A 72,089-nucleotide genomic window follows, 5' to 3' on the forward strand; every position below is an offset into this window, starting at 1 on the left:
CGTCCTGCAGCCTGGATCCTTATCCTAGGCTTAGGAGGGGTGTTCGTTTTTTCAGCCCCATTTAAGTCTAGGTCGAAATTTTCGCTTCTAATTGTAGGGAGGCCGATTTCTAGTGGGATTACTACCTACATGCCATAGGCTAAAGAGAATGGCGTTTCTCCGGTTGATCGCCGAGGTGTGGTACGGTAAGCCCATAAACAATTGTGCCATAATTACAGAAAAAGAAAAAAAAATTTACAAAATGAAACACAAATGTGAAATAAATAGTAAGTTTCACATGTGAAGTCTACCATATATGAGACTTGTCTGCGTATTTAGATTTACTCTGTCATAAAAAAGTTAGCAAAATAAAAACTTGTAATGGGGTGATAGAGACTCGGATCTTTTGTTACAAGTGTTTGGGTTTGAGTCTCCCCTGCTAGCTGAGGAGAGGCAAGGTTTTGTCCAAAGTTTTATGCTGTGTGTTTGGCCAACATGTAGGGTTTTGCACATAGCATTGCTGGGATGCTATCCTCTCTGCTCAATTTTTTTTTTTTTTTTGGTAGATAAATTTTAAAAATGAAAAATGAAAAAAAAAGTGAATGCATTCACATTTCGTCTAACGTTTTTCTTTCATTTTTCTTTTTCAAATCCTTCCCCCAAACACATGTACCAAACACAACCTTGTATTTTACCAACCACACAAATGGTGTGGGGGTGCACATGAAGGTGGGACTCATGATAATGTTTGTGATTGGTAAAAAAATTAATAATTTATTTGGAATCTATCAAATAATTGATTTCTTTTGGTATAAAAATAAATAAAGTAGCAAAGTAAGCTTTGGAATTGTTCTCTCAATATTCCCTATAACATGTTTGAGCATTTTTCTAATTCTTCCCCTAATCCTTTCTAAGTTGAGTGCTTAGTATGCACAAATCTCATATATATCTTACTTCTAATTTTTTATTCTATAATTAATTTCTTTTTTTCTCATTATCTAATATTCACGACACGAGTATCATATATTTCATATTCAACTACTGTTAAAACACTATTTTATTTTCATAGTTACTTTTCAAGTGTGCACATTCTTATGTATTTATTTTTGTCTGTGTTAATTATTTTCATCTTGCCTACTCTTGGGTGTAGTGATTTTAGTAGCTCCAAATGATTTGCAGATATGTAGGTTCCAATATAGTAGGGATGTATGAGTTTGGGTCATGATGCATCTTGCCTTAATCTTTTATTGATATACTCTACCATATGTTATGTTTAGATACATCAATAAATAAAAAAAATTGCCAATTAAAAAAATTGTGCATACATAATTCAATCACTGAATTAGACATAATTTTTTCATATATAAGTGGAACTCTACTCCTTATAAAAGAAAAAAATGTATCTAATTTTATAATCAAATTGTGTATAAATAGAATAACTGATTATTAGCATTTGCTTCCAAGTGAATAGAGATTGATCACAAAAACCATAAGGCACCAACTATAAAATTGTTTGCTCATGAATGACTTGTAGCACTTGGCCAAATAATAAATTGAAAGAGATCATAGCCCTAAATGTGTAATATTGCATTCACATGGACAAGTTTTGATGGGTCAGTGGACTCTACTTGTGTGATACCCCTGTTCCGTAATGCGTTAATTGGCCCTTAATATGAATTTGATTATATGTTTGATATGATTTGGTGTGTCATTATGTGATATATGTGGTTCTAGAATTCTATCTGTCCACCGTAGGAATATCTGTTTGAATAATCTGCTTTGGAATTAAATTGAGGGCCTTATCGGCCATAGAACTCAAAATTGATTACGCCATTGTGGTTGGCATAATTTTTAGAGCCTACGGTGAAATTTAATTAAAAATTGATTCTGGTCAATTTAAACTGATTAAATTGATAAATTAAGTACCATATTATTTTATATTAAAATATTTGTTAGTGGGGCTTGTGGTATATTTGCATTGCACTCTCCTTTAGCTCTCTTAGAACTCAAAATGTGAGTTAGACAATTGAGAGTGAGAGAGAGGCCGGCTATAGAGAGAGAAAGGAAGAGACTTGAGCAATTTTTGGCTCTAGCTTGGGAATTTGAAGATTTAAGTTAAGAATTGACTAGAGTTTGGAAGATTAAAGCTCCTAGGTGAGTAACCAACCCCTAACTCATGAATTTGAGTTGTGATTTCGTGAATTGAAGATTAATTTGTGATCTAGACCATGAAAGGAGTTGGTTTTGATGAATTTGAAGACTATATATGCATGCATGTATGTATTGTTTTGAATTTGCATATTTGAGCTTGAATTACATGATCCATGTTGCAATTTTGGTTGAAATCCATGTATTTGACCATCTTTTCATCATATGAGACGAGAATGAAGGTTATATGTCACATGCATGTACAATCCATGGAGGTAGAAGCTTTGAATGCATGAAATGGTTACATTGGTAATGAGTTGGTGGAAAATGAGCCATGCATGTAGATAAATTATGAAATTGAGCTTCAATATGTTGTAATTCTATGTTTGTACCATGTTAGTACATGATTATGTGAAGTTTGGACCGAAATCATGCATTTAGAGACTTTGAATGTCGAGATGAAGCTCAAGAACTCAATCTGGAAAACCCAGATTTTCGATGTCCGCTCGAGCGGGTGAAGTGCCGCTCGAGCGGATAAATCGAGCTCCCAGTATTTTCTGCAGACATGGTTCCCGCTCAAGCGGGGAAGTTGACGCTCGAGCGGGGAGCTATGTAGACAGGCAGTCCGCTCGAGCGGCCGAGTTCACGCTCGAGCTGGAATAGAAGGCAACCAGTACTTTCGCAGACCTAAGGGTCTGCTCGAGCGGGGAAGTCCACGCTCGAGCGGGGACCCTATTTTCTGAAATCCTATTTTTGCATTTTGTGTTCTGTTTTCCGTTCTCTTTCACTTACAAGCACTCTTAGGCATATGTTAAGCATTGTAAATGAGTTAATGAGATAATAATAAAGCCTAAAGAGGAATATGTAAATTAAAGAACGGATTGAACTGTTAATGACCCTTTTGTGTTCATGAAACGTGTAGGGTCAAGCTCCAGGGCAAATCCACAAGCCGATCACTGTGAGTAATATCGATATTTGAATGCTTGTGAATGTCCAATTGTCTATTCCCTTATAAGCTTTATGAATTGCTAATTGGGATTATGGACGTAAGTCTGATATGAATGAACGTAAATGGACCCAAGGTCGCTTTGATAAACATAAATAGACCAAAGGTCGTCTTGATAAACATAAATGGACCCAAGGTCGTTTTTATAAACATAAATAGACCAAAGGTCGTTTTGATAAACATAAATGGACCAAAGGTCGTTCTGATAAACATAAATGAACCAAAGGTCGTTCTGATGAACATAAATGGACCAAAGGTCGTTTTGATAAACATAAATGGACCAAAGGTCATTTGGATAGTAATGAGTGGACCGAAGGTCGTTTTGACATATATGAATGGACCTAAGGTCGTTGTGACATGAATGAGTGGGCCGAAGGCCGTTTTGACATAAATGTATGGGCCGAAGGCCGTTTTGACGTAAACGAATGGGCCGAAGGCCGTTTTGACAGAAATAAATGGACCGAAGGTCGTTTGGATAGAAATGAGTGGACCGAAGGTCGTTTTGACATATATGAATGGACCTAAGGTCGTTGTGACATGAATGAGTGGGCCGAAGGCTGTTTTGACATAAATGTATGGGCCGAAGGCCATTTTGACGTAAACAAATGGGCCGAAGGCCATTTTGATAGAAATGAATGGGCCGAAGGCCGTTTTGACGTAAATGAACGGGCCGAAGGCCGTTTTGACATGAATGGAAATCTGAATGGGCCAAAGGCCAGAATGTTTGGAACTACAGTCACTTGATTTGAATTTCGTATAGTTATATATCTGTTAAATAGAAATAAGAATTGGGCCTAAGGCGGAAATCTGAATGGGCCAAAGGCCAGAATGTTTGGAACTACAGTCACTTGATTTGAATTTCGTATAGTTATATATCTGTTAAATAGAAATAAGAATTGGGCCTAAGGCCGTTTGGAACATGTTGTTCTACATTGTTATGTAACTTCTGTATTTGATTTGATGTTATTTACTGGGCTTTCGCTCACGCTCGTTCATGTGTTTGTAGGTGAGCCAAGAGAAGTCCAGACCCAGCCTCAGTGAAGTCTGTATGGAGCAACTTAGGTTTTGAGAGAGTCAGCCCTTGTGTCTCACGCACGAGACCCGTCTTCGCCCTTTTGTTATATATTTACATTTTGTCAGGTTGGCGAAGTTTGAATATGTCTGCTTATAGTTTTTATGGGTTGACTTAGTTTTGGATGATCCTGTCTGTACAGAACCTCTGTCGCTATGTTTCTGTTGTGAGTTATTAACGTACATATGTATGGTTTGTTTTGATGTGCCATGTAAGCACAGCTCTATGGACAAAGTTTTAAATTTTGCTTCCCTTTTGGCCCCTTTACTCTGATGTGTTAAGTCTGTTTTGGTTTGAGGCCGTAGGTAATCTTAGGCTTACTGGCCAGTTACGTCTTTAACCCATGGGGGCGGGTGACGATCGTGACAACTTGAGAATGTCATTTTGTTCTATGCTTGACGGGGTCAACTTAACTTTGTTGAAAAATGATTCCTGTTGGGATGTTGACACACTTGATAGGTGAGATGCCATCACAAGTACTATGATTCGAGACGGGTGAAGAAAGATAACTTTGATCTAATTACATATGTTGTTACAAAAATATTTCTAATTTTTTTATATATTTAGGTCAAGTTTGGCATCTCTCCAAAAAGATAAAAAGTCAAAAAGTTACTCAAAAAGTTAAAAAGTTATCACTATTTACCAAAAAAAATATTAAAAAATTAATTTTCCACACATCCATACAACTCAACAATGATGTATGGCTTGTGCAGCGTTGGTTAAGAACAATTGCACAGTTTGGGTGCAATTTTCACACACTATTGTTCGGCCCGTGGGGACCCATCACGGGTCCCGTTTTGATAATCTGAATCGTTCAATGTGTAGAACTCGTCGAGTATTATATGTCTGTAAAAACTCACATTGATTGGATATCGATAACTATATGATCAATTCAATTTTGTATAAAAAAATGGATGGTATTATAATTAACTATTGAAAAAAAACAATGATCAAATAGCTATCGATATCCGATCAACGTAATTTTTAATAGACATATAGTACTCGACAAGTTCTACACATTGAACGGTTCAGATTATCAAAATGGGACCCGTGATGGCCCCCATGGGCCGAATAAAACCGTCCAGTGTAATACCTGAAAAGTAGCCAATAATTTCTTACCATCAAATCGGCTGTGCAGGTTGTACGGCTGTACAACACGCATCTCTAATCTTCTCCTACACACTTCTTTATACAATTTTTTAATACACATTTTTTCATAAAAAGTCAAAAAGTTAACCAAATATCCATATTTTTTTTTCTCAACTTTTTAGTCTAAAAAGACAAAAAGTACACTTATTTAGAACACCCAAACAACCCCTTATATTAATGTCTAAACGTATAAAATCATTATTTTTCGTTTTCTTCTATTCTATATTATATGTCACGATTTTTCTGTGCAATTCTACTATGCAACCCTACCACAGTTCAACAATGAACAATATTGGTCAACCTTAAAGTTTGTACATTTTGACCCTCATACGTCATTTGTAATAATAAATTACGAACCACGTTATTAAAATTTATTTTAAAGCTAAACTAGGCAGAATAGAACAAGGTGGGTCCCCAATCGATAATCTCTTGCTGCCATCTATGCTCAATGCACATTCTAGGAAACACAACTGCACTGCTCATAAAGAGGCAAACTTAAAATGCCTAGCCTAAAACAAAAACCCTTTCATAAACTCGAGAGGCTAGGCATATACAAAGAACAACCTTTCACAATTGGAAAGAGAAAGACCCCAAAGAACAACCGAAGAAAACATAAAACATACACACCACAACTAAAGAGGAAAAAGTAAAAATAACTACCACCAACAAAAATGGGCTCCACTTCCTTGCATTAACTTCTTATAATAGAAAGGATAAAGCTTGGTAACTCTAAAACCCCTCCCCTAATCCCCCTAATTTCCTTTTCTGGAAACTGTTTTTTTTTTTTTTTTCTTTTCTTTTTTCCTTTTTTTTTTTTTTTTTTTTACCTGAAATGGCATTTTCGGGGGATTCGGGCTCCCCCCTTTCGGGGGATGAATCACTGCCCTAATAGAAATTCTTGTATGCTACGTGAATACAAAAGAATGATTAAAGCCATATCATTTGTTAACATCTATTTATAATAACGATGTTACATATTTTTAAAAAAACACAACCCTTATTTACCTGATTGGTTTAAAAAGAAAATAAGAAGAAAAAAACAAAAAAATTAAAATATATAATTGGTCCACATCATTTTGGAGGTTCTGTGTGTGTTTGGCAAGTGGGTTTGCAGGTTTTTTTGGCTATTTTAGCCACAAAAAATAAAATAGGCTATTTTAGGTATAACAAACAAAACATCACATTTAACCCATAATCATTACATTATTCTCTCACAAAAAAACTCAAAAAAGCCAAAAAGCCAAAAAACCCTTCCCAAACCAAGCTTTTAAGCCCATGCTAAACTAACCAAAAAAGCCAAAAAACCAAAAAGACAACCCACTTCCCAAACGGAGGCTGAAAGTCCCCAACTTTGAGAGTCCCAAGCATTTTTGAATTCATTGAAGTCTCCAACTTTGCCCTCCTCCCTATGTGAGCAAGAGATAGAAAATAATATAAAAAATAATATATTTATAATAAGACTATAAAAAAATATATTTTTATCTTACAACATTATTATGGTGGTGTTTGGCAAGTTGGGTTGGGGTTAAAATAGCCACAAAAGACAAAACAGGCTATTTTAGTCACAACAAACAAAACATCACATCCAACCCATAATCATTACACTCTTCTCTCACAAAAAAAATCAAAAAAACGAAAAAGTCAAAAAACCTTTCCCAAACCAAACTTTTTAGCCCAGGCTAAAATAGCCAAAAAAACCAAAAAACCAAAAAGCCAACCTACTTCCCAAACGGAGGCTATGATTAATTGATATCAGATTCTGTTAGAAAATGTCTAACATTATCATGATTAATTGATATCAGATTCTGTTAGAGAAAAAATATCTTTAGTAATATTTAAATATTATATAATTTATGTATAATGGATGATATATTTAACATTATGATGATTAATTGATGTCAGATTCTGTTCGAGAAATAGTATCTTTAGTAATATTTATAATTTATGCATGATGGATAACAACCTATACTTTTTGATTGGAATAATTGATTTAAGTAATATTTTAATAATTATTTAATCAATTTAAAACCTGATCTATTTTTCACCATTCGTCTTGCTCTTGCAAAATATATCTGGAGCCTTTCTTCTAACCTTCAATGGAGGAGTCATATCTCGATCCTTGACCACATGATTAATATTTTTACAAATTAAAATTAACTTTTTTAAGCAAAGATTACTTGCTTATTACACAAATGATTATAAGTAATGGAGAGATGAAATGAAAAATGATAATCCTAATAATAATCATAATGATAATGGTTTAAATAGCCAAATGTATCAATAACCATAGGTCACTTACCTTATATATCCCCAAAACCACATATCCTTAATTCCTTGTCATATTGCTATTATCACATTTTATCTTTCAAAGTATTTATTGAAATTTTTAATTGGTAGGGTGATTATATTTTAATATTATTTAACTTAGTACTTAATATGGCATTATCACATTATCAAACGAATTTAACAAATTACTAATATTAGTACTTTATAAATGAAAAGTGAATTAAATCAAATAATATTAACAAAGCCATGTATGGTGCATTACTCAATAGCAATATGTGAAAAAATTATACAAATTAATAAATCTTAGGCATGTATCATATAATAATAAAATTCTAAAATTTAAAATATGATTCATTTTAATGATATAATAAATATCATATTAATAAATTAAATAAATAAAAACTTTTTACAAGTACTGGCAAAAAAAATAAAAAGATTATGAGACATTTTTTATTGAGATCAAAACATTTTTCAATTTAAAATATTTTTAGACATTGTACCTTTTTTTTTATTTGACTCATATAAAATACTATAATAAAATTCAATAAATTGCAATCATAATAATAAAACGAAAATGTCTCGTAGCTCGAAAGGGTCGAGCTCGAAACGGCTCGAAAATGGAAGAAGAGGGGAGAAAGAGAGGGAAGAGGAGGAGAGAGGGAGAAAGAGATGAGAGGTCGTTGCTAATCGTCGCAGCAGACCGTCGCCTCACCCAGCCCCGGTCGTCTGCCCAGCCCCGCCGACGTCGCAGCACCACCGTCATCTGCCCAGCCTTCCCTCCTCCTCCAACCGGTTTTTGTGGCCCCCTCCCCTCCCTCCTCCTCCTCCTCTTCCTCCTCCTCCTCCTCCTCCCTTCTCTTCTTCTCCCTTCTTCTTCTTCTTCTTCGTTCTATAACAAAACCAGGGAAGAAAGAAAGAAAAAAAAAAAAAAAATTTCGACACCAAAACGACGTCGTTTTGGTGTCGAGCTGCGATTTCGAGCCACAGTTTCGAGTTACGTAGCATGGTCGATAATAAAATTAAATACAAACTTTACAAAGAAATTCACAAAGTGAGAGAGAAAGTCTCAATTAATACACAAGGAATAAGATTCACACGCAAGTGAGAGCTTAAAAACCACCGACCTCCTAGTGAAATGCAAGAATTCAAATCAGGCTAACTTATTGGTTGACATTTTATTTATTTTGAAGATATTTTTTACCCCAATTCCAATATTAAACAGAGTAATTTATATGCACAAAAATCAAATACATAATGTAACACATTCCTTTTACAGAAGTAACAGAAGTCAAACACAAAATAAGATATAACCCTCTCATAAAGGATTGTGGGAGGATTATATCCTATTCTAGTTGTTTTAAGAAGTAAGTTAAAAGTTAATTTCTTAATTTTTTTGATTTTTTAAAATATATATAAAAAAAAATAGAGAAATAATATGACCCAAAAAAAATTAAAATTAAAAAAACTACTTTTAATTTCATTCTCAAAAAGGCTTCTGTATTTGATTTATGTGCACGTGAATTTACTATATTGAACAATACTCCAAAATACTAATTTATTTATATCTTGGACCACTTTTGACAATTTGACCACTCTTTAGCAGCCGAAGGTGCATGCACTAACTTTTTTTATCAATCATTGTACTCTCCATTACTTGCGAAGCCAGGGCAACTCTGGAGGCTACTAAGTGGGCTGCAAACAGGGACATCAAATGCTTCTTCATTTTTACCGACTGCAAGGTGTTAGTAAATAGTTTTGAACAATCTTGCAAGATGGATTGGGAGGTGACTTTAGGAATTCAAGATATGTTGTTCTTATGCAAGTGTTTTGAGTTTCTATGTATCAGCACATAAGCTGGCAAGATATGTAAACTCTATAGTATTCTGAGAAGGTAGATAGTAAAAAGTTAATTTTTTAATTTTTTTAACTTTTGTTTTTAAAAAAAAAAATTACGTAAAAAAATAGATAAGTGATATGACTTAAAAAAATTAAAAAAAAATTAAAAATAAAAAAGAGAGAGAAGAAAAAAGAATTGAAGCAATGTCCTGCAACTCCTTGTCCAAGAAAAGAGAACGGAGAAGAAAAAAAAAAATCAATGTCATGCATCTCCGTGCCATCATCTACTTGAGTTTTAAACATGTTGCGGAGAAAAAAGTGGTAAATGGTACGCCCTTGAAGTTTTTGTTTAATTCAGATTTTTTCTTTACATTTGAAAAGTTATATTTTTTTTCTGAAGTTTATAATTTTATTACAAATTGTTCATTAAATTGCTAATATCATACCCTAAAATTTTTTAAATGATTATTTTGTCTTTTTTCTTACCATTTCTTTTTTCTATTATCATGACTACATTTTACAATTTTCTATCATTAAATTCTATCTAAACATATTCTTATTGAGTGATAATATACAAACATAAATTTTATATAAAATTTTCAAACACATTGATATAGCTTAATTGTGACCTTTCACTTTTAAATAAAACACCATAAACATGATTTATATTTACAAGATCACTATCACAATATGTTTATGATATTTTTTGTATAACTTTTTCTACATGAATATAAATTTTTATTTTTATTTCCACTATTATTTTTCTTTCTACATTTATTACAATATTATCAAATACCGTCATTCACATTTATTACAGTATTATTGATTTTTTTTGTAATTTTTGTGTTTTTTTTATAAATATTTGGTGAATTTAAAAAAATACAAAATATTATACATCTTAAATGTATCTAGAATAGGTGTATTTAAAAAATAAAAAATAAAATTTTTGAAAATATTTTAAAAAAATCATTTTTTTGTGTGAACTAAACCAAAGAATATGAGTTATTTCTTTTGAAATAACCTGAACAAAATATCAGTATTATTTTATTATTTTATTTGTATAAAGATTAAAGGGCAAATATGCCATTGTAATCTGAAAATGGGCTAATGTAATTTTCAAACGTGAGGAAGAATCTTTATTAAACAGAAATATCAAGGTGTTCAGTGTAATTTACCCAAAAAAAAAAAACTCATGCAAAACTGAAAAACCTTGGACACATACATAAACTACTCAACACCTTTGAATTTTTAGTATAATTTCATTTTGACCCTTTCGTTTTAATTTTGATAATTAATTTTTTATATTTGAGTTAATTACACTTAGCACGCCAGTACTTTACCAAAATCTTCTTTTGTTCTCTGGCCTTTAAATTGTAACAGTTAACTCTTATACTTTCAGTCAAGTGACAAGTCACCCCTCTATCTATCTGCCATTAAACTTTTGTAGAGTCAAATAATGAAATTTATATCGATGATTTGAATTGTTCATATTATAAGACAATCTAACAAAATCATCCTTTTTAAAGCTCACATTATTCAGACAAATGTAGACACATAATTAGATTATAATATTTTTAAGTTATTGGATGATCTATTTTCAAAATTATACTTTCCTTTATTTTTCATAACAAATGTGATATAATCATATTGTAGGATTCTTTTATCAATCTAATTTTTTTGTTAGTAGAATTATTGTTAATTCTATTAAAAAATCAAAATGATTAATTATAAAGATTTCCTCAACTATTAATGAATAACATTTTACTTTATCTATAAATATGTATATTTTGATCATTTCAACTATAAAAATACATAACTTTCATTTTCTAAAAGGCAAAGTTGTATGATTTTTTGAAATTAATGAATTAAAATATAGGAATTCATAGGAAAATAATATTCACTAATAGTTAATAAGATTTTGTGTAAATAATCAAAATATAAATAAAAACAAATAAAAAAATGCCCATGATAAGCACAAAAAAAAAGTGTCAACATTCATACCAGGAGACATCGAATCAAGATCCTATCATTCATCTCTCCTCTTAACTCTCTATTTGCTAGGTCATTGGGCCCACTTTTGGGTTTAATTTTGATGATTGGAATCATTTACATTTTAAGATTTGTTGAGTATATCATATCTATAAAAAATCAAATTAATCAGATATCAGAAAGCATGTAGGGAGTTAAGAAAAGAGATGAATGAGAGGATCTTGATTCAGGGACATCGATCCATTGGCCAGTGCAGCCCAATCTTATTTTTCTAAGATTTGTGAAGATTGTTTTAGCTATAGGATTAGGCTGGACTAATATTTTCAGCCTGATATATTAATGAGTTAGGTTTGAGATTTATACTTTCAAGCTATCCCAACCCGGCCCAGCCCGGCCTGATAATTAATTAATTAATTATAATATATTAAAAAATATATTTTTTATTAGAATTTACATTCTTTTTTTATTTTTTATTTTGTTCAAACTCACATTTGTAGTAATATGTGATTGGTTTATTTAAAAAATCTTTCAATTTATACACAAAAATTTTCAATTTATAAAGATATTAGTATATTTATTTAATAAATATAATGTGTAATTGAATTTAATTATAAAATATTTTTAAAAAAAATTTAAGATATAACTCGATGAGTGAATTTAAAATTTATAATTATTTTTTAAATAGGCTGCAACAGATGTAAAGGTCTGATATTAAAGTCGGGTCGTACTTGACAGACATAAAATCTCTTACCATATAGTGTTAATCCGACCCAAATTAAGGCCGGCCCCACATATGCCCACCCTAATTGATACCCTTCAATCCTATTTTAGGAAATATGTTGAAGGTCAAATTTTTGATTTTTTTTTTTTTACATGTGCAAAAAAAAAAAAAAATAAATAAAATAAAGAGATAATGTAATACAATAAGTCAGAATGCTAAAAATCTGACTTTAATCCAGTTAACAAAATAGACCTGTATATACAATATCATATATATTATTGAAAGTAATATTTTTTTTTATACTTAGTGGCACATTATAAGAGTTTATTTTTTTTTAAAAGAATCATGTTAACATATTTTCTTAATTACATATAGAGTTCTATATAAACCCAAACTTAATTTAAATTATACAAACTTTAACCATTTTATATGGATTTTATTGGACAAATAATTATTTTCCATATGTTTTCATGGTAAATTGAGATAATTCACAAACTCAATATCAATTTTGCATTTCACGTTTTTCTTTTTAATTCTGTCAAAGGTATTAAGATTTTTTTAATGTTAAATTGTTTTTTTCCTTATTTTTCCTTGCATTATTCTATACTCATTACCAATTTTATATTATTCTATATTATGAATTTGTCGTTTAAATTTTATAGTGATTTTATATATGAAATTATATTCATTTCTTACATTATTTTATATAATTACAACTCACATGAGAAAAACTTGCACAAGTACTTTTAAACAACTTCTAAAGTTTGGATTTATTATTTAAGTTACTTTTTCAATTGTTGAACAATAAATTCTTTTTTGTTTTGACATTATATTACAGATGATTCATCACTCAACACATCGAGATGTATTTATCGTTTGGATACTTTTATTATTTTTTTCTTTTTGGATTTGTATGTTATTATGTGATTATTTCTTAATTAGTCGTTATTAAATTTTTTTTATATAATTAATATTTTAATTTAATTAAGAATATTTATTTTACAATATTATAATTTTTAATATACATATATCATATAAAATCATTATATGATAATATAACAACAATATATTATTTTTAATTTTTTAAATAAATGTTAAATGATTTATATTTCTACATATTTTTATTTTCTAAATGAATATTAAAAAAATTAAATAATTAGGATTGCTTTTAATTTTATGTTACTAATTATTTTTCTAATTTAATTATTATTTTTAATATCAAAATGAGTATCTATTTTACTCTTTTATAATTTAATATATCATACAAAATTATTATATAATAATTATACTTTTATAATACGACAGAATTAAAATTATCAAAATAGACAAACAATTTAACTAAAATTAATATATATAAATATTTAAATAATAATTTTATAGAACGATAATGTCAATATTATTAAAATAAATAATTGTAATTATAATTAAAATTATTGTTTTACCATACAATTATCAAATATATATATTTTTGTTTTAAAATGAGATGGTGTTTGACAAGTTGGTTTATGATTAAAATGATCACAAAAAGATAAAATAAATTATTTTAGTCACAATAAATAAAATATCATATCCAATCTATTATTATTACACTATTCTCTTACAAAAAAAATTAAAAAAATCAAAAAATCAAAAAATCTTTTCTAAACTAAACTTTTGAACCCAAACTAAAATAATAAAAAAAAATATCAAAAACTCAAAAAAATCGACTCAACTTCCAAACGCTAGTTTTCTTATAAAACGATCTCACAAGTTTTGTATTCTCTAACTCAACCACAGATACACACAAAGAGTACACAGAGGAGGCTCTGGACCCAAGCAGACTAAAGGCTCTCTCTCTCTCTCTCTCTCTCTCTCTCTCTCTCTCTCTCTCTCCATTAATGGCTGCTTTAAGCACCATCATCAAGAGAAGATCCATATCATCATCATCATGCAATCTTGGTAATCTTATCAGAAGCTCCAGATGGGTCTCAACTCAACCCATGGTTGATTCTCATGACCCATCTTTTGTTCAAAGAATCAGAGATCTGCCCAAAGATCTCCCTGGTACTCGCATCAAAAAGGAAGTCTGTCAAGTAATCTCTCTCTCTCTCTCTCCCTCCCTCTCCTTTTTCTCTCTCAATTACTTCTTGATGGAATTGCAAAAAAAAAAAAAAAAATAAATAATCAAAGGCTCTGTTTTGAAACCAATTTTGAGTTATATTTAAAATAAATAAATAAAATTTTGTTTAAAAACTTTGAAAAAAAATTAAAAGTTAAAAAATTGTTTTATTATGAATTTAAAAAATAATTTTAGAATGACTTGTAATTTTTATTTTTTTTAATTGAATAGATGAGTGGGAGAGAAAATTTAATTGATTAATTTGTAAAATGTGATAGAAGAAAGAGGATAGAAAAAAGTGATGGATTAATTTATTGATATTAAAAAACAGAAAGAGAAAGAATAAAAAAAAATTGAGTTTTGAAATATATTTTAGAATTTTATTATTTAAAAATTTATTTTTTATTTTTTTTATTCAAATCATGTTTTAAAAATTAAGTCGAAACATTACCAAAATAATTGTGTTTTTCCGAAGGTGCAAGTGGATATAAATTTGAGCTGTGTTATCCAATAACTTTCACTTGGATCGGATACAAACCCACTTTATCGCACTAACACAGCTATGATGTGAACTCATTTCCATCCGCTTACATTTTTATAAAATTTGAATTATTTTGAGTTACTCCCTCCGTTTCAAAATATTAGTCCCTTATTCTATTTTTTATTGTCCTAAAATATTAATTCCTCTTCAAAAATCAAGTATAAAAATAATATAAATTTTTTATTTTTTCCTTCTTTCAAATTAATAAACAACATAAAAAGTACAATTATGCATTGATATTTTCAAAAAATGTACTATCAAAAGAAAAATTTTAAAAAATTAATTTTTTTTAAATACAATAATTATACTACTAAAAAAAATTAAATTCCCTAAAACGACCATTATTTTTGAGGCGGAGGGAGCATTTATTTATACTGACTTATAGTTTCTCTTTCTTTTTATTTATTTATTTATTTAATACTTGTCAGTAGTGATGTTTTATCATTACTTTCTTAGATGAATCTGTATCCACACGTCTCTGCTCGGATTTGGGGTGGCTGCTGTGTACTGCTAGTTATTTGGGTTTTTTTTTTTGAGGTTTATTTTGATAATTTAAATCGTTCATATTTTAGAATATATCAAGTAAGTATATTTGTAAAAAATCAAGTTAAGCGAATATCGTTTATTCATTCATCCACTCACATTTATATTTACAAAAATAAATAACAATTGTAATTTAAAATATTAAAATAAATACAAATATGAGTAGATGAATGGATAAACGATATCTGATTAATTTAATTTTTTACAAATATGTTCTATCTGATGTATTATAAAATATAAACAATTTAAATTATCAAAATAAACTTTCAAAATTATCAAATTAGCTGCACAGCAGTGACTGCTGTGCGGCCACACCAATCCCGTCTCTGTACATACTTCTGTTCTGACAGTTATCATTGTTTTATTTGTTTTTTTAACAATGATTTAGACCACTAAAAAATACACTACTAATAGCACTAATTCATTGGGAATGAAAAAAAAGAAGAAAAAAAATAGAAACAAGGCATAAAAAGTGGGCGGGACCCACTGCCACATCATTAGTGTTCATATTAGTGTTCCATTTCTAGTGCTCCCAAACATTTTTCTTGTTTTTTAAAAATTGTGTTTCGTGGCAATAATTCCAGTCTCGGTTAAGTATAAGTTATTTTAATAATTTTTTAATTTTTTTTATAATAAAATCTAAAATATTAATCTAACTTGATCTTATGAAATTATAATTCCAACTCTTATAAATTATGAGCTACACCAGTTGTTTACCATGTAAGGAAATACATTACAAAAATAATAATAATTTTTTTAATTATTTTTCTTACCGCTAAACACAAATTATATAATTTCAGTATGTATTCATATAAAGTGATAGGAAATGTAAAGGAAAATTACAATCCAGTGATATTTTCATAAAATTATTACAAGTTGATAAAAAAAAAAAAAGGTTTAAGAATTCAATTATTAATGTTTATAAAATTTCTCAATTATATGTAATTATTTTTTTAAATATTTACTGAATTAAAATACATTTTAATACATAAAGTGAAGGTGCTGGTGATATTGACACATTTATATCTTATATTTTGGATTTTTTAAAATATCCATGTAGTTGATATTTCTGTAAAAAAAAAAAAAAGAAGATAAAATTTAAAACCAAAATCACGAGGTTGACAAAGCAATCCCTTACTACTTAAATAACAAAGGGCTGGGCTTTATTTGGAGGGTATTATTTTGTTGGTGGAAGTTCATTGCGGATTTTGTTTTGATAATTCGAACGGTTTAATATGTAAAAAAAATCATGCTGATCGAATATCAATAGCTATCTCATCAGATTATATTTCTATTAATCATTTATTTTTTCACCGTTTATTTTTTTTTATACAAAACTGATTTGATCACATAACTATCAATATCCGATTAATGTGATTTTATACAAATATATAGTATTCGATGAATTTTACATATTCAATAATTCAAATTATCAAAATAAGATCCATGATAAACTCCCATGAGCCCAATAGTACCCCAAGAAGTTAGCCCCAATAACAAATACCTGTATTTTTTTTATCATTATTATTATATTATTATATTTTTTTTTGAATTGCACATTTATTGTGCATGAGTTTGCTAATGTAATTATGGATTGTTTTGAAAAATTAGTTAAAAATTAATATTTTAATTTTTTTAAAAAAAATATGTAAAAATTTAGAAAGATAATATAATTCAAAATAAGTTAAATATCTTTCCAAACGAGACCTATGGCATTAGTATCCACGAGGCAACGTTTTTGGATTGGTCTATTGGCTTTTCGCTGTCTACTTTTCTAATTTAATTAGGTGGTGTTTGGCAAATTGATTTGTGGCTAAAATAGTTACAAAAGATAAAAACTTTTTTTGAGAACATAGTTTTTAGCCACTTTTTTTGATTTGTAACCAACGCCAAAAGTTGGCTTTTCTGGCTTTTTTTTTTTTTTTTTTTTTTATTTGAGAAGTTGGTTTTTAGCCAATGGTGAAATTACAATTTTGTCCTTCATGAGTCAAAATGTGTTATATGGGTAAAATTGTAAATATTTTAAATTAAATAGGGATGGTTTGATTATTTTATTGTGATTTGACATCATAAACAAATATTAATAAAAAAAATCAAAAGTAACTTTTTATCAACTTCACAAATCATTTGTTTAAAAAAGCCAAAAACTTTGTTAAAAGTCAAAAAGTCACTTTTTACCATCTTTTCAAAATAGACCAAAATAAATTATTTTAGTTACAACAACCAAAACATCATATCCAACTCATAATCATTACACTTTTTCCTTACAAAAAAAGTTAGGTTAAAAAGTCAAAAAATCATTCCGAAATTAACCTTTTTAGCTCAGGCTAAAATAATCAAAAAAGTCAAAAAGCTAATTCACTTCTCAGACAAAAGCTTAGTTAGTCACATTTTTTGAACTTGTTTAGGTGGTGTTTGGCAAGTTGGGTTGGGGCTAAAATAGCCACAAAAGACAAAACAGGCTATTTTAGCCACAACAAACAAAACATCACATCCAACCCATAATCATTACACTCTTCTCTCACAAAAAAAATCAAAAAAGCCAAAAAGCCAAAAAGTCCTTCCCAAACCAAACTTTTTAGCCCAGGCTAAAATAGCCAAAAAAGTCAAAAAGCCAAAAAGCCAACCCACTTCCCAAACGGAGGCTTAGGATGTGCCATATAAACATATTTTTTATTTTTTCATTTGTTTTAAATCATATTTTTTTTTTTATATTTGTGTATAAATAATTAAAAAATATATTTATTTATTTCATTCTAAATTTCGTAGACAAGATTTCACCTCTTGCACTTCAGTGGATGTAGATCCTTGTAACCATGCAACCACCGTTACCGTTTGTAACGTCTCGTGGAAGGCCCCACCAAGGCCTTAGAAGGTCTGAAATTTTGCTGGCCAAACGTGTTGCGGCGGTTTATGATTTTTTATGTATTTAATTTTTTATATATATTTAATTTTGGAATTTTATCTTTTTTGCACTAGAAATTATTTAAGAGTAAATTACAAATACATTTAAGATTTGTTTAAAATATAAATTGCCTTCAGTAATTTTGAAAATTATATTTTAAATTTCTAATTGTATAATAAATGATTTTTTTATTAATAAATTGTTAAGGATAAGGGGTCACTGCGGTGCGTGAAGCACAACAGTAACTGTGATGTCTCTATTTGAGGTGTATTATGACCTTATTTTTATGATCCAAACCGTCCATTTTGTAGGGTTTGTTGAGTACTTCATGCCTACCAAAAATCATATTAATCGGATATCAACAACTATATGATCGAATTGCATATTATTTATGTTATTTCTCAAAATAAAACTTATTGTTTATTTTTTTAGTTGTCGATCATATAGTTGTTGATATCCGATTAATATGATTTTTGGTAGGCATGAAGTACTCAACAAACGTTACAAAATGGACGGTTTGGATCATAAAATTAAGGCCATAATACACCTCAAATAGAGGCACCACAGTCACTGCTGTGCTTCACGCACAACAGTGACCCCTTATCCTTTTAATAATGTCTTAAATATATTTCAATTAAGAATTTAGATAACTTTATTGTTCTATGGGGAGTAGTTAGAAATTTTATTTTATTTTTGTTAAAGCCCTGTTTGACAAGTGGGATTTTGACTTTTTTTTTTTTTTTTTTGTTAAAATTCACAAAAAGACAAAATAAGTTAAAATAACTAATAAAACAAAATGTCACATTAAACTCATAATTATTTCACTTTTTCTCTCACAAACATCATATCCAACTATAAAAAAAATTCAATCATCTTCCCAAACATAAAAATTTTAGCCTACTAAAATAGCTAAAAACTAAAATATTCCACTAAAATAACCAACTTCCTAAATGAGTGTTAAATAAAAAAAAATTATGATAAGAAGGAGATTTGTCATTTTCAAAACCATAGGGATAATTTATATTTTAAGTAAATCTCAATTGTGTATTTGTATTTTACCCATTACTAATAAGTTGATTATCTTTTTCTTTGGATTTTATTTATAGATTATTTAGTTTTCAACTTAAAATAAAGTTAAGTGAATGTTTTTAGTACAAAGAAAGGACCACAAAATCGAAAATATGGAGAAAATCAAATTTCATTTTGGTTTTTAGTTTGAAGTTAAATGGTTTTTAAGAATTTAAACAAATATTTCAAAGTTGTTTTTTGAAAGGAGTGTTTTAATAAAATAAAATAAAATAAAATTCCGGAAATAGTTTGTCAAATGAATTTTTCATATTAATATTTGTTGTTATTTTCAAAAACAAAATCAAATGCTTTAGACTATAAAGATACTCTATCTGGTGTCTCTCGAACTTAATTGATACATGTGGTTTGTAAGTGATTACGAGGATTTGGAGTTTACTCTTCAAAGCTAATCTTCTTCAAAATTTATTTTTTTAAAAAGAAAAGTCCAGCTCTCAATATTGGTTGATTCTTTTAATTCTTTATAATTTATTTTGAAAATTTATAATTACCTAATTTATATAAATTAAAGAGATTTTGTTATTCCCTTGTGGGCTCTATGCAAATCTTATATTGTCATTACATTTTGTCTATGTACATGTGTAACTTATGTTCAAATTGTTTTGTGTACCATCATCTTGTGGTGTACTTCCATTTATAGGCTTCATATACTCATTAACTAGTTTCATCGTCGTATATTAAACATTTAAAATTACTTATTGGATTGTCAGATCTTATTAACATGCTTGATAGTTTAGTGAGTGTCGTTCTTATTGATCTGAAACATTTCTCTCATTTCAGCTCATTGGGAGAACTCCCCTTGTATTTCTTAATAAAGTTACCGAAGGTTGTGGAGCCTATGTTGCCGTCAAGCAAGAGATGATGCAGCCCACTGCAAGCATCAAAGATCGGTAATTTGTTAGTAGCTCTGTCATCTCGTGCTCGTTTTGATATATATAATATTGGAATTCATGATCATTTGTTATGTCACTAGACCGGCATTCGCCATGATCAACGATGCAGAAAAGAAAGGGTTAATCACTCCTGGAAAGGTGAGCATTTTTTTTTTCCAACTCAGAAAACTCCAAATAAGTTCAAAAAATTAACTTTTTTGAAATTGGGTTATTTTAGACGGTGTTGATTGAGCCAACATCGGGAAACATGGGGATTAGCATGGCATTTATGGCGGCCATGAAAGGATACAAGATGGTTTTGACCATGCCCTCTTACACGAGCTTGGAAAGAAGAGTGACTATGAGAGCATTTGGAGCTGATCTAATCGTCACTGACCCAACCAAGGGGATGGGAGGAACTGTTAAGAAAGCTTATGAGCTTCTTGAATCCACACCGGATGCTTTCATGCTTCAACAATTTTCAAATCCCGCTAATACACAGGTAACCATTTATATGCCTTTGTAATCCCAAGGCTGCAAACAAATCGTGTTGTTTATGGATAATTGGATTGTAATCCCAGGGATCCAATCAAGTTGTTCATGAACACATCTAAATTAATTAGATAAGTCAATTAAGTAATCATCTGTTGGAAAACAGGTGCATTTCGAGACAACTGGTCCTGAGATATGGGAAGATACTTGCGGGAAAGTAGACATCTTTATAATGGGAATTGGAAGTGGTGGCACTGTATCTGGAGTTGGACAATATCTCAAATCCCAAAATCCTAATGTTAAGGTGAAATAAGATATGCTCTTTCATCTTCTTAAGCTATTATGATTATAAATATATGTACTACTAGTGGGTGCAGACAAGATGCGTTTGCAATTGTACATCTGAACATTTGGGCGGTTTAGCAGTTATGAGATGTAGAGTTTTGCAGTTACCAATTTTATGGGTATTTTGGAAGGGGGAGAAAAAAAAAAAAAACTTGACAAAGTGTGTGCTTTATATAACAAAATAAGATATCCTTAAATTTGTTTATAATTGCACAGATATATGGACTTGAACCTGAGGAAAGCAACGTACTGAATGGAGGTAAACCAGGTAAAGCATCCCATTCCTTGTTAATTTTCATGTTCTTGTATGCAGTTTTTGCTTGCTCCGTAAAAATAAATAAATAAAAACTTTCTTTTCCTTTCCTCCACTATCTCAGCAACCAAACAATCATTACCAAGGACTAATATTGTTGCATACAGGCCCTCATCATATAACTGGCAATGGGGTTGGATTCAAACCAGATATATTGGACATGGATGTGATGGAAGAAGTTCTTATGGTAAGCATTTTTTCAATATATTTGGATCTTTGTTGGCGTAAAAAATGTATAAGGATCAGACCCATTTTGTGTTTATCTTGTGTACTGAAACAACTCTATTGATCAATTTGGTTTTTTTTTTTTTTTAATTTTATGTTGTAGGTTTCTAGTGAAGATGCTGTGAATATGGCTAGGCAGTTAGCATTGAAGGAGGGACTTATGGTAATAATTCAAACGATGCTCTAAACTCTAGGCTGTTTGGTCATGTTTTATTTTTTTTAAAAAATAGAAAAAACTTGTTCGGCAAACTATTTCTGAAAATTATTTTTTGGTGTTTTCAAAAAAAGTTTGCTAAACAAGTGTTATGTGTTTCAAAAAAATAAAAACAGAAAACCCAAATGATATGACAATCATAGCTTAGATTGTTTTAGACATGGACATAGAAGGATTTGACTTTGTTAGTTGTCGTACATTAAATGAACCAATTTTTTTATTTTTTATTTTTTTGTTTTTCATGTTAAACTTGACGATGATAGATTTAATGATATTGTTGGCATTCTGAGCAGAAATTGAAATTAAATTTGTTGCAGAAATGGCTACAATTTTCTTGTTTGATGTAATTTTTAACTACATGTCATGAACTTTTGGGTGAATACATGTCATGAACTTGATCATGTAGGTGGGGATATCATCAGGGGCTAACACAGTTGCAGCACTTAGACTTGCAAGAAGGCCAGAGAACAAAGGCAAACTTATTGTGGTATGAACATCATTTAGTACTTTGTTAACTGATACCCTTACCTATGTTTGATCCGCTGATGTGATTAAGCTGAATAAGTTGTTCCAGAACAACTTCTCCACGGAGGCGTTTCAGTAATTTGGTGAAAAAATATTATCCTGGGATTAGCTGTCCTACCCCTCCCTTGGCACAAAATAATCGCTTGTATACGGGATAAAAGGGTCCCTTGAGATTAGTTACACCGAGTAAGGAAGTTTGAAAAAAATAAGGGATTATTTAATCCAACTTTGCTCCCTTATTCTATAATTAAATATGACTTGTTTATAAAAGCCTTTAATTATATCTAGTGGGAGTTAGAATTCGAAAAGAGAAGGGGAAAAAAAAAAAAAACAGTTGGTAATGTCTAGAATCATTTACTGGTACTGATTGTAGAAGCAAAAAGCATACCGGTTCATTTTCTTTGATGAATAATTTGGTTTAACTATTAATCCTTGGCAAAATTTGTAATTTTTTTTGAATGTGATCAGACCGTTCATCCAAGCTTCGGAGAGCGATACTTGTCGTCTGTCCTGTTTCAAGAGCTGAGGAAAGAGGCCGAAAACATGCAACCAGTTTCCGTCGATTAAGCACCAATCTAAGATCTGAAAAATGCCCACGTCACGTATCTTGTAATGATGTGATTAAATGTGTTGAACTTACACGAAGTTTTCAGTTTCACTTGTAAAATGCTTTCATGTTTTGGGAGTTATGTTGTTTTTCATTTTTATTTATTAGATTGGGAGAGTTATGTTGTTGGACATTAATGTTAATTGCATCGGTAATTTGTTGTCTCGGAATTTACTTGTCCTACTGATAAAATTTCAGTTTTATTTATTTATTTTTCACCTAGAAAAGCATCAAAGCATGAAAACTGATTCCCAAAAACACTTTAGCTTTACCAACAAAACCATATCACAAGCTATTGTTTTGAACATGGATAGAGCAAAATATTAGCTTCAAACACAGGAAAATAATTTGCTAGAGAAAAAAAAAAAATTTGCATGAAGAAATACATCAGAAAAATGATACTATCAAAACAATGAACAAAATGACTTTTCAATCGGGATGGCAACGTGTGTGTGTGGGTTTTTGGGGGGACTGAATTTTGCGGATTTCATTTTGGATCCTTAATTATCACCTCAGTTCCCATCCCCGATCCTTGATTGAAGGGATTATTTACTGTTCAGATTGTAATTCGGGACAATGTTTTTATCCGGCGTTTGTTTTTTTTTTTTAAAGTCTGTCGGACATGGAATCCGGTCGGAGTCTTTATCCCCATATGTGAGATTATACTATCCGGGGGGTGTGGGACAATTTTTATGGGATTATTTATTGTTGATATTAGATAGTGAAATGATCATTTTGACCCTCTATTATTTAATTATGTATTATATTTAGTAAAATTTAATAAAATTTAAATATCTCAATTTAAAAATAAAATAATTTTATTTAACTTTTTATTGACGTTTTATTTATTTAATTTTTTTAAATAATTTTTTGTAGATATTTTATTTTAAAATTTTGTTTATATTTTAATTTCATTATTTAAATTTAATTGATGTTTTATTTAATTTCATTATTTAATTATTATTTTTAAAAATAAATTTATTTAAAATTTTAATTAAAAAAATAACATATATTTTTATTGATATTTTATTTATTTTATTTAAAAAAAATAAATTTATTTAATTGTGTAAAAAATAAAATAAAATAAAATAAATTTTTATTTAATCTAGCTAAAAATAATTAAAATATTAAATATGTGTTTAATATTGCTATTACTTAATAAACAACTAAAAAAAGAGTAAAATAGTCTTTACTCATTTATCCTATCCAGTTCGTCTAACCAAACATTAGATTCAGTACAAATAGTCATTTTTAGACATCTAATTCCATGAGAAACAAATACGGGATACACATTCAATCCAACCAAATAGTTCAGGGGATTCACAGTCTCAAGATTTAAGTTCGATGGATCCTAATCTCTTCTATCCAGTTCGTCCAATCAAACATGTCTTCACTCGTCAACTTGATTTTTATTATCAATTATTAACTATAAGTATTCCGTTCGTCCTTACTCTAATGATCCTCGAATATCAATACCCTATATATCCTCATCATAAAACGATCCTTGAATATCAATATCTCATCTATCCTCACCCCAATCCATAATGAAATATTTTGTTGTTCTATCATTCCCCCTCCTTGTGGGAAATGAGTTTCTTTACCTCAACCCCACTTTGCCCACCTCCTTAATTTTGGAGTAATGATAGGAAGAAACTTCAATAAAATAAAAACAAGGAGATAATACAATGAAGTATAGCAATAGATTAATATATCCAAACAGTGTATTTTCATCAAAATTAAAGTGAAATTTAGAGGAAGCTGAAAAGTTTGAAAGTGTAATTTACTTATTAATATTTATATATTGAGAAAACTAAGCAAGAAACCGACCTTAGCTCAGTTGGTAGAGCGGAGGACTGTAGTTGGCTATCTGCTGTAATCCTTAGGTCGCTGGTTCGAATCCGGCAGGTCGGAATTTTTTCCTTTTTGAATTTTCTTCAAAAAGAAAGTAAGTAAAATTAAGGTTATGTAAACTGTATTTATTCCTTTAATTATCACTAAAAATCAATTTATCTTTTTAAATTACAAAAATTCATATAAACATTCTGGTTGTTGAGTTTTCAAATATTATTTTACAAAATTAAAAACTTATTTGAAAAAAATGAACACTAAAATATATGCAATTAAAATTTTATAAAATTATTTTCTACTCAAAAGAGAAAAGCATAATTTTTTTCATAAAAAATGGTTTTTAATTTTTTTTTAAAAACTCAACCAATTGAAGGGATAAAAATAAAATAATTTTATAATTAGAATATATGATTTAAAATAAAATGATATACAATAATAATTAATTTTTTTTTATTTAACCACAAAATTAATTTCAATCATCCGTTGTCTCGGTGAATCCAGATCCTGTACAATAGTCCCCTTATAATGCATCACGTAGTGTCCCAAAAAAATAAAGGTAGCGTTTGGTAGAGTTTTGTAAATGCGATTTGAGAGTATGAGTTGTATTTTGAGTTTGTGTATTGTGAAATTATGATTTGAGTGTAGAAAATTTATTTGGTTATAATTTTTAAATAGAGTGTTGAAATGTGTTTTGAAGATGTATTTTGAATTAAGTTTTGAAAATTTGATGTGACATGTGAAATAAGAAAATTTGTTTGGTGATGTGTTTTGAAAATAGTTTTCAAAACTTAATTCAATCAATAATTTATAATTAAACACACAATTCATATATCGATATCCGTATTTTTTATCAACAGTAATAACCAAACTATTTTTAAAATACTGAAATTAAAAATTAATTTTTTTTTCAAGTAATTTTTTTGAATAATTTTTTTTTCAATTTTTTTTTTTCATTTTAAAATAAATCTATGTCAATTATTTTGTATCAATTAATTTTTCTATCAATTCATTTTGAACGCTTGTACAAACATCTTGTACAATACCTTTTTTAAATTTTTCTAAAATTTTGTTAAAGTCAACAACTTTTGAGAATACATATTAATAAAAATTAACATAAATACACTAAGTTTAATATTTTAAAATACAAATCATAAGGTAAACCTTACAAAACATTATCAATTCTTTTCTCATTTATTACATGTTATTAATTTTGTAATAAAGTCGAAGCAGATTGACCATGCATTATTGTACTTCCATAATCAGCACCCGTGAAGCTCATATAATTTGGGTGAAGTGGCGTGCAAAATGAAGCTCATATAATTGGGGTGAAGTGGCGTGCAAAATGACTATTTTATCCCTCTTGATTTAAATGAGAAGTTGTTACATAAGAACAAAATAAAAAAGGGTAATATAGTAATTTCACTTATCTACTACCTACCACCTATTGTATCATAGCTGTGTGTTCAGCACTGGGCTAAAAAAAAAGGGACACCATGCAGACGATATAGCTGTGTGTTCAGTATACTGATGTAGTATTATTAAAAAACTAATAATATTATAAAAAATAATAGATAAGAAATAAAAAGTAAAAAAAAAAAAATTAACAACCTGAACCTTCAGAACTTCAGCCTTTCTATAAAATCTGAATCCTCATTCCTTTAACCACACCATCTTCACCATCTCAGCTCCATCACAGAAGAACACCATTTTCACCATCTCAGCTCCATCACAAAAGAACATTAATTAAATTCAGTGTATCCGTGTGAAAGAAGAAGAAAGATTTCAATTACAGGTTAGTTTCATCCAATTCATATTAGCTTCACATTTCATATTTTATTCGGAGTAGCTTCAGATAGTCGAAGATCAGAGTAGCTTCAGATAGTCGAAGAACAGTTAGTCGGACCAAGACAACCGGGCGGTCAACCGAACGGTCATCCGGCCAGTCATCCCATCTCACACCAATTCGCACTCAGTTCCTATCTGTTGCCGATCAGTTTCCTATCTGTTGCCAATCTATTCATTTTTTTCATATCTATTCCATTTTTTCACACCAACATCATACTGTTTTTGATATATTTTCCATACATTTTTCTTAACTCATATGTTTTAATATACATTTTTCATATATTTTTCTTTCACTCTTGCAGTCATCATGCCAAGAACAAAACGAACCAGAACCGAACATAGTGAATCCTCAAACCCTATACAACATCAACCACAGCAACAACATCATGACAATCCGAATAATGATTTTTTAACGTATCATCATGAACAAGCCTATTCACATTTTATTAATCGACTAATTGTTACGGAAAGAAATGTAAAACTACCTTCTAAATATGATCCGCTCTTACTTGGTAAATTAGATACAATGGGATACTTACTGTAACAACCCCTATCCGTAATTAGCCACTAATCCGTATTTAATGATGCTAATTGAGTGGATCAAATGAATTATGGGGTTAGTATGTAAATTGCATGATATTTGGCCTTCTATCTGTTACCTATAGAAATATTTGTTTGGAATTCCACTTTAATATGTAAATTGAAAGCCTTATCGGCATCTGAATTCAGAATTAGTTACGTTAATATGTTATTTGGAATTTTTAGAACCATATGGCAAATTTTATTAAAAATTGATTCAGAACGATTAATTAAGTTATGTTTGGTTAGCCTAATATTCTAACTAATGTATTTTGGCATCATAACTTTATATTCAACACATTTAGCTCCTTTCCCCTCATTCCTTGAGTGCCAAAATCTGAGAATTTACTTGAGAGGGAGAGAGAGTGCATTCTAGAGAGAGAGTTGAAGGAATTGAAAAGGAATTGAAGGAAGTCACCAAGATTGTGCAAGTACCTAGCTAATTCAAGACTCTAGGTAAGATTACAACCTCTAGATTGTGTAACTAAGTCATTTAACATGAATTTCTTCAAGATTAAGAGTTTGAATGTGTACATTGAGCTTAGAATAAAGATTTGAGTTGCAATTCATGCATGCATGTGCATTTTCTCACAAATTGGGCATGAACTCCAAGAATTCTCTCATACATGTTTGAAATTCATCTTTATTTAGGGAAATCATCAAGTTTTAAGTTGTTTTGTGGGGTTTGATAATGTTTTGAGGAGTTTGATACAAGAAAAATTCCTGCATGTTGTGTTCATGAACATTCATCATGTTTTAAGTTGAAATTGTGAGTTTTTAACAAACTCTTGGGCCATGATTTTATGAAATAATGCTTAATTCATCATGTTTTACAAGTTTACTATGTTGTCTCAAGTTTTGGGTCTCAAGAGATGTGTTTTGAAGGTTAAAATTGAGTTTTGAGCTTGAAGGTGCAATCTGAAAATTCCAGACTTTGCATCTACGCTCGAGCGTGGGAGTTCACGCTCGAGCGACCCCTCTGAGTACATGCACTCCGCTCGAGCGACCAAAAGTCCGTTCGAGCGTGAATTGCAAGCTCCCAAAAGTTTTATGTCGTTTACAGATCGCTCGAGTGAAGGAATGTGTGCTCGAGCGACCATTCACATTTTGCATGTCTGCTCAAGTGAGGAAAGCTACGCTCGAGCGTGGACCTTATTTTCAGAAATTTTACCAAGTGTTCCAAGGCATGTTTTGGCATCCTCATTGCATCTTAGGTATTCCTAAGCTTTAATTAAGCCATATTAAGGAGGTTATGGATTAGAAACACACTAAGGAATGAATGTACTAAGTTAAGGAAAGGCAAGTAGGTGTGTTTTAAGCAATGAGCTAAGAATTAACAAAGACCAATGTAATGTAAGTTAAGCCATGTTTGCCAAGTACTTGTGTAATGATAAGATCTGTTGGTGTTATGTATTTTGTGATTGTAGGTCAAGACTCGAGGATTGATTGACCGTTTGCAAGAACCACTGTGAGTAACGTTATTGTAAAGTTACGTTTATATGAAATTATGTTCCAAATGAAATGTGATAAGCTATGATTTCTGAAATGATATTTGTTTACGTGAACGAACATCCCAAGTTTGAAATATATTATGGCATCCATAGATAGTCCCAAGTCAAGGGGGACGGCATGAAAATGCGGGTCCATGACATACAAGTAATTACGAGATCTCGTTAGCCACTTCATTGTGGTGATATGTGTTTAATCAGTATTCGGAACCAATTACTCTAGTCGGAAGACGTTCTGTGATATGTTCTATAGGATGTACCATTATTATGTTCTGATATGAGAATGATTATGCTATGATCTGTTTCCGCTTATGATATGTTCGGATTCCATTCACTAATCCCTTTACCTTAATGTTATTCATTAGGCTTTAGCTCATCGTGTGTATATATATGCATAGGTGAGCATTTTGGAGCCCGAGCCTGAAGGCTTTTGTCTGGATCTGTGTCCTGTTGTCAGCCAACCATTGTGCCTCACGTGGAGGTTCCCAAAGTGTCCTGTGTTCAAGATCTGTTGGTTCTGTGTATATGTATAACTTGATTTAATTCTGTTGGCTGGACTTAAGTTATTACTATGTGTGTGGGTATAATGAATGTATGACTTTTGGTTATTGTATATAAAGTTTTTAAATATTCTGTTTCATATAAGTTAGCACAGCTCATTAGACAATTATATTTATGTATTAGCTTTCGCTAGCCCCTTAATTTTGTTAATCTGTTCAGAGGCCTTCGGTAATTCATGGATTACTGGCCGGTTACGATGCTAAACCTATAGGTGCGGGTTTGGGTCGTGACAGTTACCTATAACTAATTTACCAAATAAGGTATATCCCCGTTTTATACAATTATTTTATGTTCACTTGACACCTGGTGACCAACAAAATGAACTGTTCAGTCTGACCTCTTATGTGAAGGGGAAAGGAATCACACACAGTCTCCGTGCTTTTGCACAAATTATTGGAGTTGAAACAGGAGATTTACAATGCTATTTTCAAAATGAGTCTGCCTTAGAAAAAATTGTTGATGATGTCACTCAGATTTATACCACAATTTGTGACAACCGATTGAGCGGCACTAATTTATTGGCCAGGCATTTAAAACCCCACCTTCGTATTCTTCATCGATGGATAGTTAAAAATTTCACTCCCAAAAAAGGCCATTATGATACTGTTTCATATTTTAATGTTATATTATTTTGAAATTGGTCAAAAATTAGATTTATGCTTCATATTACTCAAAGAAATGATGGTTGCAAAATTAGACACTCTGAGTGGCCGGTCACTACCTTTTGGAGCTTTGTTAACCATAATTTTCAAAGCGCATGATGTCAACCTTGAAGGTGAAGGATATGTGAGAATCAGTTCACCAATTTCTGAGTACACACTGACCCAAGCTGGTAGTGCTGACACCTTGATGGGCTCTATTAATATTGAAATGAACCAATACCTGATGAGGAAGAACCCAATGACAATGCCATGCCACCAAATGAACAACCCCATTACTGGACTGATTATTTAGCCTTGGAACAAGAACGGTACAATCAGCGCCTACAATAGGAACAACAAATGGCTAATCAGCTCAATACATTGGGTACTCGGTTCGATGAATTTGCCACCGCTCAGAACTACTAATTCAACAATTTGGTGAGTTTCGTGTAGACTTAGAGAGACGTGATAAAGTGACAAGGAACCACATTGATCATATTGACCATCGAGTCACTCAGCTGTACCATCAGTATTTCGTTCCACATCCAACACCACCTGACAATGATGCTTAACTTGTTCAAAAATCAGTTTAAATGGTTCACAGATGTAGTGGTTACATTTTTTTTTCCTTTTTTTGTTTTGGTTATTTGTTTCCTTATTTTGTTGTGATTGTTTTACTTTTGTTATTTTGTTATAAACTTTTCTATTCACGTAATGAATAACAAATAGTGTTTTTTTTGGAAGCATTGTAAAACAAGTTACAATGTTATAACAATCTGTACAAAAAGATTATGCATTGGAAAAATTATTTGTACAAAATTAATAATTTAGTGCTTAATAAATGTCTAACAAATCCTTCATTTCAATAAAATGAATAAAAATTAAACAATTACAAAATAATTTGTCTGTATCAATTAATACAAAAAAAAAAAAATCAATGTTCTGAAATGAAATAAAACAAGTTACAAATTAAAAACAAGTTACAAATTAATAATAAACATGTGTACCAAAAAAAAATTAATAATAAACATTCTTTTTTTTAAATAAAAAGGAAAAAAAAAGTTAATATAAACTTGTGTATAGAAAGTTAAAAAGAAAAAAAAATTTAAAATAATGACACCTTGATTACATAACTTCGCTCACCACCCACCAACCACCCACCTGCCACCACCACCCACCACTCATCTGCCACCACCCATTACCACCACCACCCACCTGCCACCACCACCACCCACCTTAAAATAATAATAATAATAATAATAATAATAATAGTGTGTAAATTTTGGTGAATTAATTGGAAACACATTGAAAATTAGAAATCCGGTGATAATATTTTAGACATTCTTGATGTAAAATAATATTTTGCTATAAAATCCGGTGATATAAAACAATAAAACATAATTTAATTTTTTATTTAATTTAATTTAATTTTTTATTATTATTATTATTATTATTATTATTATTATTATTATTATTATTATGCTTTAGTTTTTATTTGTTTTATTTTTTATTTTGTAGTTAATTTTTATTTTTTATTTTTTACACTTTTAAATGGTGAACTTATCATGTAGCCAAGATCATTCTAACAAATTCCTTATAATCAATTAGACCATCACCATCCAGGAAAATTACCATCCATCTGCTCCACCTCTTCATCTGTGTTTGGGAATATGTTTTTTTAATAATTTTTTGACCTTTTATAAAAAGATGTGTAAAATAATAAATTAATGTTCTGACAGGAAATAAAACAAGTTACAAATTAATAATAAACATTCTTTTTTTTTAATGAAAATGGAAAAAAAAGTTAATATAAACAAAATTTACAGAAAATTAAAAAGAAAAAGTCAAAAACACGGATATGTCATGTACAAATATTTTTTAACAAAATATAAATTAATAAGGTGTAATTATTTTACAAATTTTAGACCACCCACCACCCACCTACCACCACCCACCACCACCCACTCATCAGCCACCACCACCCACCACCCATCTGCCACCGCCACATTTAATTTAATAACAACATATTTAATTGTGAAAGTTACTAAGAAACACATTGCATATTAATAACAACATATTTAATTGTCTTTGCTAGACTATACATAAAATTGCATATTACACATTGCATGAACAACATGTTTAATTGTCTTCGTTACTAAGAAAACCATTATCTTCATTGCCCATGTGATGATCTTTGTGTTTTCTTTCGTTTCATTGTCATTTAGCCCAATCGTTGGCCTCAGTATTAGTTATCCTACAAGAAGATAAAAGAAGTTAGTAAATCACAGTTACATAAAGTGGGCGAAGTTATGTAGTAACGGTGTCATAATGACTGAAATTAGTAAAATAATTACACATTTAAAACCAGTAGTCAGTACGATATTTACTTGCCTTGTTGACATCCCTTTTCTATTCATGGCCAACATGATTTTGCCACATAGCAGTAACAATTGCATCCCTAACGTTCGATTGGTACGTTAACCCATGTTGTGACATGTCAACATAGTCAGCTTGGTCTCCAACAAGCCCATCTGCTTCTACTTCAGCGGCCATTTCATTATCAGCTTCCATAAAGAATGGGTCCATAGCTGCATGCAAACGTATCCAATTGTGCACTACACAACATGCAATCACGAGAGGCCCTTGTCTTATAGACTTGTAATTTAGCATGGACCGCAACATTGGGAAGCGCTTCTTCAGAACACCAAATGTTCTTTCTATGGCATTGCATAACGACGAATGTCAATCGTTAAACAATTCCTTAGGTCCTGCATAACGACGGCCACGAAACTCTTGCAAGTGATACCGTTGAGACCGAAATGGAGCAAGAAATCCAGGCATGTTCGTGAAATCAGCATCAACTAAATAGGACTTGCCTACATGTAAATAATGAATACACAGTTCTCTCAATTGATTTGTACAATAAAAGACAAGGAAAAAAGTGTACTGTATGTTATTTAGGGGCAGTCACCATTGGGTGGGTGTGGGAACTGTAGATCAGCTCGTGTAATAGAGTCAACCAAAATAGCGTTGTCGTGAGCGCTACCTTCCCATCCAGAATTAATAAATGTGAACAACATATCGAAGTCGCAAGCTGCGAGTACATTTTGCGATACCGTTGCTTTCCGACTGCGGAATGTATTTTGTCTTGAATCAGGGACCCATGCATCCACCAATGTGCCATCGATAGCACCGACACAATCCTAATTGACAGATATTTGTTTGACATTAAAGCGAAACAAACTTGGATATTACTTTTATAATTAAAAAAATATATATTTATTAACTCTTGTTGATATGTACAACTTACAGGACAGTCATATTGTTTGTACCTTGAACCAGGGAAAAAACCTCCTGTCATTTAAAATTTTTGCCGGTATGTCGTCTTGGTTATGTGGTTTGATAACCGATGATGCAAGCTTGCACAACGCCCGCATAACAATTTTTATGTGCCGACAAATTGTTTCCGTGGAGTGTTGAAATCTATCTACAATTATTCGATGGCGATCATTTTGTGCAAAAGTGTATAAAAAAATTCCAAGCGATTCCTCCACACTGATATGCATATGTTCAGTATCGATAAAGCCATTATGGAGTAAAGTGTCTTTCAATAAAATGAATGTTTGTGCATCCATTCGCATAACGTTCATCATTGTTTCTGGATGGCCATTTAATAGGCTGAAGATGTAATCATCACCTTTGAATGGACACATTCACTGCAGTCGGCGACTACTTGATGCGTTGATATGGTCATGCATGAAAACAATCATCAAAAAATCCATAAAATCTTCAATAACCTCATCCTCCTCTGATGAGATCTTCATTGTATTGTTTTCTCTGTCGGATGACATATGGTTTTGTCTACATCACAGTAAAAGCATAATTATAAAATATGTTATTCATGCTGTAACAGTTAGCATTATTGGTGAAATAGAATGAAAAAGTTAGTACATGAATAGTTGACCGTAGTCATTTATCAGTGTACGGTAAAATTCATAGGAGAACAAAATTTGTTTAATTCGTGGTGATATTGTAATAACTCAACATAATTTTAATATAACAGAAAATACTTAAAAGTTCAACAAAAAAAAACATACGAAGATAGAAAAGGAAAGAAGATATCATGGAATGGAAAAAAATAATAAAAACCAAATCAAGAATAATGAAATCATCAAACAGTTCAGGCAAGGAGATTTGCTAACACAAGCAAAATAAAACTTCTCAGTTCATTGCAAAACGAGGATCATGGCTAGGCGCAAATGGGTAGGAGTGCGCATAAAAAACCTTCACCATTCCTTATCCTTGAACAGTGTCAGTACCCTAACGTACTACAACGGTGGTATGCCCCCAAGCTCTAGCAACGCATCTTGACATGCATCATGGGAATAATCATCACCACCTGCACTTACAGCCTCTGTCTCATTTTCTCGTGCACGTGAATGTCCTGTTTTTTCTTGTACATAGGATGTGAAAGCTGCGCACACATCATCAAACCCACTTGACCGTGACTTTTTTGAACGACCACTGTCAGTCTGGCTGGTTGCAGGGCCCCTCTTGTGACTTTTGCCCTTTGGTGGATCCATGTACTCATCCCCGAATAAGTCACCAGGAATGGCCTTAGCAGTATTACTCCCACCAACATTAGGGTTCCAAAATTTATTTAACATGTCATCTTCTTCTTCTGAGTCAAGGGCTCCTTGTGTGGATGCACGAGACAAGGCCCTTGTGGCACAACAATTTTCAACAATTTCTGTCATTTCTTGAAAATATTCAAACCCTTTTGTCCTAAACTTCTTCACATTTCTGCTAGCCTACAACAATTACAATTAAAGAATTAAACACTGTATATATCATGAAATGTTTAAAATAAAATTTCAAAATAGTACAGATTAATGAAAAACCTTATCCCAAAATTCATCGGGTGCAACAACAGTGCCTATAATGAGATCCCATCCCAGACCAGTCTGTGCCTGGAGTTTCTCAAATGTCTAGTAATCAGCTTTCAGTCGCTGATATTTTTGGCGCACCTGCTTTCCCGTATACCGAAATCCATACATGTTGTGCAACTGATATGCATAATGATTCCAATGCCTAATTGTCCACGAAGTAGTACGGCCCGTTGTTTGATTGTTTCTAACCTCATCTCTCAACATATTTATTAATTTCGTTTCAATTCTGGGTGTCCACATTTTTGTATTGTCATCGGAATTATTTCCATCCATCTATAAACATACAAATTATATTTAAACTAGTCTGGAGTGGATATACAAGAATAACAGAGCATTTTAAACTAGTCTGGGGGTGGATATACAAGAATAACAGAGCAAAATGGTTTGAAGGAGAACACAGATAAGGAAAAAAAAACAGATGATTTTATTTCGAGGAAAAAAATACATAACAGATTAGTTGAATTTAAATAGCAGAAATATAACCACAAATAAAAAAAAAATCAAGTAACATTGTCTTTAAATAGTAGAAAAAAAACCAGTAAAAGAAGAAGTAAGGAAGAAATAAAGGAGGAAAAGGAAAAGCAGAAAAGGCTGTACGCGAAGGGGAGGATGGGTGGGTTGACCGGCCGGTCGACCGGCTGGATGACCCGAGGGACGATCGGCCGGGTGTCCCAGGCACTGCCGGCTCAGGTTTTCTTCGTGCAAAGGTTCAAACAGTTCAGATTTTAAAAAGCTTTTCAGATCTGAAATGAAAAATACTCGTCTACAAATTCTCAGAAATCATTTAGGAACTGATTTCCACTTCTCTGAAATCATTTGTACATAACAGATGAAGATTTATTTACCAGATTAGTGGCTATTCTTCTTGGTAAAAGGTTGAAATAGTTCAAGAAAATCACAAAACATCTGAAACTAAAAAAATAGTCGGCTACACTTCTCACAAAAGATTTGAGAACTGATTTCGACTCGTTTGAAATCATTTTCATATAATAGATGAAGGATTTATTTACCAGATTAGTGGGAGTTGAATAGTTATCGCCGGTGATGGAATGTGTATATTGACTGAATGTGCCACTCTTTGCTCGTCCAATTCGACAGTAGATTTGATAAATTTGACCTAGAAAAAAAAAATTTAATTAGGGATGAATTTTTCAAATCATTTCCCTATAACAAAATTCAATCAATAAATTTGTGAGTTATTTCACCTCGCACTCGTCGTTGTTTGGTTGCCCGTAATAAGAATCTTCCGCAACGCACATATTGTAAGTCAGTCGATTTGTGGAAGATGATACCAGTAGGGAGCGGGTTGGGTGGATTCATTATTTATAAAATGAGTGAAGCCTACCCGTGACGAATGTTAAGTACTGATGTCTGATACAGAGCGTGACGAATGTTAAGTACTGATGTCTGATACAGAGAAAGATGAGGTTCACGTGAAGTTTTCAGAGATGATGGAGAAGGACATGAAAGCTTTTCAAATCAAATGAGAAAGAAAGATGAGGTTCACGTGAAATTTTCAGAGACAATGGAGAAGGACATGGAAGCTTTTCAGATCAAAAGAAGAAGAAGGCAGAAACGTTGAAAGTGAAGCACTGAAGTACAAGCTGCCAAACGGGTTTTCAAACTGTAATTTGAATTAACACGCGGAATTGTATTTTGAACGTCCTATCCAAACGTGAAGCGGGAGTTCACGTGTTGAAACGTAATTTGAAAACACAAACAAACAGAGCCTAAGGTAGCGTTTGGTAGAGTTTTGTAAATATGATTTGAGAGTATGAGTTGTATTTTGAGTTTGTGAATTGTAGAATTATGATTTGAGTGTAAAAAATTTGTTTGGTTATGGTTTTTAAATAAAGTGTTGAAATGTGTCTTGAAGATGTATTTTAAATTAAGTTTTGAAAGTTTGATGTGACAGGTGAAATAAGAAAATTTGTTTGGTGATGTGTTTTGAAAATAGTTTTCAAAACTTAATTCAATCAAAAATTTATAATTAAACACACAACTTATATATCGATATCCGTATTTTTTATCAACAGTAATAACCAAACTATTTTTAAAATACTGAAATTAAAAATTGATTTTTTTTTCAAGTAATCTTTTTTAAGTAGTTTTTTTGAATAATTTTTTTTAAATTTTTTTTTTTCATTTTAAAATAAATCTATGTCAATTATTTTGTGTCAATTAATTTTTCTTCAATTCATTTTGTACGCATGTACAAACATCTTGTACAATACCTTTTTTAATTTTTTCTAAAATTTTGTTAAAGTCAACAACTTTTGAGAATACATATTAAAAAAAATTAACATAAATACACTAAGTTTAATATTTTAAAATAAAAATCATAAGGTAAACCTTACAAAACATTATTAACTTTTTTCTCATTTATTACACGTTATTAATTTTGTAATAAAGTCGTAACAGATTGACCATGCATTATTGTACTTCCATAATCAACACCCGTGAAGCTCATATAATTGGGGTGAAGTGGCGTGCAAAATGAAGCTCATATAATTGGGGTGAAGTGGCATGCAAAATGACTATTTTGTCCCTCTTGATTTAAATGAGAAGTTGTTACATAAGAACAAAATAAAAAGGTAATATAGTAATTTCACTTATCTACTACCTACCACCTATTGTATCATAGCTGTGTGTTCAGCACTGGGCTAAAGAAAAGGGACACCATGCAGACGATGCAGCTGTGTGTTCAGTATACGGATGTAGTATTATTAAAAAACTAATAATATTATAAAAAAATAATAGATAAGAAATAAAAAATAAAAAATAAAAAAATTAACAACCTGAACCTTCTGAACCTCAGCCTTTCTATAAAATCTGAATCCTCATTCCTTTAACCATACCATCTTCACCATCTCAGCTCCATCACAGAAGAACACCATCTTCACCATCTCAGCTCCTTTACAGAAGAACATTAATTAAATTCAGTGTATCCATGTGAAGGAAGAAGGAAGATTTCAATTACAGGTTAGTTTCATCCAGTTCATATTAGCTTCACATTTCATATTTTATTCGGAGTAGCTTCAGATAGTCGAAGATCAGAGTAGCTTCAGATAGTCGAAGAACAGTTAGCCGGACTAGGACAACCAAGCGGTTAACCGGCCGGTCATCCCATCTCACACCAATTCGCACTCAGTTTCTATCTGTTGCCGATCAGTTTCCTATCTTTTGCCGATCTGTTCCTTTTTTCATATCTATTCCATTTTTTCACACCAACATCATACTGTTTTTGATATATTTTCCATACATTTTTCTTAACTCATATGTTTTAATATACATTTTTCATACATTTTTCTTTCACTCTTGCAGTCATCATGCCAAGAACAAAACGAACCAGACCTGAACGTGGTGAATCCTCAAACCCTGTACAACATCAACCACAACAACAACATCATGACAATCTGAATAATGATTTTTTAACGTATCATCATGAACAAGCCTATTCACATTTTATTAATCAACCAATTGTTACAGGAAGAAATGTAAAACTACCTTCTAAATATGATCCGCTCTTACTTGGTAAATTAGATACAATGGGATGATTACCTTTAACTAATTTACCAAATAAGGTATATCCCCGTCTTATACAATTATTTTATGTTCACTTGACACCTGGTGACCAACAAAATGAACCGTTCAATCTGACCTCTTATGTGAAGGGGAAAAGAATCACACTCAGTTTTCGTGCTTTCGCACAAATTATTGGAGTTGAAACAGGAGATTTACAATGCTATTTTCAAAATGAGTCTACCTTAGAAAAAATTGTTGATTATGTCACTCAGATTTATACCACAATTTGTGACAACCGATTGAGTGGCACTAATTTATTGGTCAGGCATTTAAAACCCCACCTTCGTATTCTTCATCGATGGATAGTTGAAAATGTCACTCCCAAAAAAGGCCATTTTGATACGGTTTCATATTTTAATGTTATATTGTTTTGAAATTGGTCAAAAATTAGATTTATTCTTCATATTACTCAAAGAAATGATGGTTACAAAATTAGATACTCTGAGTGGCCGGTCATTACCTTTTGGAGCTTTGTTAACCATAATTTTCAAAGCGCATGATGTCAACCTTGAAGGTGAAGGATATGTGAGAATCAGTTCACCAATTTCTAAGTACACACTGACCCGAGCTGGTGGTGCTGACACCTTGATGGGCTCTATTAATATTGAAAATGAACCAATTCCTAATGAGGAAGAACCCAATGACAATGTCATGCCACCAAATGAACAACCCCATTACTGGACTGATTATTTAGCCTTGGAACAAGAACGGTACAATCAGCGCCTACAATGGGAATAACAAATGGCTAATCAGCTCAATACATTGGGTACTCGGTTCGATGAATTTGCCACCACTCAAAACTCACTAATTCAACAATTTGGTGAGTTTCGTGTAGACTTAGAGAGACGTGATGAAGTGACAAGGAACCACATTGATCATATTGACCATCGAGTCACTCAGCTGTACCATCAGTATTTCCTTCCACATCCAACACCACCTGACAATGATGCTTAACTTGTTCAAAAATCAGTTTAAATGGTTCACAGATGTAGTGGTTACATTTTTTTCCGTTTTTTGTTTTGGTTATTTGTTTCCTTATTTTGTTGTGATTGTTTTACTTTTGTTATTTTGTTATTGTAGACACCCCATTTTTGACCGTCCTCAAGACTTGGACGTCACCGCTTGGAACACTCAGTGATTATCCATGTTCGTGTTCGTTTGGAGTTCCCGGAGGTCTCGGCTCGCGAGCCTTGCCTCAAGATCTCCGAACTCGACTGTTTAGTGTTTGGTTTTGCACCAAACATTTGTGTTTTGCCTTGGAGGGGCAGGGAATGCCTTGTGAGACATCCCCACACACCACCGGCAGTGGCTAGAGGTCACCGGCTGGTTTTTGCTGCCATTGGCACTATTTGTTGCCGGTCGGCACTTTTTGTTGCAGGTCGGCACTATTTGTTGCCGGTCGGCACTCTATTTTGCCAAGATGGCATTTTTGGCTGGCCGACTACTGTGCATCTGCTTTTGCAGATATTTTAAGACAGCTGTCTTGCTTTTGGCTCCCATCTCCCTCTTTAGAAGCTTGTCTTGTAAGCTTTACAAGACAAAAGCCTCTATAAAGAGAGGTCTTCTCTCTTGTTGCAAGGGTTAGACACTTTAGAGACTTTAGAAATTTTAGAGAGAGAGAAGACAGAGGAGAGCTCTGGTTTTAGGGTTAGGGTTTGATACATATCCTATCTCTCTTTCCCTCTCTTTAGTGTTCTAGGTGTTTTAGTCCATACTATTGCACATAAACACCTAGTGTTTCACCTTCCTTTGGTTACTGAGGTTCTAAGGGACTGATTTTGGTGTTTTGGTGTTGGATTCAAGCCAAGGAGGGCCATTGGAGCATCATTGTTGAAGAGGTCTTCAAGGGTAAGAATCTTACCCCTTTTTATCCCATTTTTGCATCTTGTTTTTACCTATCTTTGAACTATTTTTGTGCGTAGTGTATAATACAAAAAAGTTCTGTTTTTTAGTCCTCTTGATTGTTTATTAAGAGTGTTTTTTGATTGGAGGGTGTTTGACCCCTCTTAGGCCTTGAAAGGCCCCATTTTGAGCCATTTTGAGCTAGTTTCGAGACTTTGGTGTTTGGGCCTCTTCACCACTGAAATCTTGAGGGATTTCAGTGGTGGAGATGGTGCCTTGAAGTCTCCAAAAGGAGAGGGCCACCCCCTCTCCTTCTTGTCCTTAAAATGGACCATTTTTGGCCTCTTGAGAGAGCACCTAGCTAGGCTTCATGTTGACCATGCCTTGGCTGTTTTTTTGTGCTTAATATGTCATATTATACCTCTGATTTTTGTTGGTTTTGGTACACCATACATGCTTAGTATACCTACCATGTAATGCCATGTTATTGCCTCAATGTGCCTTAGGTTGTTAGCCCTTGTTAGAGCATGTTTTAGGCTTAGTCTTGTGAAGCTTTTGTGCATATTTTGCCATGTCTTAGGTCTGTCCATGGTTGTTTGGGTCGGATTTGGCATGCTTAGTATAGCCCCTCTGCATTCCGGCTTGTTGGCCTTAAGCATGTGAATGTATAGCATGACATTTTTGTATTGATTTGGTGATTTGGAACCATCTACCATGTCATTTCAGTCCCATTTGCATGCCTATATGTTTACCTTGGACGAATCGTTAATGCTTTGGAAGCTTGTGTAGTATGCTCCATGTTTTGGCACTTGTGCATGCCTTTGAATTTGAGCCATTTAGATGACATCTAAGTGGTCTTTTGGGCTTTATTTTATGTGCTAAAATTCTATTTTTAGTCATTTAGTTCATGCCATGTTTGGTCTTGCTAAGTGTAGTTCAATACTCCATTGGTTTACTTTGAGCACTTGAGTCATTTGTTGCATACTTAGCTTGATTTGTTGCTTGGTTTGGCACCATGTTTTAACATGATTTTCAGGGCTTATGTTGCATGCTAATTGTCCATGATATCCTTCTTTCAAATGTGTTTGAGAGTTGCCTCACTTGTGCCTAAGTGTTGGCCTTAACATGTGCATGCGTGTGTGTGCATTTGGTCCCTTATTTTGGTCACTTTGGCCGCTGTTTTGGGCCTATTTAGAGTTGCCTAAATCATGCATAAGTCCATATTTTCATCCATTAGCATTGCCTCATGTTTGCTTGTATGCTTGCATAAGTGCCTTGCCATGCCATGTTGCATCCTTAGCTTGCATGCCTAGGTTGCATTGCATCTTGCATGCATGCCTTGTTCCTTGACTTGATGATAGGAATTGGGCCTTGATTTGTTTGTTTGGTTTGCATTTCATTTGACATGAAAGTTGCACACTTGGTCACTTGGGCCATCATGCATGGAAATGCGTGATTGGTGGTCTGGGAACCGAGAAGTATGTCCCTTTGAGTCATTACCATGATAAGAGACATGATTGGTGCATAAATTGCTTGAATTGCATTTGCCATGCAAGTTCTGTCCTCTGCTGCTGTGAGTTGCAGGTTCTGCAGGCATTCTCTGCCGACCGGCAGTGTATATTGCCGACCGGCAATTATTTTCCTGCCGATGGATTCATCCTGTGCCGGTGACTATATACCACTGCCGGTGGTAATTTTATTCAGCCGGTGGTGATTTCCAGTATCCAGAGAGGCATCCCTGGGACTTTGGCAGTTTTCAGAGAGGCAGAGCAGGGAAAACAGAGGCAGACTATGCATGGCGGTGCACTTCCGAGCAAGACCCGAACACGCATTGCATCTGGCCCTCCTCCCGAGGCGGTTTACTGCTTTTCCTAGTTTAATTAGTTTATTAATTAATTAGGCAATTTGTAATATTTAATTAGCTTGGGTTATAGCGACCCCGGTCTTTTCCCATATGATTATTGTATCCGGACTTAGGTTCCGTAGCTCCTACCATTGTATTTTGACTGTTACCGTCCTTTAATTTCCTATTTTGAGTTGGGGGATGCAATTGGCAGGTTTGTAGCAGGTTGGTTGAGCTTGGGAGCAATGGGTTGCTGCCCAGAATTTTGACTCTTCGCTCGAGCGAGCAGTTCTTCGCTCGAGCAAGCTCTTTGTTTGGTCCGTCGCTCGAGCCAGGGTTTCTTCGATCGAGCGAGGACTGCGTTTTGTAGTTAGACCTGAGAATAGAGGTTTTTGGCTCGAGCGAGCTTTTCTTCGCTCGAGCGAGTTAGTTCGATCTTCGCTCGAGCAATAGTTCCTTCGCTCGAGCGTGTGTCTGGTTTCAGACCTGGGGGTTTGAGTTCTTCGCTCGATCGAGCTTTCTTTCGCTCGAGCGAGCTTTTGGGTTGTTGGCTCGAGCAAGGCTTCCTTGGCTCGAGCGTATCTTCTCTGTGTCTGGTCGCTCGAGCGACCAAGTTTTCGCTCGAGCGAGCCTGTCCAGTTTAATTAGACAGCAGCGGGTTTTGATCAGTCTTTTTCATCTTCTTTTTGATTCCAAACCCTAGGTCCGACTTCTCTCTCTCCCTACTCACCTTCTCTCTTAGGTTTGATCTATTTAGAGTGTGTTTCTACCCTAGTTGCTTTATTAAAAAGATAGAGGGAGTCGAGGGCTTTCATTTAATCTGAACATTTGGCGATTTGGAGCACATTGGTATTTGGGTATTCATCTCTGTCTTCTCCATTTGGGTTGTTTTCTTCGAGGTAGGGATTTCCTACTCCATTTTATAAGTTTTGTTCTAAGTTTTGGTATTTTGATAAGTTGGGGTTACTTTGATAATTTTGGGAAAAACCCTAGTTGTTTAAATTAATTAATTTGTATAATTGGTTTAAGGGAATTGGGGACTTTGGTTAAATTCATGAAATTGGGAAATTTAATGCTTAAATGGTGTAGTTGGATAGTGTAAATCACTCGTCTATTGAATTGTTGATATATTTATTTCCAGTCTAGAAATAACTGTTTTGGGCTATCGGTGGAGGATAGTCGTGATTGTTGTAGACATTGAATGTGGATTAGGAATAACTGAAACTAATCACATTGGTTAAGTCATTAATTTTGACTATTGCATTGATACAGAAAATGTGTGTATTGATTGAGCATTGTATTTTCATACATTGATTTGTGTGGGAGGAGATAGGGGATGTACTCCACGGTTTAGGGGAAGATAGGAGATGGACCTCTAAACCGGATTTTGTTTGGGAGGAGATAGGGAATGGACTCCATTAGCATCACTTTTATGTGTGCTTATTTATATAGAAGTGTTTTATTGATACAGCACTAAAATGTGTATCAATTTGGAAGTATGAAGTGTTTTGATTTGAGCCTGAGTCTCAATTGTTGGTTGATATTGGAAGAATGTGAATTTGATACATATAGTACACTGTTGTAAGTTTGGCCAGGTTCTGAGCCATATTGAATTAATATATTGGAAAGTAAAACGTGTCTTAGACATTAATGTCATGAAACTGTATAAAGATATAACTGATTATCTTGGTTAACCAATTATTGAATGCTATTGCTTTATTCAATGCTTATATTTGGTTTAGTATATCTCTACTGGGCTGTGGCTCACCCTTTATGGGAACATCATTTTCAGGTTCAGGTGATAAGCTACCTCCAAGGACTTAGCTTGGGAGGGTTTGGCTTCTGGATTTTAAAGAAGACTATCTTTAGTTAATTGTCTTTATTTATTAGTACATGTAAACATTCAAGCCTAGGGCTTTTCTTGTATTGAGTTAGAACTCATATTTTGTATCCAAGTGTTGGCTTGGAAAGATGTAAGCCTGTAGGGCATTTTATTCGATGTTACATGTAATGCTTTTATTTAGTAATACTCTGATGAATGAATTAATAAATTGTTTTCTTTAAATAATGCATGTCAATGATATATATATATATAATGGGTTTAATTTTGAGGGCGTTACATGCGTAGTTAATTAATTTGTAATATTTATTCGGTCCCTCCGAGCGAGGGCAAATCTGTAATAAGTGTGCGTGAGTGTGTGTATGTCTTCCAACCTCACGTCTTTCTTCCCTTTTATTTACCTGTTTATGATGGTAGATTAGGGCATGTTTAATTTAGCATACCTTATGCTATGCATGCGTGCATCCATACATTTGTCTTGCATGCATTGGGCTCAGTACATCATGCTAACTGCATTTGTACTTCAATTCAAAAATTGAATACGTGCATCAATCGATCGCACTTCACATACCATGTTTAGGGTTAGCCGAGCCTGTCTAGATTTCATTTTTGCATGCGATGCATTAACCATTCTTAACACGAACTAGGACATGCATGTTTGCTAACTAGTTTATCGTTTTGGCACGGAGTACGATGTAAGTATTTTAGCTTTAGCATCTCGCATGCGTGTGAGTGTTGCCATGACAGTATGCTTGCCATGCGGCTAAATGCTTATGTGATAAATTGTTTGAATGCCTGTGGGTGAAGGTTAGATTGTTTGAGTTGGAGAAACTCATTGAAATCCGTATTTTAGCCTACTTGCGAGTAGCAAATTCCAAAAGTGTTTTCTAAAAACAAATGGATATGCAATGCTTATTTCCGAATTAGGCAATCTAGTCTATACTTGTTTGTTGCGCGCATAACATAGTAATTCTAGGCTAATAAATGGAATAAGAGCCCATAACGTTTTCAAAATCGGATATCATGGTTAGTAGAGGCCGGTCTTCGGACCGGGCGAAAGGGGGTGCTCATAGCTGACCTTCCCTGATCGTACCCAAGTTCCCGAGCCGAGACAACTCCGGTGATGACGGACATGTGGCCTTCGGCACCGAGTCAGGGTTTCCTAAATTTCCCCATTAAAAAATATTTTGGTGGCGACTCTGTATCTGGCAAAGCAGTCCATGTTTGGCACTTCTTTTCAAAAATCTGTTTCTCAAAACGATTTGCCAGATTTGGACTCTTTGGTTCAAGATTAAGAACCGTGACTACAAATCGAGTCCGAACTGTAGTAGCGAGGGCCCCACGCGGGCGCGTCTACAGTTATAAACTTTTCTATTCACGTAATGAATAACAAATAGCGTTTTTTTTGGAAGCATTGTAAAACAAGTTACAATGTTATAACAATCTGTACAAAAAAGATTATGCATTGGAAAAATTATTTGTACAAAAATTAATAATTTAGTGCTTAATAAATGTCTAACAAATCCTTCATTTCAATAAAATGAATAAAAATTAAACAATTACAAAATAATTTGTCTGTATCAATTAATACAAAAAAATAAATTAATGTTCTGAAATGAAATAAAACAAGTTACAAATTAATAATAAACATGTGTACCAAAAAAAAAATTTAATAATAAACATTCTTTTTTTAAAATAAAAAGGAAAAAAAAAAGTTAATATAAACTTGTGTACAGAAAGTTAAAAAGAAAAAAAAAATTAAAATAATGACACCTTGATTACATGACTTCGCCCACCACCCACCTGCCACCACCACCCATATAGCGATCCCGGTATTTCCTGTTGTTGTTTAAATGTAATCTGGACTCAGTTCCGTAGATTCGTTGTTGTCTTATCCTCATTTCTATCCCTTACTCTTTGTTTTAGAGTTTTGGGTTGTGTTGGGCAAGTTGGGAATTAGTTGGTTGTGTTTTAAAGCTTTGAAATTTTGCCCAGGTTTTGGTCTCTCCGCTCGAGCGGAGTTTTGACGCTCGAGCGGGCTTTTGTTGCTGCCTTTCCGCTCGAGCGGCAGTTTGGACGCTCGAGCGTGAATTTCCTCCTCTCAGCATTTTGGTCGTCTGCAGAAAATTCTGGGAGAGTGCATCCGGCGCTCGAGCGGATATTTGGACGCTCGAGCGTGAACCTGTGTCTGACGCTCGAGCGGGGTGTTGTACGCTCGAGCGGACCAACTTTTATATCAGTTCGTGAAACCACCTTTTTTTATCACTTTTTGATTTCCTTTCTCTCTCTTACTTTTTCAAAACCTCCATTGGAGAGTACCTCACTCTAAAACCCTAACTTCTCTCTTAGAATTGATCTAGTAGGAGTTATTTTCTCACCTTGGGCCTTTACAAAAGTTGTGTTGATCGTCGAGGGCTATCTTCTAATCTGAAAATTTCGGGATTTGGAGCATTTCCGTTTCTTCATCTCCTTCGTTGAGCCCCATCATTCGAGGTAGGGATAACCTACTTCATCTTATGAGCTTTGTCTTTGAATTTTAGCATTTTGATATGTTGGGGGTTGTTGGGTAATTTTGAGAAAGTTTGGGCCTTTGTGTAATTTTACAAAAGTCGGGGTTTTATATATATAAACCTATATGCATGTTAGGCATAGAGAAACGAGATTAATGTTGGGACACTGATGGAAATGGAACCTTAGGGTTGTTTTGTGAATTATGGTAATTTGCCCTAATTGGTTTAATTAATTAATGCATATAATTAATTGAAGAAAACGAGGAATTGAATTGAGAATGTTGAAATTGGGAATGTACAAAATTAAAGAGTGTAGACGAATCTTTTATTGCTCATCTAGTCGAAATGTTGATATATATTATCCATTTGTGCATTTATTTCCTGCTTAGAAATAATTGTTTTGGGCTACCGGTGAAGGGTAGTGTTGATTGTTGTAGACAATGCAGGATGATTAGGCAAACTAAAACTAATCAATCGGATGTGTCATAGAGTATGACGATTGATAGAATACATTAACTGTTTGTATTGAGTGATTGTGTATATGACCAATGTGTTTATATGCATTATGTGTAAACGGTTGGTAGAATACATTAACTTTATGTATTGATTGACTGAGTATGTGATTCTGTGTTTACATGCGTTATATTGTGTATAGAACCTTTGTGTTTATATGCATTGCTTGTGTAGAGGAGGAGATGGGGGATGTACTCCGCGGTTTAGGGGAAGATGGGGGATGTACCTTTAAACCGGATAGGATTGGGAGGAGATGGGGGATGAACTCCGTAGACACAGCTCATATGCTTGTCTAGAGAAGTGAAGATACAGCTCATATGCTTGTCTTTGAGAAGTGTAGATATAGCTCATAGGCTTGTCTAGTGAAGTGTGGATACAGCTCATATGCTTATCTATTGGAATGTTGATATAGCTCATATGCTTATCTGTTGTGGTATTGATATAGCTCATATGCTTATCTATTGAAAAGTTGGTTTGATTTGATATAACACTAAAATGTATATCATCATCGTTTGTGAAGTATGGAAGTAGTTTGTGTGTTATTGATATAACATCAAGATGTGTATCCACTGTGAATTTTGAAAGTGATCTAGTGATGAACTATAACCTCATCAAATGTTTTGGCCAGAATACTGAGCCTTGTTTTCAAACTCAAAGTTGAATAAGAAATGAAAAGTGAATTGTAACGTAGACTTGGTTGTTATGGAATTGAAATAAGATATAAATGGAGGTATAAGTATTGACCATCTTTCAGTTGCTAATCTTTTAGGCATTGTTTATAGTTGGTTTAGTATATCTCTGCTAGGCTGTGGCTCACCCTATATGGGAACATCATTTCAGGTTCAGGTAGCATGCCACCTCCAAGGACATAGCTTGGGAGGCTAGAGGCGGACAGACTTTTGTTCTCTTATCTCCGTTTGATGTGTTACATGTAAATTCTATGCCAAGGGCTTAATGTGTAACCGAGTCAATACTCTCTTTGTAACCAAGTGTTAACTTGGAAAGCTGTAAGCCCGTAGGGCATTTACTTTTGTTGTTAACATGTAATACTTTTGTAATGAAGTACTCTGATGAATTGAGGAAATGTGGATCGTTTGTATATAAATGTATGTTTATATTGATGGGTTTAATATTATATTTTTTGAGGGCGTTACAACCCACCGCTCATCTGTCACCACCCATCACCACCACCACCTACCACCACCCACCTGCCACCACCACCCACCTTAAAAAAAAAATAAATAAATAATAATAATAATAATAATAATAATAATAATAATAATAATAATAATGTGTAAATTTTGGTGAATTAATTGGAAACACATTGAAAATTAGAAATCCGGTGATAATATTTTAGACATTCTTGATGTAAAATAATATTTTGCTATAAAATTCGGTGATATAAAACAATAAAATTTAATTTAATTTTTTATTTAATTTAATTTAGTTTAATTTTATTATTATTATTATTATTATTATTATTATTATTATTATTATTATTATTATGATGATGCTTTATTTTTTATTTGTTTTATTTTTTATTTTGTAGTTAATTTTTGTTTTTTATTTTTAACACTTTTAAATGGTGAACTTATCATGCAGCCAAGATCATTCTAACAAATTCCTTATAATCAATTAGACCATCACCATCCAAGTTACCATCCATCTGCTCCACCTCTTCATCTGTGCTTGGGAATATATTTTTTTAATAATTTTTTAAATTTTTATAAAAAGATGTGTAAAATAATAAATTAATGTTCTGACAGGAAATAAAACAAGTTATAAATTAATAATAAACATTCTTTTTTTTAATGAAAAGGAAAAAAAAAAGTTAATATAAACAAAATTTACAGAAAGTTAAAAAGAAAAAGTCAAAAACACGGATATGCCATGTACAAATATTTTTTCACAATATATAAGTTAATAAGGTGTAATTATTTTACTAATTTTAGACCACTCACCTACCACCACCCACCCAGCACCCACCTGCCACCACCACCCACCACCCACTTACCACCACCCTGCACCACCCAGCACCCACCTGCCACCACCACCACCCAGCACCCACCTGCCACCACCACCAATCTGCCACCACCACCCACCACCCATCTGCCACCGCCACATTTAATTTAATAACAACATATTTAATTGTGAAAGTTACTAAGAAACACATTGCATATTAATAACAACATATTTAATTGTCTTTGCTAGACTATACATAAAATTGCATATTACACATTGCATGAACAACATATTTAATTGTCCTGCATAAACACTTTTTCTCATTGCCTGAACCAACTTGTGACAACCCTCACCTTGCTCTTGACATATTTGCGTACATTCTTGCATGGTCTTGCCGCTTATGTTAATTTAAAGGTTTTATCTTGGCTTGATTTGCTTAAGTTGCTTGCATGATTTTGTTCCTTGCTTAGTGTGTGTGTAGCCGAGATCATCCTGAGCTTAGTCCGCCTTTGACCCTTTGTACTTAGAACCATCTTGAGATCTTGTTCAAACCCTTCTTCACCTCGGGCATTCATTGCCGAGATGTTTTGCACTTGAACCTTGTCCGCAGGCAGGTATGGCCTAGGCCGAGATGTGGCGCACCCCGGCCAAGGTGTGGCACAGCTTAGTCAAAGTGTCGTCCTCCCTAGCCGATGTTTTTCCATCCCGTTGTTGGATCCTTGTTTTGAGCCGATGTCATCTTGTTGCCGATGTGTCTTACCCGAGCTTGCTGCATAAGCTTTGTCAGAGACTTGTCTTGTCCATCAATCACCTTTTTGGAGCTGAACCAACCCGGTAATGCCACGTGTCCGAGCTGTTTGTTAAGGCAGCCGACAGACCTTGAAACAAATCATTTCTTGTCTCAAATCTTTGTTTTAGAGAGAGAAGCTCTAGAGAGGAGGAAGAAGAGTTCTTGAGTGAGAGTAGTCTTCCAAGCTTGATCTTTGTGGCTTGAACCGTTAGATCCGAGTTTTGAGGTTAGAATCTTGATCTCCTTTGGTTGTTCTTGCTGAATATCTAGCTGCATTGCATGATCGGATCTGTTTTGCATGTCATGCATCGTTTTGAAGTTGGTTTTAGAAAGAGAAAATGGTTTTTCATGTGTTCTTGAACAAAGTCCCATTTTGATCGAAGAGTTTGGAACGAAAACCATGTTTTTGTGTTTGTTCTTGCATGACCTTCTTGAATGGGTACCCAGGTCCCTATTTTGAACTCTTGGCATGAAACTTAGATTTTTGTATCAAGTTGTGAGCTTGCATCCATCTTTCAATGATCATGTTCTTCATGTTCTTCAAAGGAAAACCCAGGTTTTTCCTGATTTTGTATAACGGGACCTCGGCTTAGCCCTGGACGGTACCCAGTGTGTTTTCGAGAAACGGGAGCAGTGGTTAAGCTCCCAGCTTGTTTTGTTTTGTCTTTGACTTAGATCTGGCATGAATGCCGAGATCATTTGCATGTATTTGGAGCTTACTTTGAGAATGTGACTTGCCATGTGATTGTAGGTCCTTGATATTTGCTTTGAGTCTACACCTGAAGAACTAGGTGAGTGGTATTATTGATAAAGCTATGTTATACTCGTTTTGATAAATCTTGCTTGCTTGTTTGACGAAAGTATTTGATAGCATGAATAAATAGCTCTTGTTTGATGAGTCAAGTATACTCCTTGTTTTGATGCCATCTTTGGAAAGGATACGGTCCTTGTTAAATCGGGCTACGGGCCTAAGTAACACAAGTCCCTTGTGCTGGAGGACTCTAAACTTTCGCAGTACTATGTGTAAAGGATACGGTCCTTGTTAAATCGGGCTACGGGCCTAAGTAACACAAGTCCCTTGTACTGGAGGACTCTAAACTTTCGCGGTACCAAGTGCACAAGTCCCTTGTATTGGAGGACTCTAAACTTTCGCAATACTTTTGACCAAGCGATTACGGATCGTACAGCTTTTGATATTTGATGATGAATACGGTTCATCCCTTGTCTCGCCGATGTTACGATATTTGATGATGAATACGGTTCATCCCTTGTCTCGCCGATGTTACGATATTTGACGATGAATACGGTTCATCCCTTGTCTCGCCGATGTTACGATATTTGATGATGAATACGGTTCATCGCTTGCCTTGCTAAAGTTTTGGTGTGTTTCGTTTTGAAGGACCTCGGCTTTATTCATGTAAAACCTTTATTTTTAGTACCATTCACTGAGTTTTGTACTCACCCCTCTATATATATGTAGGTGATGAGCAGGACGGCGGCGACGCCTAGTTCGTTGGGATACTTGTTTTGGATTCGTGTATTTGTCGGCCTTACTTTGTATTTACGTCGGCGATGCCCTGTTTTGCATGTCGGCGAATTCTTGAAAATCATGCTTCTTGACTTGTATTAGCTGTATTTTGTATATGTCGGCTCGAGAAGCCTTTTGATCAAGATGTAACATGTATTTTTGTACCTTGTTGTATTTAAATTGTGAAGTTAATTGGAAATGTTTGGCACTGCTTTAATCTACGCACAGCTCTTATGGACCGCTTGTAATTGATTTATCGCTTCCGCATTTGTGAGCCCCCTATATTCGTACTCTGATTGTGTTAAGTTTTGAAAGGTTGGCCTTCGGTAATTACGGATTACTGGCCATCACGGCACCAAACTACTAGGGGCGGTTTGGGGTCGTGACAGAGTGAGTGGTATCAGAGCACAAGTTCCTCGGTATACGTTATTCACACACTTTGAGTCCTGAAGAGCATAGGATTTCCCTTAGAAAGATGTTAGAGTTGCATCATGGTATTTGTTATTTGAACGAAATGTGCATTGTCTTGATGTGTTTATTTGTTGCTTGCCTATGTGGTTATTTGCTTAATTGTTTTAAAGTCATACCTTGCATACTCATAGTATCATGAGGAGAGGTAGACCACCACTTGGCCGAGATCAGCCCGAAGATAGAATGGACAGATTGGAAAGATTAGTTGAAGGTTTGGCCCGCGAGTTGAGGCAAACCAGACAGCAGTTCGCTAGTGCTACGTCGACTCAAGCCGAGCAGACCAACGGCCGAAATGTAGCTCCACCTCCTCCTGTGCCGCAGATTCCCCCGCAACCAGCCTTGTATGGGGATGGGACGATAGCTTTGATCAGGGAGTTCAAGAAGATGAGACCACCGAGATTCTCTGGGGGTATAGAGCCGATGAAGGCTGAGGCATGGGTTTTGGAGATAGAAAAGTTGTTCGAGATCTTCCCTAGCACCGACGCTCAGAAAGTGACGTTGGCAGCATTCACATTAGATGATGACGCCCGCAGGTGGTGGATGATGGTTAGAGGGAGCAATCCAGATTTGACCTGGACCCGATTCTTAGAATTGTTTTACAAGAAACATTTTCCCCTAAGTGTTCGAAACCGCAAGGCTACCGAATTTCATACTCTGACGCAAGGCAACAGAACAGTGGCGGAATATGACCGCGCTTTTACTGAACTGGTAAGGTTTGTACCTCACATGACCAACGACGAATATATGAAGGCCAGGAAGTTCGAGTGTGGGCTTCGTGGACCGATTCAAGACAGGGTGAGTTTACTCGATATGCCGACTTATGCCGAAGTATTGGACAAAGCCATTCACGCCGAAGCTAATTTGAACCGATACCAGAGCTCGGGAGAAAACCAGCGAAAGAGACAGAACTATGACAATCGCCGAGGACAGCTGAACACCAGGAAGAGAACGAACATGGACAGTACTGGTAACCTAAGGCAGGAAGGGAGTGTTAAACCGACGTGTTCGGATTGTGGGAAACAGCATTTCGGGATCTGCCGACGAACGTCTGGAGCCTGTTATGAATGTGGCGAGATGGGCCATTATGTGAGGGATTGCCCCAAAACAAAGACTGATAACAACAAGAAAGGAGAAAATACCTCGGGTTCCGTTCAGAAAGGAAATGCTGGGAGAGCACAGATGAGACAGGGCAGAGTGTTTGCATTAGTACCAGGAGACACTCAGAATGCTGAGGCAGTGGTGTCAGGTATTTTACTAATTTGCTCCCAAGATGCTTATGTGTTAATTGATTCGGGTTCTACTCATTCGTTTATATCTACCAAGTTTGCTGAGAAAATTAATAGAGAACTAGAGCCCCTTGATTATGTGTTGTCTGTATCTACTCCATCTGGGAGATCTATGTTTGTTGCATCCATTTACAGAGCATGTGTTGTTGTGATTGAGAATGTTGAATTGCTAGTAGATCTGATGCCTCTAGACCTAGCTCATTTTGATATTATACTGGGAATGGACTGGTTAGTTGCAAATAATGCATCTATTAATTGTGTTTCGAAAGGTGTCACCTTGAGACCCCCAAACCTAACCGAGGTTACTTTCCAGGGTAAAGGGGTAGTGCCCCCACCATACTTGATTTCGTCCATTAAGGCCTGTAAGTTGATTCAGAAAGGGTGTCGAGGTTACTTGTGTAGTATACTGAGTGATCAGAATGGAAATGTTAACTTAGCTGACATCCCGATTGTTAGTGATTTCCCCGACGTCTTTCCGGATGAATTGCCTGGCCACTTGACCGATAGAGAAATAGAGTTTACGGTCGATATTATATCGGGAACGCAGCCGATCTCCAAACCACCTTATAGAATGGCCCCCGCTGAACTTAGAGAATTGAAACTGCAATTGCAAGAGTTGTTAGATAAGGGATTTATTAGGCCGAGCACTTCACCATGGGGAGCACCTGTTCTATTTGTTAAAAAGAAGGATGGCACACTCCGTTTGTGTATCGACTATAGAGAACTTAATAAGGTCACCATTAAGAACAAGTACCCGTTACCTAGAATTGATGATCTGCTTGACCAATTACAAGGAGCGCGAGTCTTTTCTAAGATCGACCTTAGATCTGGTTACCATCAGCTTAAGGTTAAAGCCGAAGATGTCGAGAAGACTGCCTTTCGAACAAGATATGGCCACTACGAGTTTTTAGTAATGCCTTTTGGAGTGACTAATGCCCCTGCTGCATTTATGGATTTGATGAACAGAGTCTTCAAGCCGTATTTAGATGAGTTTGTAGTTGTCTTCATTGACGATATCTTGATCTATTCCAAGAGTAAGACTGAACACGAAAATCACTTGAGACTTGCCTTGCAGATTTTGAGAGAACGGAGATTGTATGCTAAGTTTAACAAGTGTGAGTTTTGGCTTCCTACTATCTCATTCTTAGGTCATGTGATTAGTGAAGAGGGTATCTCAGTTGATCCTAGCAAAATCGAAGCCGTAGTGAATTGGCCGAGACCGACTAATGTGTCCGAGATTCGTAGTTTTCTGGGTTTGGCAGGTTATTACAGAAAGTTTGTGAAAGATTTCTCCAGGATTGCAATTCCATTGACGCAACTGACTCAGAAGGGAACACTGTATGAATGGACTAAAGATCGGGAGTCAGCCTTCCAGGAACTGAAGACGAGGTTAGTTACGGCGCCAGTGCTCGTACTCCCAACAGGTAACGAAGAGTTTCATGTCTATAGTGATGCATCGCATAAGGGTTTGGGTTGTGTATTAATGCAGAAGGGTAAAGTTATAGCTTATGCATCTCGTCAGTTGAAACCTCATGAGAAAAACTATCCTACCCATGACTTAGAATTGGCGGCCGTGGTATTTGCTTTAAAGATTTGGCGTCACTATTTGTATGGAGCTACTTGTCAGGTTTTCACAGATCATAAGAGCTTAAAATATCTATTCACTCAGAAGGAACTGAATTTGAGGCAGAGAAGGTGGCTTGAGTTGTTAAAAGACTACGATATGCAAATTCAATATCACCCCGGTAAAGCCAACAGTGTAGCCGACGCTTTGAGCAGGAAGTCAGATGGAAATTTGGCATGTTTAACCGTGATGTCAGCAGAACCGACTATCGTTAATGAAGTAAAGACAAGACAGATGGAGGATAACTTCCTCAAGAAAATTGCCGAGGAGATTGACACGAAGCCGAGACCAGGGTATACCATCGAAAACCAAGTACTCAAGTTTGAAGGAAGGTTATGTGTGGCCGACATTCCAGAGCTGAAGAAAAAGATTTTGCAGGAAGCTCATGGTTCCAAGTTTGCTGTCCACCCAGGGAACACCAAGATGTATCAAGATATGAAACAGACCTTCTGGTGGCCAAATATGAAGAGAGAAATAGCCGAATTTGTGTCCCAGTGTTTACATTGTCAGCAAGTGAAGGCAGAACATCAAAGACCAGCAGGACTTCTTCAACCCTTGCCGATTCCTGAGTGGAAATGGGAGCACATCTCCATGGATTTTGTGATTGGGTTGCCAAGAACACCAAAGAGTATGGATTCAATTTGGGTTGTTGTGGATAGGTTAACTAAGTCAGCACACTTTCTACCCGTTAAGGCTACCTTCAACACCAATCAACTTGCCTTGCTATATGTGAACGAGATTATCAGACTTCATGGAGTGCCGATATCAATTGTTTCAGACCGAGATCCTAAATTTGTTTCTAGATTTTGGCAGAGTCTTCAGAGAGCTTTCGGAGCCGAGCTGAGGTTTAGTACAGCCTTTCATCCCCAGACAGATGGGCAGACAGAGAGGACAATTCAGACACTCGAAGATATGCTGAGACTTTGTGTATTGGATTTCCAAGAAAGTTGGGGAACACATTTGCCTTTAGTGGAATTCGCTTACAATAACAGTTACCAAGCTAGCATCGGCATGGCGCCGTATGAAGCCTTGTATGGAAGAAAATGTAGGTCGCCGATATGTTGGACCGAAGTCGGGGACAGAACTTTGCTTGGTCCCGAATTGATTCAAGTGACAACAGAAAAGATTAAACTTATCCAACAGAGGATTAAAACTGCCCAGAGCCGACAAAAGAGCTACGCCGATCAGAGAAGGAATGAGGTAGAGTTCGAAGTTGGGAATCATGTATTCCTGAAAGTCTCACCAATGAAAGGAGTTTCCAGATTTGGAAAGAAAGGTAAGTTAGCACCCCGCTATATTGGGCCATTTGAAATTCTTGAGAGAATTAATTCCGTTGCCTACAGACTTGCTTTGCCGCCAGATTTGAGCCAAGTCCACAATGTGTTTCATGTTTCGATGTTGAGAAAGTACATCCGAGATCCACTGCATGTAATTGATCATTCTGAAATCGCAGTTAATGAGAATCTAGGCTACGAAGAACGGCCAATGAGAATTATCGACCGACAAGTGAAGCAATTGAGGAACAGATCGATACCGATGGTAAAGGTCGAATGGAAGGAGCATTATGGCACAGAAGCCACGTGGGAAAAGGAAGAAGACATGAGAGTCCGTTATCCGGAGTTGTTCTGGGAACAAGGTAATCTAAGTTTGGGGACCAAACTTCTTTAAGGGGGGTAGGATGTGACAACCCTCACCTTGCTCTTGACATATTTGCGTACATTCTTGCATGGTCTTGCCGCTTATGTTAATTTAAAGGTTTTATCTTGGCTTGATTTGCTTAAGTTGCTTGCATGATTTTGTTCCTTGCTTAGTGTGTGTGTAGCCGAGATCATCCTGAGCTTAGTCCGCCTTTGACCCTTTGTACTTAGAACCATCTTGAGATCTTGTTCAAACCCTTCTTCACCTCGGGCATTCATTGCCGAGATGTTTTGCACTTGAACCTTGTCCGCAGGCAGGTATGGCCTAGGCCGAGATGTGGCGCACCCCGGCCAAGGTGTGGCACAGCTTAGTCAAAGTGTCGTCCTCCCTAGCCGATGTTTTTCCATCCCGTTGTTGGATCCTTGTTTTGAGCCGATGTCATCTTGTTGCCGATGTGTCTTACCCGAGCTTGCTGCATAAGCTTTGTCAGAGACTTGTCTTGTCCATCAATCACCTTTTTGGAGCTGAACCAACCCGGTAATGCCACGTGTCCGAGCTGTTTGTTAAGGCAGCCGACAGACCTTGAAACAAATCATTTCTTGTCTCAAATCTTTGTTTTAGAGAGAGAAGCTCTAGAGAGGAGGAAGAAGAGTTCTTGAGTGAGAGTAGTCTTCCAAGCTTGATCTTTGTGGCTTGAACCGTTAGATCCGAGTTTTGAGGTTAGAATCTTGATCTCCTTTGGTTGTTCTTGCTGAATATCTAGCTGCATTGCATGATCGGATCTGTTTTGCATGTCATGCATCGTTTTGAAGTTGGTTTTAGAAAGAGAAAATGGTTTTTCATGTGTTCTTGAACAAAGTCCCATTTTGATCGAAGAGTTTGGAACGAAAACCATGTTTTTGTGTTTGTTCTTGCATGACCTTCTTGAATGGGTACCCAGGTCCCTATTTTGAACTCTTGGCATGAAACTTAGATTTTTGTATCAAGTTGTGAGCTTGCATCCATCTTTCAATGATCATGTTCTTCATGTTCTTCAAAGGAAAACCCAGGTTTTTCCTGATTTTGTATAACGGGACCTCGGCTTAGCCCTGGACGGTACCCAGTGTGTTTTCGAGAAACGGGAGCAGTGGTTAAGCTCCCAGCTTGTTTTGTTTTGTCTTTGACTTAGATCTGGCATGAATGCCGAGATCATTTGCATGTATTTGGAGCTTACTTTGAGAATGTGACTTGCCATGTGATTGTAGGTCCTTGATATTTGCTTTGAGTCTACACCTGAAGAACTAGGTGAGTGGTATTATTGATAAAGCTATGTTATACTCGTTTTGATAAATCTTGCTTGCTTGTTTGACGAAAGTATTTGATAGCATGAATAAATAGCTCTTGTTTGATGAGTCAAGTATACTCCTTGTTTTGATGCCATCTTTGGAAAGGATACGGTCCTTGTTAAATCGGGCTACGGGCCTAAGTAACACAAGTCCCTTGTGCTGGAGGACTCTAAACTTTCGCAGTACTATGTGTAAAGGATACGGTCCTTGTTAAATCGGGCTACGGGCCTAAGTAACACAAGTCCCTTGTACTGGAGGACTCTAAACTTTCGCGGTACCAAGTGCACAAGTCCCTTGTATTGGAGGACTCTAAACTTTCGCAATACTTTTGACCAAGCGATTACGGATCGTACAGCTTTTGATATTTGATGATGAATACGGTTCATCCCTTGTCTCGCCGATGTTACGATATTTGATGATGAATACGGTTCATCCCTTGTCTCGCCGATGTTACGATATTTGACGATGAATACGGTTCATCCCTTGTCTCGCCGATGTTACGATATTTGATGATGAATACGGTTCATCGCTTGCCTTGCTAAAGTTTTGGTGTGTTTCGTTTTGAAGGACCTCGGCTTTATTCATGTAAAACCTTTATTTTTAGTACCATTCACTGAGTTTTGTACTCACCCCTCTATATATATGTAGGTGATGAGCAGGACGGCGGCGACGCCTAGTTCGTTGGGATACTTGTTTTGGATTCGTGTATTTGTCGGCCTTACTTTGTATTTACGTCGGCGATGCCCTGTTTTGCATGTCGGCGAATTCTTGAAAATCATGCTTCTTGACTTGTATTAGCTGTATTTTGTATATGTCGGCTCGAGAAGCCTTTTGATCAAGATGTAACATGTATTTTTGTACCTTGTTGTATTTAAATTGTGAAGTTAATTGGAAATGTTTGGCACTGCTTTAATCTACGCACAGCTCTTATGGACCGCTTGTAATTGATTTATCGCTTCCGCATTTGTGAGCCCCCTATATTCGTACTCTGATTGTGTTAAGTTTTGAAAGGTTGGCCTTCGGTAATTACGGATTACTGGCCATCACGGCACCAAACTACTAGGGGCGGTTTGGGGTCGTGACAGAACTCTACCCATTTCGTCCAGAAAACCCATTTTAGAAAAATCACAGGTCAAAACCCCTCTCCACCAAAAAAAAAAAAAAAAAAAAAAAAAAAAAAAAAAAAAAAAAACAAGAAAGATAATTAATGTAGCTTTTTTTTATGAGAAAAAAAACAGAGGAAAAATTAATAATAATTTTTTAATTTTCAAAATTAATAGAAAATATTATCTTGTTTAGTATGGAGTTTTCAATAATTATTTTTTAATTTTTAATCTATATTTTTTTAGTGAACATTTTTTAATATTATAATTTTTTTTCTTTTTTCTTTTTTTACTTTTTAAATCCCTTTAATTTAGATGATGGCAAATTATAGCAATTGTCCCAGTACTTTGGTTCTTGTGTCATATAAATGGTATGTGCCATATCTATATCTATCTATCTATCTATATCTATATCTATATCTATATCTATATTTATATCTATCTATCTATCTATCTATCTATATTATATATTAAGCAAAATGGGGTTTTTAACCCCCAAGGCCTGTGGGAGTTTCAATATCCCAATCTGAATTTTCCAAATTTTTTATTTAAAAAAAAAAACTCAACATTTATTGATTTGGACAAAATCCCCTGATCAACATTTATTAACTTTTTTCAATCCACATGTCTTTCCACATGAATGTATTTATTGATTTGGTCAAAATTCCCTTATTAGCATTTAGAATCCCCTCATACAAATAATTATAGATACAATCCATGTATAGTTACTGCAGTATCCTTTTCAACTTCTCTCATACACTATGGTTAGTGATAAGATTGTTAAATTATTCTTATAAAAAATCTTAAAAAACATAATTTATATATTAAAAAAATCTAAAATAAATATAAATATTTATAATTATCTCGTGCATAGCCGAGTGATAGGTTAGTCTATACTTACTATATATTAAGTAAAAGGGGGTTTCTAACCCCCAAGGCCTGTGGGAGCTCTAATATGCCAATCCTAATTTTCTAATTTTTTGTTTAAAAAAAAAATTAGTCTCAGCATTTATTAACTTCTCTCAACCCATAAGACTTTTTGACTTCTCTCATAATTACTGCAGTACCTTTTCCAAAACAAATAATTTGTATATTAAAGAAAATTTAAAACAAATATAAATATCTATATCTATATCTTTGTATTTATTTATATCTATCTTTAACCCACAAGTTTTGTGGGAGTTCCAATATCTGAACCTTAATTTCTTATTTTTTTGATTTTTTTTTTAAAAAAAACTTAGCACTTATTAAATTCTTCCAAGTTTTTTAACTTCTCCAATACACACTAAACCCTAAACCCTAAACATAAACACTCACAAAGAAAAAAATGTGATTGTAATGTGATGTGATTGTAGTTTGTTCAATAGCTCTTTTTTTTAATATGATTGTTGTAGTTAGTTCAATGGTTTTTTTTTTAATATTATTTAATCTTTCTATTTACTATTTTAATTTTATTTTTAATATGATTGAAGTTAGATAAACATAAACACTCACAAAGAAAAAAAATGTGATTGTAGTTAGTTCAATGGTTCTTTTTTTTTAATGTGATTGTAGTTAGTCAATGGTTCTTTTATTTATTTATTTATTTTATTATGGGAAAAATGTGATGTGATTGTAGTTTGTTCAATGGTTCTTTTTTTAATGTGATTTAATCTTTTATTTACTATTTTAATGGTTTTTCTTTACAATTATTTATGAAAAAAATATGATTGTAGTTAGATAGCATAAAAATATTTGTGATTTGATTTGATTTGATTTTTTTTTGATTTGATTTTTAAAGTATCAATTATTGATAATGATTAGATTGTATTTTGAAAAAAAAAATTTGTAATTGATTTTTTTAACTCACTATGTTTTTTGGAAAAAAAATTATTGTGTTTTTTTAATTATCAATTCACTTAATTTGTTATTTGATTTTTAACTCACTATGTTTTTTGAAAAACAAAATGGATTGTACTCATTAGGGTCACATAATGTACCAATTATTAATGATGATTTGATTGTATTTTGACCCAAAAAAAAAATTGTAATTGATCTTTTTAACTCACTATGTTTTTTGAAAAATAAATTATTGTGTTTTTTAGTTATCAATTGACTTAATTTGTGATTGATTTTTTTAATTGTTGATGATGATTAGATAGCATTAAAAAAATTGTGATTTGTATGATTGAAGTTATCTCCTTTTGTTTATAATTTCATTTTTTAATATGATTGAAGTTAGATAAATATAAACTCTCACAAAAAGAAAAATGTGATTGTAGTTTGTTCAATGGTTCTAAATAATCTTTTTTATTTACTATTTTAATGGTTATCTTTTTCAATTATTTTTTTCTTACGAGAAAAATGTCATTGTAGATAAATAGCATTAAAAAAATTGTGATTTGTATGATTGAAGCTATCTCTTTTTGTTTATAATTTGATTTTTTAATACGATTGAAGTTAACTCACAAAAAGAAAAATGTAATTGTAGGTTGTTCAATGGCTCTAAATAATCTATTTATACTATATATTAAACAAAAGGGGGTTTTTAACCCCCAAGGCCTGTGGGAGTTTTAATATTCCAATCTGAATTTTCTAAATTTTTTATTTTTTATTTAAAAAAAAAAACTCAACATTTATTGATTTGGTCAAAATCCCCTGATCAACATTCATTAACTTTTTTCAATCCACATGTCTTTCCACATGAATGCATTTATTAATTTGGTCAAAATCCCCTCATATAAATAATTATAGATACAATCTGTGTATAGTTACTTCAGTACCCTTTTCAACTTCTCCCATGCACTATGGTTAGTGATAAGATTGCTAAATTATTTTTATAAAAAATCTTAAAAAACATAATTTATATATTAAAAAAAATCTAAAACAAATATAAATATCTATAATTATCCCGTGCATAGCATGGGTGATAGGCTAGTATATATCTATACTATATATTAAGCAAAAGGGGGTTTTTAACCCCAAGTCTTGTGGGAGCTCCAATCTACCAATCTAAATTTCCTGATTTTTTGATTTAAAAAAAAAAATCTTAGCATTTATTAACTTCTCCCAACCCCCAAGTCTTACCCTCATAATAACAGTTTAATGCATTAAGAACTACCATAAAAAAAATTCTTTGAAATCCAACACATATGAATTCCTTGAAAAGTCTTAACACATATGATTATTATACCTCATAATAACACTTTAATGCATTAAGAACAAGTATAAATATTTTTTTTTGAAAAATCCAACACATGATTATTATCAAAATATTAAACTTTAATATAATATAATAAAAAAAAAGACATTTAATTCATTGAAAAGTCTAACACATATGATTATTATCAAAATATTAAACTTTAATATAATATAAAAACGGAAAAAAAAGACATTTAAAAAAAAACTCAGCATTTATTGATTTGGTCAAAATCTTCTGATTGACATTTATTAATTTTTTCAATCCACATGTCTTTTCACATGCCTGCATTTATTAATTTGGTCAAAATTCCCTAATCAGCATTTAAAATCCCCTCATACAAATAATTATAGATACAACTCATGCATAGTTATTGTAGTACCCTTTTTAACTTCTCTCATACACTATGGTTAGTGATAAAATTATTAAATTATTTTTATAAAAATCTTAAAACACAATTATATATTAAAAAAATCTAAAATAAAAATAAATATCTATAATTATCCCGTGCTATGCACGGGTAATAGGCTAGTGTATATCTATACTATATATTAAGCAAAATGGGGTTTTTAACCCCAAGGCCTGTGGGAGCTTCAATCTCCTAATCCTAATTTTCTAATTTTTTGATTTAAAAAAAAAAACCTCAGCATTTATTGACTTCTCCCAACCCACAATCTCTTTTGACTTCTCTGATAATTATTGCAACACCCTTTTCAATTTCTCCCATACATTATGGTTACACACAAAAATAAAAAATATATATAAGAATTTAGCTATAGATCTCAAAAAGACATAACATCTAAATTTGAATTATGATTTAATAATATAATTATGTATTTTTTTTATGTATATCTATCAAAATTTTAAATAACTTAATGAGACAAATTAATCAATTTTTCAAAATTATTGATTTTTAATTTACAAAATAGATTAAAAAAAACTATTGACTGATATATTTATTTAATAACAAAAATATTTCATAATCTCTCTCTCCTAATCTCTCTCACAAATTTTCAAAAAAAAAATATTAAAACTTGCATTCATTTTCTCTTCCCCAAAAAATCAGATAATATTTTTTATTAAAGTTGTAGATATCTACCTATATTTTATATATTATATTATAACATAAAAAAAACTATAAAACTAAAAAAAAAATCTTTAAAGTTTATTTAAATAAATTTTAAATCAATAAAACTCACATGTCTATCACATATCTAACTTACATCATAACTTACCTAAATAATAATAATTAAAAACAAAAGGAGACCACAGATAAATTAAATTTAAAAAAAAAAAGATACCCACAACTCCATCTTAAATAAATTGAAAAAAAAATACCCGAATAGAAACCACACAAAAAATAAAAATAAAAATAAAAAGATATATCTATCTATCTAACTATCTATCTATCTATATCTATACTATATATTAAGCAAAATTGAATTTTTAACCCCCAAGGCCTGTGGGAGCTTCAATATGGCAATCCTAATTTTCTAATTTTTTGTTTTTAAAAAAAAATTAATCTCAGCATTTATTAACTTCCCTTAACCCATAAAACTTTTTGACTTCTCTCATAATCACTGCAGTACCTTTTCCAAAACAAATATTTTGTATTTTAAAACAAATATAAATATCTTTATCTATGTCTATCTATAACCCACAAGATTTTTTGATTTCTCTCATAATTACTGCAGTACATTTTCCAAAATAAATAATTTGTATATTAAAAAAAAATTAAAACAAATATAGATATCTATATCTATATCCATATCTATCTATTTATTTATATCTATCTCTAACTCATAAGTTTTGTGGGAGCTCCAATATCCCTATCTAAATTTTCTGATTTTTTTATTTTTTTAAAAATAAAACCTTAGTATTTATTAACTTCTCCCAACCCCCAAGCCTTACCCTCATAATAACACATTAATGCATTAAGAACAAGCATAAAAAAATTCCTTGAAAAGTCCAACACATATGAATTCCTTGAAATGTCCCAACACATATGATTATTATCCCTCATAATAACACTTTAATGCATTAAAAACAAATATAAAAAAAATTCCTTAAAAAGTCCAACACATATGATTATTATCAAAATATTAAACTTTAATATAATATAAAAAAAGAAGATATTTAATTCCTTGGAAAGTCCAACACATATGATTATTATCAAAATATTAAACTTTAATATAATATAAAAAAAGAAGATATTTAATTCATTGAAAAGTCCAACACATATGATTGTTATCAAAATAATAAACTTTAATATAATATAAAAATGAAAAAAAAAAGAAGACATTTAAAAAAAAAAAAATTAAAAATCACAATTCACATATATAGATAATTGTAAATACAACCCGTGCATAGCACGGGTGATATGGTATCTATATCTATACTATATATTAAGCAAAATGAGGTTTTTAGCCTCAAGCTTTGTGGGAGCTCCAATCTCCCAATCTAAATTTTCTGATTTTTTGATTTAAAAAAAATTCTTAGCATTTATTAACTTCTCCCAACTCCCAAGTCTTACCCTCATAATAACACTTTAATGCATTAAAAACAAACATAAAAAAATTCTTTGAAATTCAACACACATGAATTTCTTGAAAAGTCCCAACACATATGATTATTATCTCTCATGATAACACTTTAATGCATTAAGAACAAGCATAAAAAAAATTTCTTGAAAAGTCGAACACATATGATTATTATCAAAATATTAAACTTTAATATAATATAATTAAAAAAAAACATTTAATTCCTTGAAAAGTCCAACACATATGATTATTATCAAAATATTAAATTTTAATATAATATAAAAAAGAAAAAAAGAAGATATTTAAAAAAAAAAAATTTAAATCACAATTCACATATATAGATAATTGTAAATACAATCCGTGCATAGCACGGGTGATATGCTATCTATATATTAAGTAAAATGGGGTTTTTAACACCCAAGGCCTGTGCGAGCTTCAATATCCCAATCTGAATTTTCTAAATTTTTAATTTAAAAAAAAAAACTCAACATTTATTGATTTAGTCAAAATCTCATGATTAGCATTTATTAACTTTTTTCAATCCATATTTCTTTCCACATGCCTGCATTTATTGATTTAGTCAAAATCTCATGATCAGCATTTAAAATCCCCTCAAACAAATAATTATATATACAATCCGTGTATATTTATTGCAGTACCCTTTTCAACTTCTCCCATACACTATGGTTAGTGATAAGATTGTTAAATTATTTTTATAAAAAATCTTAAAAAACATAATTAATATATTAAAAAAAATTTAAACAAATATAAATATCTATAATTATCCCGTGCATAGCACGAGTGATAGGCTAGTATCTATATATCTATACTATATATTAAGCAAAATGGGGTTTTTAACCCCAATCATTGTGGGCGCTCCAATCTCCCAATTTAAATTTTCTGATTTTTTTATTTAAAAAAAAAAAAAAACTTAGCATTTATTAACTTCTCTCAACCCCCATGTCTTACCCTCATAATAGCACCTTAATGCATTAAGAACAAGTATAAAAAAAATTCTTTGAAATCCAACACATATGAATTCCTTGAAAAGTCCCAACATATATGATTATTATTCCTCATAATAATATTTTAATGCATTAAGAATAAGCACAAAAAAAATTCTGAAAAAGTCCAACACATATGATTATTATCAAATTATTAAACTTTAATATAATATAATAAAAAAAAGAAGACATTTAATTGCTTGAAAAGTCCAACACATATGATTATTATCAAAATATTAAACTTTAATATAATATAAAAAAGGAAAAAAAGAAGACATTTAAAAAAAAACGTTTAAAAATCACAATTCACATATATAGATAATTGTAAACACAATCCGTGCATAGCACGGGTGATATGCTAGTACTATATATTAAGCAAAATGGGGTTTTTAACTCACAAGCTTTGTGGGAGCTCCAATATTCCAATCCTAATTTTCTAATTTTTTGATTTTAAAAAAAAAAACTCACTATTTATTAATTTCTTCTAATCCCTATGCCTTTTGGGAGATTTGGTCAAAACTCCCTCATAATTAAACTTTAATGCATTAAAGACCAGCACAAACAAAATTCCTTAAAAATTTCAACACATCTATCTATCTATATTATATTATCTATATCTATATATCTATCTATACTATATATTAAGCAAAATGGGGTTTTTAACCCCCAAGGCCTATGGGAGCTTCAATATATCAATCCTAATTTTCTAATTTTTTGTCTTTTAAAAAAAAAAATTAACCTCAGCATTTATTAATTTCTCTCAACCCACAAGGCTTTTTGACTTCTCTCATAATTACTGCAGTACCTTTTCCAAAACAAATAATTTATATATTAAAAAAAATTTAAAACAAATATAAATATCTATCTCTATATCTATATCTATCTATTTATTTATATCTATATCTAACTCACAAATTTTGTGAGAGTTCCGATATAATATTGGGGGTTGCTTGGTGATTGGTTCAAAGATTATAATTACACTACGGTTGATAAATGGAGAGAGAGAGAGAGAGAGAGAGAGAGAGAGAGAGGCTATGGCTATGTGGTGTGTATATCTGATAATAAAAAGGGCATTTGCCTTTGGGGGTACCTCCTCGGTTAAGCGCCCACGTTCCTTGCTTCTTTTCTCTCTCTCTCTCTCTTAATTTTTTTGATTTTTTTTGAAAAAAAAAAATTTAACACATATTAAATTCTTTTAAGTCTTTTTAACTTCTCCAATACATACACTTTTTTTAACTTTTCACATACTTATTGCAAACAGTGAGTCTCCTTTTTGCTTTATCTTTCTTGACTTCTCACTTCTACACTTTCAACTTCCGTGACCACGTATGCAAACAGCAAGTCTTCTTTTCGTTTTCTTCTTCTTGACTTTTCCTTTTATTTACTGTTTTAACATTGTAGTTAGATAGCGTATAAAAATATTTGTGATTTGTCTAGCGAATAAAAAATTATAATTTAATTTTTTAATATGATTGAAATTAGATAAATATAAACCCTCACAAAGATAAAAATGTGATTATAATTAGTTGAATGATTTTTTTTTTTTAAATGTGATTGTGGTTAGTTTAATAGTTTTTTTTTTTTTCTGCTTTCTCCTTCTTGACTTCTCACTTCTACACTTTTAACTTCAGTGACCACGTATGCAAACAGTAAGTCTTCTTTTTGTTTTCTCCTTCTTGACTTTTCCTTTTGTTTATTGTTTTAATATTGTAATTAGATAACACATAAAAATATTTGTGATTTGTCTAGCGAATAAAAAATTATAATTTGATTTTTTAATATAATTGAAATTAGATAAATATAAACCCTCACAAAGAGAAAAATGTGATTATAATTAGTTGAATGATTTTTTTTTTTAATGTGATTGCAGTTAGTTTAATAGTTTTTTTTTCATTTATTTATTTTATTATGGGAAAAATGTGATGTGATTGTAGTTTGTTCAATGGATCTTTTTTTTTAATATAATTGTTGTAGTTAGCTCAATGGGTTTTTTTTAATGTTATTTAATCTTTTTATTTACTATTTTAATTTTATTTTTGATTTTTTAATATGATTGAAGCTAGATAAATATAAACCCTCAAAAAGTGAAAAATGTGATTATAATTAGTTGAATGATTCTTTTTTTTTTTAAATGTGATTGTAGTTAGTTTAAAAGTTTTTTTTTCATTTATTTATTTTATTATGGAAAAAATGTGATGCGATTGTAGTTTGTTCAATGACAATTTTTTTATTATGATTGTTGTAGTTAGCTCAATGGTTATAAAAATATTTGTGATTTGTCTGGCAAATAAAAAATTATAATTTGATTTTTTAATATGATTGAAATTAGATAAATATAAACTCTCACAAAGAAAAAAATGTGATTATAATTAGTTGAATGATTTTTTTTTAATGTGATTGTAGTTAGTTTAATTGTTCTTTTTTTCATTTATTTATTTTATTATGAGAAAAATGTGATGTGATTGTAATTTGTTCAATGACACTTTTTTTTAATATGATTGTTGTAGTTAGTTCAATGGTTTTTTTTTTAATATTATTTAATCTTTTTATTTACTATTTTAATTTTATTTTTAATATGATTGAACTTAGATAAATATAAACCCTCACAAGAAGAAAAATGTGATTATAATTACTTGAATGATTCTTTTTTTTTAATGTGATTATAGTTAGTTTAATAGTTCTTTTTGTAACGTCCTCAAAATAACAACATTAAACCCATCAAATAAGACATTCATTGACAAATGAAATAACCACATTCTTCTATTCATCAGAGTTTCATTACAAAAGTATTACAAGTTAACAACAAAAGCAAAATGCCCTACGGGCTTACAACTTTCCAAGTTAACACTTGGTTACAACAAAAGGATGCTAACTCATCTACACATTAAACCCTTGGCTTGAATATACATGTAATACATCAAAAGAAACTAAACAGCAAAAATCAGCTCGCATCTAGCCTCCCAAGCTATGTCCTTGGAGGTGGCATGCTACCTGTACCTGAAAATGATATTCCCATATAGGGTGAGCCACAGCCCAGTAGAAATACACTAAACCAACTATGAACAATGACTAAAAGATTAGCGATTGATAGATGGCCAACACTGATACATCCACATAAATCACATTTTATGTCATCCGACTCATGAGTCCAAGTTACTTTTCATTTTTCCTTTTTCGACAGATGAGCATATTAGCTCTATCATCATCTCAACAGATATGTATAAAAACTATATCCCACATTCACAGATAAGCATATAAGCTATATCCACATTCCCAACAGATATGTATAACAACAATATTCCACATTCACAGATAAGCATATAAGCTGTATCCACATTCCACAAAGATAAGCATATTAGCTCTATCTTCACTTCTCTAGACAAGCATATGAGCTGTATCTACGGAGTTCATCCCCTATCTTCTCCCAATACTATCCGGTTTAGAGGTACATCCCCCATCTTCCCCTAAACCGCGGAGTACATCCCCCATCTCCTCCTCTACACATAACATATACAAACACATTGGTTCTATATACAATCACCCAATACATACAGTTAATGTATTCTATCAACCGTCAATTCCATGACCCATTCCATTGATTAGTTTCCGTTTGCCTAATCATCATGCATTGTCTACAACAATCACGACTATCCTCCACCGATAGCCCAAAGCAGTTATTTCTAAACAGAAAATAAATGCACAAATGGATATTCAATCAACATTTCAATTCGGTGTGTGATAAACAATTCAACTACACCCTTTAACCCCATGCACTCCCAATCTCAACAATTCCATTTCATTTCCTCATTTCTCACAATTAATTACCCTAATTAATCAATCAATGTAATTAGGTCATTTTCCATAATTAACATTACAATCCTTAGGTCTCATTTTCATCAATGATTCAACATTTATTCCATTCCTCTATACCAAACATGCATCTAGGTTTATTATAAATAAAACCCCAACTTTTGTAAAATAACACAAAAGCCCCAAACTTTCACAAAATTACCAAACCAACCCCAACATCTCAAAATACCAAAATTTAAAGACAAAATCCATAGAGAGGAGTAGGATATCCCTACCTCAAATTCGGAGCCCCAAGGGAGAAGATGACAAAACCCAACGTGCTCCAAATCCCGAAATTTTCAGATTAAAATGTAGCCCTCGACGATCAACAACTTTTTTGTAAAGGCCAAAGATGAGCAAATCACTCCTACTAGATCAAATCTAAGAGAGAAGGGCCGGTTCTAGAGTGAGAAGCTCTGAAAATGGCTTTTTGGAAAAGTAAGAGAGAGGAAAGATCTTGAAAAAGTGATCCAAAATTTGGATCTCGGATTTATATAATAGTCGCCCCGCTCGAGCGGCACTCACAGACTCACGCTCGAGCGGCCAACAATCCCGCTCGAGCGGCGGATACACACTCCCAGAACTTTTACAGAACCAGGTCTACGCTCGAGCTTCCAACTCCCTGCTCGAGCGGCACTCACACAACCCCGCTCGAGTGGCCAACTCCACGCTCGAGCGTCCAACACTGCACAGGAAATACTGGATGGGTGCAATTCCCGCTCGAGCGCCAGAACCCCCGCTCGAGCGGACAGGTCCAAAATCTGGGCAGCTAGTTTTGGTTTCTAAACTCAACCAACCTGTAACAAACCTGCCCAACACATCCTACAACTCAAATACGAAGTAAAAAGGATGTAAACAAGATAATAATCAACTACCAACATCCACGGACACATGTCCGGATCACTGTACAACAAGAGTAAATCCGGGATCGCTATAACCCCCCCTTAAAGAATTTCGTCCCCGAAATTAAGCACAAGTTTTCAAAAATAAGTTTTCCTCCATTTTAAACAATGTTACGTTTTAACATTCAACAATTCGACCCATTACCGGTCACCCCCTCCCTTTAACAAGAGGCATTTCACAATATGTAAACAACATATGTACTTTCAACATGCATCAACATTACGCATTTCCTTTCCAATTTCAACAATATATTCAACATATATAATGTTACATTCAACTTCCATATGAGGCAAGTTCCAAAACATACTTCCAATAAACCAAACATTTTCAATGTTTCATAACTTAAGACACATATAAAAGCTCTTAAGTTCAACAATAGTTCAAAATCTAAATACAAGATTACATATCAACAAACAAGTCCGGATATTTTTCGCGGACTTCCAACTCACGTTTTCAAGTGGCTTCCTCCACTCCGTGGTGTTTCCACAAGACTTTCACCAAAGGAATGGTCTTGCCACGCAGGACCTGATCCCGCCTATCCAAGACCCGAACCAGTCTCTCCTCATACGAGGCTTCCTCATCTACCTCTAAATCGGTCCAATCCAACACATGCGATGGATCCGGCTCATACTTCCGAAGCATACTCACATGAAACACGTCATGCACTCCGGAAAACTGCGGCGGTAAGGCTAACCGATAAGCAACCTCGCCAATCCTCTCAAGAATCTCAAAAGGACCAATGAACCAAGGGGATAACTTTCCACTCTTCCCAAACCTCATCAAGCCTCGCCTAGGTAATATCTTCAGAAAGACATGATCACCTACCTCAAACGCCAAAGGCCTCCTCCTATGGTCAGCATAAGATTTCTGACGACTCTGGGTTGTAACAAGCCTCCTACGGATAAGCTCAACTTTCTCCGTCGTCTCCCTAACCAACTCCGGACCCAACAAAGGTGCATCACCCACCTCGGCCCAACACGCTGGAGACCTACACGGTCGGCCATACAAGGCCTCAAACGGTGCCATACCGATGCTAGACTGAAAGCTGTTGTTGTAGGCAAACTCTATCAAGGGTAAGTGCCTCTCCCACGTCCCACTGAAGTCCAGGACACAACCCCGAAGCATATCCTCGAGGATCTGAATAGTACGCTCGGACTGCCCGTCAGTCTGAGGATGGTAAGCCGTACTAAAGGTTAACTTAGTGCCCAAGGCACTCTGCAAACTCTGCCACAACCTAGCAGTAAAATGAGGATCTCTATCTGAGACGATCGTCACTGGGACCCCGTGCAACCTCACTATGTCCCGAATATACAAGTCGGCAAGATGATCTACCGAATCTCTCACGCGCATAGGAATGAAGTGCGCCGACTTAGTTAACCGGTCTACAACCACCCAAATAGCATCACTACCCCGCTGAGTCCTCGGAAGACCTACAACGAAGTCCATAGTGACATGCTCCCACTTCCATTCGGCAATAGGCAAGGGTTGTAACAAACCCGCTGCCCTCTGATGCTCGGCCTTCACTTGATGGCAAGTAAGGCACTTCGATATGAAAACAGCCACATCTCTCTTCATACCCCGCCACCAAAACTGGCGACCCAAATCCTGATACATCTTAGTACCTCCCGGATGCACCGCAAGGCGCGAATGGTGAAACTCTCGGAGTACTTCCTCTCGGCAAGACTCTGGCACAAACAAACGGTCTTGGTATCTCACACTCAGGTCGGGATACACCGTCAAACCCTTCTCAACCTTCCCACTGGAGATCTTCTCTCGGAGGGATTCTACCTCAAGGTCACCTCTCTGTGCCTCTAACACTCGTGTCACAAGTGTAGGCTGCGCAACAACAGAAAACAAGGCCGCAGCCTCAAC

The 72,089-nt window shown here is 33.3% G+C and overlaps 2 protein-coding genes, 1 long non-coding RNA gene and 1 other non-coding gene across 4 annotated transcripts; 3 read left to right on the top strand and 1 right to left on the bottom strand.

Moving 5' to 3' along the window:
- Positions 1 to 13,886: 13,886 nt before the first annotated feature.
- Positions 13,887 to 23,122, top strand: CYSC1 (cysteine synthase C1). Its single transcript, XM_028223989.2, has 10 exons — positions 13,887 to 14,258; positions 20,140 to 20,249; positions 20,333 to 20,390; positions 20,470 to 20,733; positions 20,890 to 21,027; positions 21,285 to 21,336; positions 21,489 to 21,568; positions 21,710 to 21,769; positions 22,227 to 22,307; positions 22,814 to 23,122. Exons 1-10 carry the CDS (start codon positions 14,064 to 14,066, stop codon positions 22,910 to 22,912), a joined length of 1,137 nt encoding a protein of 378 aa, XP_028079790.2. The 5' UTR covers positions 13,887 to 14,063; the 3' UTR covers positions 22,913 to 23,122.
- Positions 15,349 to 18,391, top strand: LOC145820637 (uncharacterized). The gene is made up of 2 exons (XR_014362538.1): positions 15,349 to 17,776; positions 18,019 to 18,391. It is a non-coding gene; the product is annotated as an uncharacterized LOC145820637 (long non-coding RNA).
- Positions 23,123 to 24,774: 1,652 nt separating the features above from the next.
- On the top strand, positions 24,775 to 24,863 carry TRNAY-GUA (transfer RNA tyrosine (anticodon GUA)). Its single transcript is given in 2 exon segments — positions 24,775 to 24,811; positions 24,828 to 24,863. It is a non-coding gene; the product is annotated as a tRNA-Tyr (tRNA).
- A 7,813-nt stretch (positions 24,864 to 32,676) lies between these two features.
- LOC114281508 (uncharacterized) lies at positions 32,677 to 33,295 on the bottom strand. The gene is made up of 3 exons (XM_082913424.1): positions 33,245 to 33,295; positions 32,906 to 33,137; positions 32,677 to 32,810 (listed from the first exon to the last, which is right to left on the bottom strand). Exons 1-3 carry the CDS (start codon positions 33,293 to 33,295, stop codon positions 32,677 to 32,679), a joined length of 417 nt encoding a protein of 138 aa, XP_082769550.1.
- Positions 33,296 to 72,089: the final 38,794 nt, after the last annotated feature.

This window comes from Camellia sinensis, chromosome 2, assembly GCF_055761805.1.
Source record: "Camellia sinensis isolate YWXY chromosome 2, ASM5576180v1, whole genome shotgun sequence".
Taxonomy (NCBI): domain Eukaryota; kingdom Viridiplantae; phylum Streptophyta; class Magnoliopsida; order Ericales; family Theaceae; genus Camellia; species Camellia sinensis.

Excerpts from the sequence above, each read along its gene's own strand:
- CYSC1 (XM_028223989.2), top strand. The coding sequence starts at position 14,064 with ATGGCTGCTTTAAGCACCATCATCAAGAGAAGATCCATATCATCATCA. Across the intron at positions 21,337-21,488 it reads ACTGAATGGAGGTAAACCAG|GCCCTCATCATATAACTGGC; the intron begins GTAAAGCATCCC and ends TGTTGCATACAG. Across the intron at positions 21,569-21,709 it reads TGATGGAAGAAGTTCTTATG|GTTTCTAGTGAAGATGCTGT; the intron begins GTAAGCATTTTT and ends TTTATGTTGTAG.
- LOC114281508 (XM_082913424.1), bottom strand. The coding sequence starts at position 33,295 with ATGACAGGAGGTTTTTTCCCTGGTTCAAGGTACAAACAATATGACTGT. Across the intron at positions 33,138-33,244 it reads ACAAACAATATGACTGTCCT|GATTGTGTCGGTGCTATCGA; the intron begins GTAAGTTGTACA and ends TCTGTCAATTAG. Across the intron at positions 32,811-32,905 it reads GTTCCCACACCCACCCAATG|GCAAGTCCTATTTAGTTGAT; the intron begins GTGACTGCCCCT and ends ATTTACATGTAG.